At 46.7% G+C, this 70727-nt stretch overlaps 3 protein-coding genes across 12 annotated transcripts in view; 2 read left to right on the plus strand and 1 right to left on the minus strand.

Annotated features, from left to right (window-relative positions):
* Positions 1–3969, plus strand: part of PDE4A (phosphodiesterase 4A) — a 490724-nt gene extending 486755 nt beyond the window's left edge. For all 8 annotated transcript variants that reach the window (XM_063119318.1, XM_063119316.1, XM_063119324.1 and 5 more), the window contains 2 exons: positions 452–634; positions 2608–3969. In XM_063119318.1, the coding sequence (XP_062975388.1) occupies positions 452–634; positions 2608–2982 (558 nt within the window). In that variant the 3' untranslated portion in view covers positions 2983–3969. The remainder of the gene's footprint in view (positions 1–451; positions 635–2607) is intronic.
* A 14971-nt stretch (positions 3970–18940) lies between these two features.
* KEAP1 (kelch like ECH associated protein 1) lies at positions 18941–35051 on the plus strand. 2 transcript variants are annotated; one of them, XM_063119312.1, is made up of 6 exons: positions 18941–19087; positions 26850–27511; positions 29343–30028; positions 31097–31302; positions 31464–31640; positions 34104–35051. In XM_063119312.1, exons 2-6 carry the CDS (start codon positions 26969–26971, stop codon positions 34268–34270), a joined length of 1779 nt encoding a protein of 592 aa, XP_062975382.1. In that variant the 5' UTR covers positions 18941–19087; positions 26850–26968; the 3' UTR covers positions 34271–35051. The 2 variants fall into 2 exon arrangements, with proteins under 2 accessions (XP_062975382.1, XP_062975383.1); XM_063119313.1 differs by lacking the exon at positions 18941–19087 and adding an exon at positions 25993–26010.
* On the minus strand, positions 35038–43106 carry SPC24 (SPC24 component of NDC80 kinetochore complex). Of its 2 annotated transcripts, none has more exons than XM_063119315.1 (6): positions 42950–43106; positions 41332–41522; positions 39031–39175; positions 37134–37226; positions 35554–35630; positions 35038–35464 (listed from the first exon to the last, which is right to left on the minus strand). In XM_063119315.1, the coding sequence occupies exons 2-6, from the start codon at positions 41501–41503 to the stop codon at positions 35358–35360; spliced, it is 594 nt and encodes a 197-aa protein (XP_062975385.1). In that variant the 5' UTR covers positions 41504–41522; positions 42950–43106; the 3' UTR covers positions 35038–35357. The 2 variants fall into 2 exon arrangements, with proteins under 2 accessions (XP_062975385.1, XP_062975384.1); XM_063119314.1 differs by having other exon boundaries at positions 41332–41550; positions 42950–43105.
* Between the last annotated feature and the right edge of the window lie 27621 nt (positions 43107–70727).

Genomic DNA, 70727 nt, shown 5'->3' on the forward strand with positions numbered 1-70727 from the left:
TCTGTGGCCAGAGATACGTTCCGTCTAGCCAAGGGGTGGAGAAACTCAGGCCCTACTACAACCCCCGGATATCTGTGGCTCTTCCTTTGGCTCCTACTCGTGGCTGCTATTCTTTCCCACAACCACCAATAGTTTTGTGGCTTTTGTGCTAAAATAGGCTGGTATTCTGGCTCCGCCTCTTTTGCCTTCAGCCCCCACCCACCATTGGAAGGCAGCGTCCAAGAGCTTTCTTTGGCCCTTGGGCAGGAAGAGGCTCTACGTCTTTACTCCCTGCTTACGGTATTCTCTCTCTCTCTCTCTCTCTCGTACACACAGGGATATATATCCCATGGCTTCCTTCCTAAGGATTTGTGACCCACACCTGCAGCTCTGAGAACCCTACTTGAGTGGGGAGGAGGCATTTCCGCTTTCGTGCTTCTGACCGCTCCTGTATTTCCCCCCAACCAACCAGGTCCTGCGGAACATGGTTCACTGTGCGGACTTGAGCAACCCCACAAAGCCTCTGGACTTGTACCGGCAGTGGACGGACCGGATCATGGAGGAGTTCTTCAGGCAGGGCGACAAAGAACGGGAGCGAGGCATGGAGATCAGCCCCATGTGCGACAAGCACACGGCCTCCGTGGAGAAGTCACAGGTGTGTGAGGGCCGGGGGCAGGATGATGTGCCACTGCGGGAGGTGGGGAGGGAGATCCACCCCCACCCCCACCCACCCTCTCCCCACAAGCTTCTCTACTTGCGGTACAACCCAGGGTAGGAAAACGCCTCGCAGGGTCAGAGGTGAGGCAGCAGCTGCCATCAAAACCCACTGCACCTTGGAAGCCGCGTGACCTTCCATCCCAGAGTTCTGGCGGAGAAGCAATTGCAGCAGCAGAAGGGGTGGCAGGGAAGGAGGGGGGGCGCAGAAGCCCAGCCCCAGGGACTGAATCAGGTCCCTCTGGGAACCGATTTGGTCCTCCAGGGTTCCCCAGATAGCCTTGCCCCTATAGCCAACAGTGCGATATGGCTGCAAGAAAGGCCAATGCTATTTTGGGCTGCATTAATAGAAGTATAGCTTCCAAATCACATGAGGTACTGGTTCCTCTCTAATCGGCCCTGGTTAGGCCTCATCTAGAGTATTGCGTCCAGTTCTGGGCTCCACAATTCAAGAAGGACGCAGACAAGCTGGAGCGTGTTCAGAGGAGGGCAACCAGGAGGATCAGGGGTCTGGAAACAAAGCCCTATGAAGAGAGACTGAAAGAACTGGGCATGTTTAGCCTGGAGAAGAGAAGATGGAGGGGAGACATGATACCACTCTTCAAATACTTAAAAGGTTGTCACACAGAGGAGGGCCAGGATGTCTTCTCGATCCTCCCAGAGGGCAGGACACGGAATAACGGTCTCAAGTTAAAGGAAGCCAGATTCCAGCTGGATATCAGGAAAAACTTCCTGACTGTTAGAGCAGTACGACAATGGAATCAGTTGCCTGGTGAAGTTGTGGTCTCTCCCACACTAGAGGCCTTCAAGAGGCAACTGGACAACCATCTGTCAGGGATGCTTGAGGGTGGATTCCTGCATTGAGCAGGGGGTTGGACTCGATGGCCTTGTAGGTCCCTTCCAACTCTGCTATTCTATGATTCTTTGATTCTAATGGGCTCAAGTTACAGGAAGCCAGATTCCGGCTGGACATCAGGAAAAGCTTCCTGACTGTTAGAGCAGTACGACAATGGAACCAGTTCCCTAGGGAGGTTGTGGGCTCTCCCACACTAGAGGCCTTCAAGAGGCAGCTGGACAAGCATCTGTCAGGGATGCTTTAGGGTGGATTCCTGCATTGAGCAGGGGGTTGGACTCGATGGCCTTGTAGGCCCCTTCCAACTCTGCTATTCTATGATTCTATGATTCTGGCCCCACCCCCTTTCCCCCCAACAACATTTGGTCGTTTCCTGGCTTTTTTCAAAAAGAAAGGGTGGGGTGGGGGGAAACAGAACACAAAGGCAAAGTCCTTTCTTCTCAGCAATCCATAATAAAACCAAACCTATATAAACTCACAAAAATAAATTAGCACTAGTTTAAAAAAACAACTTACAAAAATCAGCACGATTCAAACCACCCGTTGCCCAACTTTTCAAACACCCTGTTTCTCAGCTAGGAGGGTTATGCTGTGATGTTCAGCAGTCACAGGGCAGGCCTGGAGATGCCCTTTGTGCTCATAATCGCTGCTCAGGCTTCGCTGTGGTCAGTATGGTGGAGCTCTTAAGGGAGAAAGCAGGACCATTGCAGCCAAACATTTAGGGTTTTATCCGTCAAACCCTTGAAGTGTGCCTGGCGGGGAAAGTCTGTGATAACCTCAGCCCTCACTGCCTTTTCCCAGCACTACTTTGACCCCTAATACCCACCCCTCCCCCTTGCTCAGCATTCCCTTATGTTTATGAGTAAGGAAATATATATCAAGCACACAGCATCCGGTACACGTATGTGCAGGACTCTCTTTGTGGCCGGCCAGCTCCATAGGAGCCCCAGCCTGGCTTCATGGATGTGGCTGTGTGTTCTTGGTGTCTGTTAGTCAACTCACTGCCCTTGTGTTGTTAACCCTCCTTCTCCTCTTCCTCCCACCTCCCGACTGTGCTTCAGGTGGGCTTCATAGACTACATCGTGCACCCGCTGTGGGAGACCTGGGCAGACCTGGTCCACCCTGACGCACAAGACATTTTGGACACCCTCGAGGACAACAGGGACTGGTACCACAGCATGATTCCCCAGAGTCCTTCTCCGCCTCCGGACGACGCGGAGAAAGACGAGGAGGCCTGCCTGGAGAAATTCCAGTTCGAACTGACCCTGGAGGAGGAGGGAGAAGACTCAGAGCAGTCCGACAAGGACCACAGCAGCCCTGGCGAGGAGGACAACAGCTACTACACGGCCGCAGAGGAACACCAACACGAGTCCCTGGAAGGGCAGGACGGACTAACGGACGACACAGTAAATGGCACGTCTCCTGATACGTCATGACTGTGGGGAAAGGACAATTGAAACAAACAAACCAACAAAAACCACACACACACACACGCACACACACACACACACACACTCTGAAGTTTTCACAAGGGAGGGGTGGGGATAAAAAAAAAAAACCGAGAGAAAAAAAACTCATTTTTTTATTTTTATTGTATTTTTTATAAAAAGAAAATCAACAACAAAAAAAGTGGTGGGGGTGAGGGATACACACAGCAACTGTAGAACAAGGGTGGCACAGGCAGGAGGCAGCAGCCCTGCAGCTTCAGTGACCGGCCCGAGCACTCCAGAAATAATCTTACCTTGAATTTGCTTCTTTTACTGTTGCAGGGTGGGGGTTAGGGTTTTTGTTTTTGTTTTCGTTCGTTCGTTTTCAAATTTTATTTTGCTAACTTTTATTAAAAAACGGAAAGAAAAGAAAAAAGACAGACTGGTACAACCAGGAACAGGAAGAGGAGGGTGCTGATGTACGTCGCTGTGGCAGAGGCAAAGCCGGTGGAATCCTTTCCTTTAAAAAAAGAAAAGGGAAAAAAGGTCGCAAGCAGACGCATTGGTCACATTTTGTGGTTAAGCAGCATGGTTTAGCGTGTTGTCTGAACCAGGCCATTGTGGGATCTCGGCACCAAAAACGAGTCACAAATTTACCCCCTCTGTTGATTTGGCTCTTTAGGGGTTGGCTCACTGACCAGTGCCTTTATTCTGGGTGTTGGACTACAAACCCCATCATTCCCTAACCCTGCTAGAGGGGGTTGAGGGGAGCTGTAGTCCAACATGGTTCTGGAAGGACACAGGTTCCTTGGCTTTGCTTTATTCCTTTGCCCATCACAGCATAACCCTCCTAGCTGAGAAACAGGGTGTTTGAAAAGTTGGGGAACGAGCGGTTTGAATCATGCTGATTTTTGTAAGTTATTTTTTTAAACTAGTGCTAATTTATTTTTGTGAGTCTATATAAGTTTGGTTTTATTATGGATTGCTGAGAAGAAAGGACTTTGCCTTTGTGTTCTGTTCCCCCCACCCCTTTTCTTTTTGAAGCATTTTTTAAAGAAAAAAAATAGTTTGCAGGTAGGGAATTGTAGGAGCTGGGTTTGGGTTTTTTTTGGTTTTTTGCCTGTGACGCCATAAAATTCTCCCAGAAGCAAATGGGAGAAGACATTATTTTTAAAGAAAACAAAACAAAAAAGGGAACAAGAAATCAAATGAGCAAACCATTTTATCTGAGTTTCCTAATAGCCAAGTCTTCCTCCGTTCATCAGTTTGCACACACACACACACGCACACACACAAAAAGGCAATACAGCCAGGACCGAATGGTGATAGCTGGCCAACTTGCTCAGACAGCTCCATTGGAGAACCTCAGGTGTGAGTATTCCTCTTCTAGCAATGGGGACAGGATGGGCAGACAGGATGGGCATGGGAAGGGTTGGCACCCTTCCCAACCCAAGAGGAGATTACAGCGATGTTTATTTTAGCACTAATTTGCAAATTACTTTCTTTGTCCGTGCCTGGGTGCATGTCATTTGCTAGTTGATGAATCTGTGAACTGCAGAATTCCATAATTCCTCGTTCATAGGTTTGTAAACTAGGAAAGACACGTGTATTCACACAAACACACACTCACATTCCCTCTCTCTCTCTCTCTCTCTCTCTCACACACACACACACACACAATCTGCATGTGCCTCTAGGCACCGGATTTTTTTTTCACAGGGGCCTGAAACTAGCAGTGTAATGAGGTTGGAACACATTGACTTGTGAAGTTGATAGAGGGTGGGGGTGGGTGGGCTTTAAAATAAAAAGCACAGAGGCTTTAACACTCTTGGTCACGGTTGAGGATCCACCTCAGTCTCCCAGCTGCTCCTTAGGAATTGTGGTTGGGAGGAGAGCACATCCTGTACATGAGCCCCGCAACCATCCTGCACTGTTGTGGCACAAACCAATTGCTATTTTAAAAGCCTGGATCTGGTTTCAGAGCAGTTCTAACTCCTGGAGATCAAGGTATCAAAATGGAAGGTCTAAGCTGCCTGCCGTGAAGCCTGCCTGCCCCACTTTGCCACTTGAACCAAACTGAGCTAGGCAAAGGGGACCTAACCTTGTGACTTTGCCACTGCGGGGCTGATAAAGCGAGCGCTAGACCTTGCCGTACCGATCTGTAGGCTGAATGCTGTTCTCCTCCCACTCCATCCTTGGGCATGGGACAACAAGCCCGAACAGTCTCCTGTGGAAGTCCCCAGAAAAGCAGGGCCTGCAGCCCAGCACCTCCGCCAGAAATCAATATCTGGGGCTGTAGGGGGGAAGAAAAAAGGGTTGGCCCTTACTCAAACTTGTTCTGTGGAATTTCAGAGGAGATCATTTTGGCTGCTTCTATTCTTTGCCTTAACCAGCCAGCGGAGTCTGATTTGCTAATACCCTGCAACACTGACCGTCTGGCATTGAGAGAGGGAACTTCTCTCCATCCAAAAATGCCTTGCCCCAGCCCAGGAAGGGTGTTCCCCTTTGCTCCAGAGGCATCCATTCTTTCCCCAGTCATGAGAGCTCCCAAGACTATCTTTGTGTTGTGCCTCTGCCCACCTGGGGGAGCTTCTGCCTACTCCTTGCTTGGACAGATGGACTTCTGGGCATCCTGCCTCATCCTGCTGGCTAGAGGCCCCTGTCCTCCCTGTTTTTGCTGGAGGGAGGGAGGAAGCTGCAAAGCAAATGGGTTGCAAGCGAGTTGGTCTCTTGATGCAGGGGGGATGGACCATGTGGGGCTGAGCAAGTGGACATGGCCCAGCCTCTCTCCTAGGTGGCTGGAGGAGAAGACAGGGGCCTGGACCTCTTGCCAGAGGTGGCATGTGCTTGCCCCAGTCCCTCCCCTCCAGGCGAGAGATGAAGCAATAACAAGTGAGGTCCCTTCTCATTCCCCTCCCATTGCTGAGCTCTTGAACCAAAGCCAAGTCTCTCTTTGCAAAGTTTCCATTCCACCCGCCCCCACCCATATTCCATTGGCTTATGCTTGGCTAGCTCTCCCGAGTACATAAGTCCGTGGAAGGTGGGGCAGTGCACAGCCTTTCAGGACTTTTCTAGCCCAAGCATGGTTGAGGAGGGATGTGTACTGGGGTTGGGGGGCAGGTGCCCTGTATGGACAACGGCGGCAGCTGCCCTGGCAAGTTATCCTTGACCTGAGCATCCATCCCAGACTTGATGGCTGCACAGCACAGTCTGGAGGCCCCTGCACCCTTGGCCAGCCACATCGTGCCATTGGAAGGGTGGTGGCACCGAGACCTCTTGCAAGGTTGCCATCCCAGGACGGCACTCCGGTCAGCGGCAGCCCATCCTGAATTGCCAGTCTCTGCTTGGAAGCGTGCGTAGAGTATCTCCTTTCCAGCCCAAGGAGAACAACATGGCCATTTTTCTGAACACAGTACTGTAGCCATTTTCTTTGTATTTTTTCACTTTTCTTTCTTGAAGCCTCAATTGAAAAAAAGAAAAAAAAATTGAGAAAGAGGATCTCTTTCTTTCTGATTTCTGTATAGCTTTTATTTTTGTATGCAGTTCTGTTCCATGAGTTTGTTGGGTCGGGTTTGGACTGTACATAATTGTGAATAAGCAGATTGTAAATTATTCTAAAGAGTAAAAACAAAATCTTACAAACAATACCCCCTTTCCCTCCCGGCCCTTCCTTTCCCCAGCCACCCCCAGACTCCTGCCGGGGGTCCTGTGTTCAAGAGCATCCCTGGGGAGCAACGAGATCTCTGGGAGACACTCTAGCTGCATTCTCTCCCCAAGAGCTCTGGAACGCAGACCCCGCCCCGTTTCTCCTGTCTGTGTATTTATGGTGTAATATAGGCACATTGGAAATTGTAGAGTTGTCATTTTTCCTTGCGGTGTCGTTAATCAGCTGTTGCAATGTTCTCTCTCGAATGTTACCAAAACCGTTCAGCAGCTGAGCTCACAATAAACCAGGAGGAAGGGGGTTCTCTGTGCCTGTGACGTTGAGCTGGCTTCTCTGCAAGGAGGGGGGGGGGGGAACAGGGTGCTGCACTTTCAATTCTCCTGGGTCCATAAATGGGAAGACAGAATCCAAAGGGAATTTCAGCAGGCACTATTTCAATTCAGTCCCAAGAAATGCTAACCCTCTCTCTTCTGGACAAGAGCTGGTGCGATCTTCAAAGGCCTGTACTCGAGGCGTTTGCCTGTGGTTCTACACCTTACACCCCACGGCTTCCATTCTTCACCTGACTAGCAAAATGTCTCCTTTGTGTCTGGGCCCTGCATTTCTCTCTCCGGATACCCTGGTTCCAAGTTGCTATCATTTATTTATTTATTTGTTTAAAGCAGGGGCAGACAACCTTGCTTGCAACCTTCGGCTTCCCACCACCTTCTACACACACACACACAACCAGATTTTTTAAACGGATATTGAGATTCATAAAATGCACACACCCCAAAAAAACACTAACAAATGGACCAAGGGGAAAGTAACCAGTTAGAAAAATCTGTTTTCCACAGCCCGTAGCCAGAAAGAGTACTTTCTCACACTTTCTCCAGGATCCACAGCTCAGGGGCAATTGCAGAAAAGGCCCTGCTACTCCATAGCACATAGCTTTCTTCACATAGTGAAGTCATCCAAGCAGGAGCCAGCCACAGAACCCAGGTGGTGGTTCTAAAAAGAGGAGAGGTATCCTCTGGGGCCAAGCAAAAAAAAAAAAAAAAAGGCTTAAAAGCCAAACACCTTCAACTTGAGCCTGGAGGCTGACCAGCAACCGGCTGTACATTGGATGATTCCAGTTCCTGCCTCCCCAACATCTCATCCGAAAATGAGCATCAGATGTCCTGTGCTTGTTCGAAGTTCATGAAGCTTCTTCAAAGGCAGGCAGCCCTGTACAGACTCTGTTAATCTGGCTGATCCTACAAAGGAATGAGATAAACACGGTAATGAGATTCCTTCTCTCCAAAAAGGGGAACGGCCCTATGGAACAGATTAAGCTGCTGGAAAGCACTTGCTATCTACAATCGACGCCTATTTGTCTAGAACAGCCTTTTCTCCAACCAATTCCTTTGGATTGCATACCCCATGCTGAATACTGGTCAGGCTGGCTGGGGGTGATGGGTGTTGCAGTCCAAAAGGAGCACACACCTTGTTTGCTGCAGGGAACATCATGCCCGCTGGGATTCCCTGCTAACACACCTCCATCTCTCCTGCTGTCTGAGCAGTTTGATACAGATGTCCAGTGGCATCGGATGTAAAGCTGGCTCTTAGCGCTCCCAGGGGTTTGTAACCAAGGCGCTTCCCAGGCCTCAAGATCTCTGGGAGGGGGGAACTCAAAAAAAGGGGAAAGGGCTATTTTTTTGTTGTTGGCTGTTAGTGCCCCCCCCTAAATTGGGAAACTGTCTGCCTGGCTCCACTTCTTGAGTCTCAGCATTTCAGCTTTAGGAGGCCTGGGGACCTGATGCCCTACTAAACTCTGCACTCCACAGAATCTCCTTGTTGGTTTGTTTTCTTTAGCAAACCAATAGGTTCCCAGAGGGGCTTTAATCAGAAGTAAATAAAAGACAATGCAAACAAACTAAAACTGGAGGGCAAATACAATTCTAGCATTAAAACTGATCAGATCTAAAAATAAAATAAAAAACCCATGCAAATCAAAAGGTCTTCTTTTGGCACTGCAAAAGGAGCGAAAGCGATCCTAAGCAAGCAGCCTCAGGGAGGGAATTCCAAAAATGGTGGGGCCACATCTGAAAAGGTCCTGACCTCATCTTTCTCCCTTTCAGTGGCAGTGGGACTCAAGAGTTCAAAAGATCAGAATCCTCAGGCAGGTTCATGGAAGCAACCATGGTCCTTACAGTAGCCAGGGGGTCGGACTTGATGGCCTTATAAGGCCCCTTCCAGCTCTACTATTCTAGGATTCTAGCTCTCAAGCTATTTAGGGCTTAAAGGTTTAAACCAGCACTTTGAATAGTGTTTGGAAACAATCTGGGATCTGGAGCAATCGCTTCAACGCTAATATGTTTGCTTTATCCAGCCCCAGTCTGGACACTGGGGACACATGTAGACACTGTATTTTGAACCCCCGTTTCTCAACACTCTTCACAGGCATCTTCACATATGACTGGGCTCAGCGTCAGCTGTTGGCATAAGCAGGCAGTTGCTGAGGGCCCAGAGGCTTAGATGGGTCCATTTGCCCCTAAGCCTGCTGCAGCTTTCACCCGGCTGAGCCTGCAGGCCCTGGCATTTTAAGAAGGAAAAAAATGTATTTACATTTTGAGTAGCAGTGATCCGAACCAATTAGGCACTGCCTTTGGAGGGGAAACATCCAATGAAGCTGCAGGGAGGGTGGTCTTTACATCATTCCTGTTCTCTCATTGACTGAGTCTCCCTCAAAGGCAGAGTCTAATTAGTGCAGATCACTGTTACTCAAAATGTAAGAAGTTTTTTCCCTCTTTCTTTTAAAATTGTATGCGAGGCTCAGCCGGGTGCTTTGGCACTTTGCTAGCAGGGCTGGCCAGAGGAAGAAGAGGAAGAGTCATTGTCCCTGCCCACCCCAGGTAAAAACAAATTGAAGGCAGCCAGGCAGCCTCTGCCTCGCCTGCCTCTGCCTTGCCTGCCTCTGCCTGCCTTCAGTGGCCAGCAGCAGTGGGCAGGGGGCTTTGGGCAGGCTGGCGGCAAGCAGACAGGAGGGGCTTGGGCTGGCTGCAGGTGGGCAGAGGCCATTCAAGCCGGGCGAGGGCCTACAGGCAGGACTAGGCCGAGGGCCAACCACACTCTGGTGCTGGCCTTGCATATGGCACATTGCAGTAATCTAGGCAAAATGTTACCAGGTTACCAGGTAAATGTGACCAGGCAAAATGTTACTGGAGCATCTGCTCCAGGTTTCTGAGGGCCCTTGGGCAAGGCACCCTCCCTCACCAAGCCTCCCTTCTCACTTGCTCCTCATCCTCTTTCTCATGACTATTACTTCCTGCTTGCTCGACAGGCAGAGAGCATGGAAGCAGTGGCTTCTCCTTCTCACCACCACTGTTGTCTTGGCCAGAGCAAGAGGCAGGTGAACAAGCAGGTTGCCATGGTGAAGAGGAGGAGCAAGTCCAGGTGGCTCTTGCAAGTGGGCCCCTACTGGGGTGTGGGCTCTTGGCAGCCGCCAGTGTGTGCCTGCTGTCTTTGACGCCTGTTCTGAGGGCCTGGATAACTGAGTCAAGACGGTCTCTGCATTTCGAGGGCATGCAGCGATCGCAGCGGCCCTCAGTGAAGGTGGAAGGTGCTTCATGACCCAAAGGCCACTTGACTTCCCAGGACAAGACTGGATCTAAAAGACACACACACATACACCACGGACTGTAAATCTGACCCTTGAGTAAGGGGCAGGTCTTCCCATCCAGAATAGGCTGAGCACCATTTCCCTGGACCGATGGACCATCCACAACTGGCAGTTGATCCCCCTCACAGATCTCATCCAGTCCATCATGCAGCCTTCCTCCGTCTGGTGTCCTCCAGGTGTTTTGAACTGCAACTCCCATCATTCCAGACAGCATGGCCTATAAGGGACGATGGGAGTCCTAAACGTCTCGTTGGGGAAGGCTGGATCACAGCTGTCCATCTAGCACTTCCATGGCTTCACCTGAATTTAATGGAAAGGCGTAGAGCTGGGCATCATCAGCATATTGACATAGCAATATCTCCTGGACAGATCATGCAACAAGAGGCTCTTGAGCGGCCGTGGTACTGGAGTGCGCTGCTGGTTGAAGGTGCAAGCTCCTTCTGAACCTTCTTTGTGGTTGCAGCCTTTTAAACAGACTTTCTGATATCGAGATTATGTGTAGAGGGGTAGCTGTGTTAAGGAGTCTGGTGGCTCCCTGAAGCCTGTGTTAAGGAGTCTGGTGGCTCCCTGAAGCCTTGCGATTGCCCTCTCCACCACAGGGTGGAGGGCACACTCACTTAGCCATCCCCAACCGTGGTTTCCTACAGACCTTTTGGACTTCAGCTCCCATCAGCCCCAGCCAAAATACCCTTTGGTCAGGAATGCTGGGGGTTCTAGTCCAAAATATGTGGAGGGCATCAGAAAAAGATGCAGGGGAAAGAATTATCTCCCCCTCCGCTAATTTCACAGCCCAAACATGATTTGTGGACTCTTAAGGGAAGTTGGAGACAGATCTGACCTGCCGTAGTCCAGATTGGGCCATCTAGCCCAGTGGTCCAGACCTGAGATCCACCTTGGACTCCTAATATACAACATGGGACCAACTTTCACAATTGCCCAATATGGCGGCAAGAGCTTTGTCACGACGCATCTGGACTGATGTCACAACCCACTTTTGGGTTCTGACCCACCCACCGGTTGAAGACCTCTGGTCTGTGTCTCATCTGAAGAGCAGTGTTGCAATTAAGTTACAGCTTTCTCTCTGCTGCCAACTCCTGGTGAAATTGTGCACTGCAGTTGCCTCTTGTCTCATTCCTGCCACCCGGTGGATGTTATTTATTTATTTATTTATTTATTTATTTATTTATTACATTTCTATACCGCCCAATAGCCGGAACTCTCTGGGCGGTTCACAGATTTTTGAAATTGCAGCCTTGCCTCAACTCTATTTCCTCTGATGAGCGATCGTATAAAATCCTCTTTTACATCCTAGGTCCCTCTGCTACCCCCCGGTGGACAGAGCATAGAATAGCAAAAGGGACCTTTTCCAGTTTGGAAGAGTTTCACATACAACTCTCTCGGCTCATCTAGAAATCTTTGGATTAAAAACAACCTCTCTGCTCCTCCCGACAAACTGTTCTGTGTATTTTGCAGTGGTGTACTGGAGGGTTGAAACACGGGGACTTTTTGATTAGCAGGGGATGCTGGTGTCATCTGTCAGCTCACGCATCCCTGTTCCCTCTGAGCTTAGCTGCAATCCTCACAGCTGGGGCTGCTTGCATGACACAACAGATTACCATGGGTTATTCAATACACAGTGAGGCTGCAGTGCATGCAAGGCACCAGTGGCCATCATTTTGAATTTGCAATCCCTATTCAGCGGTTGCTGTGTCATGAGGACCTGGTGAGTGAGTGTTATGCAAGGGTTAAACATCTAGAGTATTGCGTCCAGTTCTGGGCTCCACACTTAAAGAAGGATGCAGACAAGCTGGAGCGTGTTCAGAGGCGGGCAACCAGGATGATCAGGGGTCTGGAAACAAAGCCCTATGAAGAGAGACTGAAAGAACTGGGCATGTTTAGCCTGGAGAAGAGAAGATGGAGGGGAGACATGATAGCACTCTTCAAATACTTGAAAGGTTGTCACACAGAGGAGGGCCAGGATCTCTTCTTGATCCTCCCAGAGTGCAGGACACGGAATAACGGGCTCAAGTTAAAGGAAGCCAGATTCCAGCTGGACATCAGGAAAAACTTCCTGACTGTTAGAGCAGTACAACAATGGAATCAGTTACCTAGGGAGGTTGTGGGCTCTCCCACACTAGAGGCCTTCAAGAGGCAGCTGGACCACCATCTGTCAGGGATGCTTTAGGGTGGATTCCTGCATTGAGCAGGGGGTTGGACTCAATGGCCTTGTAGGTCCCTTCCAACTCTGCTATTCTATGATTCTATGAACTCTTGCATAACCCATGTTCGTCGGGTTCATGTGATACAACCCTCAAGCAGGGGTTGCATATGCAATCTAGAACCTGCAGGCGCTACAATTCAATGACCCTGTTCAGATGACACACAAAGCCACTGTGGTTAAGCATTTCAAGCTAAACATTATGGGTTAGCATGTCATGTGAACAATGGCTTAGTATGTCTTGTGAACCATTCCTAACCATGGTGGTTACATAGCCAGTTTAAACATGCTCACTAACCATTTACTGCAAAAGATTTAGCAGCCTAACCATGGTTTAGCATGTTGTCTGAACAGGCTTATTGTGGATTAAATAACCCTACAGTGGGGTGTTGTTTGAATAGGTCATTGTGAGCTACCCCTGTTGTAATGCACCCTAATTTGAGGTGGTCTGGTTTTGAATGGGCAATTATGAACCATTCACTTTACAAGAGACCTACTTGTTGATATGGATCAACACTGCTGCTTACATTTTTGGAACCCAGTGAGGGGGAGCTTTGAGGACTGTCATGATGAGTGCCTGCATTTGAACATTTACCACACCACGAAATCTATGCATTGGGAAATTTGACTGTGTTACAAGGGAACCCTGCCCACTAGGTCGTCAGTAGTAGGAACCCTAATACCCCTTGAAGTGAGCTTCCCAAGTGAAGAGTGATGAGTTCATTCCTCCAAAGTTCTGTTGAGAACTTGATTCTGCCAGACACAGTACACACATTCTGCTTTCTTTTGGTAGTTGTACTTTCATATACTGTTTTGTCCCAGGCCTGGGATGGTGGTGGTTGTAAGTTGAGTCCTCCTCTCTGTGAGATCTCTTTTCTGCTTCCTGCTTCTTTGTCTCGGCATGGCAAAGGGAAAATAGGCAACGCAATACTGATGCCTTGCGTCTTTGCTCTGAACAACAAAAACTTCTCTATGACTCACTTATACATGTTCCTATTTACTGGGGTCAGTCTGTGTTTCTTCTTCTGGGTTCTTGGCAAATCACTGCCCCCAATTTGTCCCTATTTTGCTGTAGGAACCATTTTGTAGGTGACTTTTCAAAAATGGAAAGTGTGCGCGCGTGCGTGCGTGCGTTTGTGTGTCCATGAGCATATGCTTTGAGTTTGAGTTACAGCTATTTATAGCAAGGTTGGACACACTTCAGGCTTGCAGGCTCTACTTCGTTTTTACTAGAACCCCAAGATGCATCAACCGGAACTTGGTGCAAAAGACATAACTTAAAATGAAATAATTCTGAGCCCAGGAATATGTTTTGAGAACTGAACAGAGCACGGTCCTTCCACACAAAATGTTGGTTCTGGTTACCCCAGGCTTCCTTCATTTTGGCAGCATCACTCTCGGGAGGATCATTTTGTTGCTGCTATTGCTAAGCAATTGAGAGTCAAAATCCTTGCCCATCTACTGGAAATCACCCAGTAGATTCAGATCTGTCTACCTCTGATTTATAGTATGTCCAAGCAGATCCATTGTTAAGACTAAACCCATTTTTAAAACAACTGTACTCCTAGACATCTAAAAAAGTGAGGTAATAGGGGGGGGAAGAGAGAGAGAGAGAGAGAGAGAGCTTACTTACACACCCTTCTTCACAAGCTGTAATGCACCACATGCAAATTAATTCAGAGTAAATAAATACAGCAGCCAGCGGTGAGACAGTGTAGGTGTGGTTCTGTGTGTGCTCAAGCAGTAAACGTTGTGAGAATACGGGTGTTTCATAGAATCATAGAATAGTAGAGTTGGAAGGGGGCCTATAAGGTCATCGAGTCCAACCCCCCGCTCAATGCAAGAATCCACCCTGACGGATGGTTGTCCAGCTGCCTCTTGAATGCCTCTAGTGTGGGAGAGCCCACAACCTTCCTAGGTAAGTAGTCCCCCTTTTCAGTCATAAAATATTGGCATCGCTTGCTAGTTGGTCCCGAAAACAGCACCATTTCACTTATTTTAACGTCAGGACTGAGCAATGTGTGACCCGCCCAGTAACAGCCCCAGGGCATCTTGATGTCTGTAAAGAGGAAGAAGAGACAAATGAGGTCCCCATTAAGATAGAAGTGAAAAAATAATTGATGGTTTATTGTCTGAGTCAGACAACAACATGCTGCCTTATGAGACCTTCTGCCCTGACCCTACTAAAGAGAATGCAACCCACGAGCCCAGCAGGGACTGGCTCCCTCTGCCTCCTCTTTCTGCTGCCTCTGTCATGCTGCAGTAATAGGGTTGCTGAGCGTCTGGCAGACTTCCATACCTAGCTGAGGGGTTGGCCAGTTGCAAGTTGTGAGATTGGCTTTAGGCTGTGCTTTCTCTCCACCAACACCATATATGGTTCTTCCATTAGAATCCCCAGGACCAAAGGGAAAGAAGGTTTATTTTTAAAAGATAGGTGCTAGGGTACAAGTTTTGCTGGATACCCTCTGAACTACCTGGCTGGAAATCCCCTCTAATTCAAGAAGACTTTTACAGATACAAATGTGGGAAGGTTGTTTGGTGGTAAAGAGAAATGAACTCTGTATGCACTTGAGGCCTTTTCTGTATTATTCCCTTGTTCAAAGTCTGCACTCAAAGCAGGTTCCTGGGTTGGCTCCAACTGGAGCAAGAACTGAATTTCTCACTAAGGCTACTATCTTCTTTGGAAGTAAACCCCACTGAAATCAGTGAGACATATAGCCTGATCCATATGCATAGTTTACTCAGACGTATGTCCCACAGAGTTCAGATATACTCCCAAGGAAATGTAGGTTGGCAGCTAGAGTAGGGAACATGTCCTGATGTTCATTGCAATTCCAAGAATGACCAGGGGTCTGTAAACAAGGTCCTATGAGGAGAGACTGAAAGAACTGGGCATGTTTAGCCTGGAGAAGAGAAGATTGTGGGGAGACATGAGAGCACTCTTCAAATACTTAAAAGGTTGTCACACAGCGGAGGGCCAGGATCTCTTCTCGATCCTCCCAGAGTGCAGGACACGGAATAACAGGCTCAAGTTACAGGAAGCCAGATTCTGGCTCGACATCAGGAAAAATGTCCTGACTGTTAGAGCAGTACGACAATGGAACCAGTTACCTAGGGAGGTTGTGGGCTCTCCCACACTAGAGGCATTCAAGATGTAGCTGGACAGCCATCTGTCAGGGATGCTTTAGGGTGAGCAGGGGGTCGGACTCGATGGCCTTAGAGGCCCCTTCCAACTCTACTATTCTATGGTTCTATGAAGTAATGGCAAGGGGGAGCATATAATTGATGTTGCGGTGGGGATGTGGGTTTGACAGTGCTAAAAAGGGCCTTCTGTTGGAGCAACCAAAGTGGGGGGGAGCATGTGGCCCTCTAGTTATTGCTGGATTTCAACTCCCATGCCAGTATAGCCAGTATTGGACATTGAAGTCTAACAGTTATCTAGAGGGAAATACACCCCCCCCCAAGCCAAAGTGAAAGACCAGCCTCTCCCAACCTGGCCCCCTCCAGAAGTTTTTGACTACAGTGCCCACCATCCTCACCTAATATGGCCAATTGCAGTACGATGCTACAGCAGAGAATAGGGAATTAACGGTAAATTCTCCCAATGGAGGGATGATGATGATGATGATGGGCTGTTTACAAAAGTTAAAAACAAAGAACATTAAAAACAAATATACAAAAATTTAAAAGCATTAAAAACAGCAATATCCATTTAAAACAGCTATTCTGGGATGTAAGTAGTGGGGTCCCACAGGGACCTGTATTGGGGCTGATGCTTTTCAACTTGTTCATAAATGATCTGGAATTAGGAGTGAGCTCTGGCCAAGTTTGCCAATGACACCAAATTGTTTAGGGTGGTTAAAATGAAAAGAGATTGTGAGGAGGTCCAAAAGCATCTCTCCTCCAAACGGCAAATGCAGTTCAATGTAAACAAGCATAAAGGGATGCTTGTTTGGGGCAACAACAAGAAATTCAAAAGCAAGTTCAAGTTCATTCATGCCTGCTTGTGGCTTTCCCATGGGCAGGTGGTTGGCCACTGTGTGAACAGAGTGCTGGACTAGATGGACCCTTGGTCTGATCCAACAGGGCTCTTCATATGTTCTAACATGTCTGGAAGGTACCAGGCTGGGGGAAGCCATAAGAGATATTGAAAATGAAACGAGAAACCTGTAACCTGATCAGTTCTTGATAATTTAACCAACTCCAGCACAATGTCAGATAGTCCCTGGAGGACAGGGCTATCTGACCCAATGGCCCATCCTTGGAGAGGCACCGAAATGGCTTTGCTCACCTTGATTGATGACCCATGCTTGGGAGAATCTGCCCATAATCCCCAGACAGTACGACCAATGTTAACAGAGGATGGGAGTTGTAGTCTAAAACATCTGGAGGGGCCCAGATTGCGCTTGCCCTTGACAGGTATGCTGCAGGTCTCGATTTTGTCCCCATGCCATTTACAATCTACATGAAACTGCTGAGACTATTCTGATATTTGGGATGAGGTGTCACCAGCATGCTTTTAGGGCCCTTCAGATGTTTTTGGACTACAACCCCATCATCACACCAGCTGGGGCTGATGGGAGTTGGGAGTCCAAATTTTGGAGGGCCACGGGTGCCCCAAACCCTGTTTCACCCACTTAACATGGGCACATCTTATGCATGTCTACTCAGTTCAACTTACTCCTGAGTAGACACGCATAAGATTGAACTACATGGCCGCAGTCCTAACTAGACGTGTGCAGCTTTGACTCAGTCCCCAATTCAGCACTTCAGAAAACAAACGAACTTGTATATTCAGAGTCTGTACACTTCGACTTGGTACAGAATCTGAGTTGAGGTTTGGAAATCCAAGGCTTTGTGCTTCCTCTTGACTATCTTGGGATTTTTTTAAAAAATGGCTATAACTCTCCCCCCCACCCCATTTTCAGAATTGGATGATGGTTGCATAATTGCTCCTTAGGAGGGTCAAAGTCTCCGCATCTCCAAAACACAAGCCACAAAGCCTCATTCTGGATTGACTTTGGTTCTGTTGGCTTTGGAGGGAAGCTCATATTGACTTGGAAAGCACTAGAACCAGAATGAAACAGCCTGATTCTTCTACGCCTTCATCTGAATCCAATACATATATATACCTTGGCGCAAGTCCAGTTGAACATTGTGGGGCTTAGAAATAAACATTATAGGATTGCAGTGTAAAACTGCAAAGCTATAACCCAAGGAATAAGTGCCTCCGAGGGAGTTCCTTCAGGGTAAAATGTGATTGGAAGCTCCCACAGTGGCTGCCTACCTGCTGAGGAAGGGAGGCAGCAGCAAGATTGTGGCATCCATAACAGATCGTAGAATACTAGAATCATAGAGTTGGAAGGGGCTTGTGAGGCGATTGAGTCCAACCCCCTGCTCAATGCAGGAATGCACCTTAAAGCACCATGTACACTGATGGTGCTATATATTTATTTATTTATTACATTTTTATACCGCCCAATAGCCGAAGCTCTCTGGGCAGTTCACACAAATTAAAACCATCATAAAACAACCAACAGGTTAAAAACACAAATACAAAATACAGTATCAAAAGCACAACCAGGATAAAACCACGCAGCAGAAACTGATGTAAGATTAAAATACAGAGTTAGAACAGTAACATTTAAGTTAAAATTAAGTGTTAAAATACTGAGAGAATAAAAAGGTCTTCAGCGGGCGGCGAAAAGAAAACTATGTAGGCGCCAAGCGAACCTCTCTGGGGAGCTCGTTCCACAGCCGGGGTGCCACAGCGGAGAAGGCCCTGCTCCTAGTAGCCACCTGCCTCACTTCCTTTGGCAGGGGCTCACGGAGAAATAATAATAATAATAATAATAATAATAATAATAATAATAATAATAATAATAATAATAATAATAATAATGCATAAATCCGTATCCAGAACAGCTGCCTCTCCCCACCTCACTTCCTCGTTTTTACTCTACGGTAGACAAAGCCCCCACCCACCCACTCGATATGGATCGGGTCCCTACCCTAGGGGCAGACGGATGTTACGATCCGAATTGGGGTTGTGCGTGCGCCTACTCTGGAGTAAAAATGCACGGAAAGAAGGGATTGGAGGCCGTCCCTGCCCCGTTCGCCAGCGCTTCCGCGGCGTTTGCGGCTTCTGCGGGGTTTGCCTTTCCGCCCAGTGCCGGCAGCTGCTCACCCTCCGCGGGGCTGGCGGCTCCAAGGGCCCGCCCTCGCCCTCCTCCGTACCTCCCTCCGTCTCCACTCTCCGCCTGCCTTTGCCAAGCCCGCCCCGCCATTTTGAGCCCAGCCCTGCCTGCTGGCCCGGCGGGGACTCTTATTCTGACAGCGGGGCGGCTGCTTTTCTCTCTTGCTTAGTCATGGTGACTGACTGGCTCCCCGTCTCCTCCTCCTCCTCCTCCTCCTCCTCCGCCCTCCGTGCTCGCTACCCCTCAACCGCGGCGGCTTTCAGGCGGCTTTCAGCGGCGGCTGCCCGCGCTATGGAGGAGCAGAGGAGGAGGAGGAGGAGCAGCAGCGCTCACTTGGATGGAGGAGGAGGAGGAAGGAGGCGAAGACGGGGGCCCGCCGGCATCGCCACGGAGGGGTGAGTCGCGCCAGCCCCCGCCGCCGCTTTCTGTACATGCTCAGAGGAGGGCTTGAGCTCCGCGTCCTCTTTCCACTCCTTGGGAGAAGGCGGCTCGTAGACCCTCACCCGGCCCAATCGACGGGTTTGCCGGAGCCCGCCTGGTGCCGCTGAAACGAGGCAGGGGACGCGGGGACATTTGGGGCGGAGTGGAGGAGGGCCTTCTCCCCACCCAGACCCCCACCCCCATCCCCATCCCCGGGCCTTTGGGCAGGGGAGATCGGAGGGGTGGTGATGGGGGTGGTGATGGGGGGGGGGCGTGGATCGCATTCTTGGCCTTCATTCCGGGGTTGGGGCAGAAGGTTTTGTTTTGACGCCTGCCCTGGGAAGGACCGGATTATTATTAGTATTATTAGCATTATTAGTATTAGTATCAGTATTACTAGTATTATTTATTAAATATATATATCCTGCCTCGCCTTTGTTTCGCTGCACCAAAGCTTGGTTGGAGGTTCTGTTGTGATTCCAAGTGGGAGGCTGAATAGAGATATCCCTGGATAATGCACGTGTGGATGTGGGAACTCGCTCGGAGAGGGTGTGTGCGCGCGCGTGTGTGTGTGTTAGGCAGACCTGACTGCAAATCTGGGCGCACTTGGGAGTCATGATACCTTCCAGGGTGGTGTCAACAATGCAGCGTGCAATAGGAATGGTTTGGCATCCCTTCTTCTTCTCTTCTCCCAGGCATTTAACAGCATATGTTGAGTGTTGTTTTTTTTAACTGACCCCAGAATAATTGTTTTTGGCTGGTTTTGTTTGTATTTTATGTTTTTCATGGTTTTAAATTGTGTATATTTCTTTTTAACGTTCACTGTTTTTAACTTTTATACAGCGCCGAGAGAGCTTGGGCTATGGGGCGGTATATAAATATAATAAATAATAATAATGATGATGATGATGATGAAGGGTGCTGGGGAACCGCACCATCTGAGAGTTGCATGGTTTTGTCTTGGATCATATCATACAGCTAAAGCTTGGCCTGGGCAGGAATTGAATCGGGGATCCCTTGTCCAGGACACGTGTGGAAGAAATTGCTGAGTTGTACCTTTTGGGGGGCTGCGATCCTGTGGTAACCCTCCACCCCGCCAACCACAATGACTTCAACAAACCCATTTCGGCATCGCTCACACCCACACCGAGTCCCCTCCCTGTAGCTCCCAGCTAAGGCTTGAAAGAAAAAGGGATGTTTACCTCATCTGTCAACCGGGTTTAAGAGAATTTTGAGCTGATGGAGGACCTGCCATTTTAATTGATTGTGTGTTTTAAAAAATGTAGGCTGCTTTCCCATATACTCAAAGAGGCTTGCCAGTGAGAGAGAAAAAACCCCACCACTTAGAACAGTGTTCCTTAGCTGTGTTGGACAACAACCCTGACAAAACTGTCCAAGCAGCCAGAAATACAACAGGAGAAGCTTTGGGAGTGAGAGGAAAAATTGTGTTTGAGAACAGACTACAAGAACAAGAGGCTACAAGCTGTGGTGCTAAGAAATGTCAAAAGAAATTTATTTATTTATATCTGAAATATAAAAATGTTCAAAAAAAAAACCCCTTTCAATCAAACTTGTACAACTCTCAACGTTTCGGATTCGGAGATCCTTTGTCAGGGCCTGTACAACGAAATAAATTACTTTTTGGAGTAATTATAAATTTAAAACCTTCTGGATATTTTTTTTTACAAAGCTGCAGTCATGTTCATTCTATCCAGAAGGTTTTAAATTTATAATTACTCCAAAAAGTAATTTTTTTCGTTGTACAGCTCCTGACAAAGGATCTCCAGATCCGAAATGTTGGGCATTGTACAAGTTTGATTGAAAGTTGTTTTTAAACATGTTTATATTTTTATATTTCGGATAAAAATAAAGAAATTTCTTTTGACATTTCTCAGCACCAGAGCTTGTAGCCTCTTTTTCTTGCAGCCTTTTTGTGGTGCTTTTTCCTCTTTTTCCTCAATTGTTTGAGAACTGGACCTGGGTCTAAGTGTGTTTGGCTGGGGTGGAAGTTTATTAGGGAATTTGGGCTGAGGTAAAAGAAGTCACAGGAGTCCTTAAGAACTGTCACAGCAAGCATTCTTGTGAAAACCCCACAGTAAATATTAGTGATCTCTTATGTACAAAATATCCCTTTAATAAATTAACTTGTTTAATAGTTCATATGGTCTGTAGGGTCAGTTCCCCATCTCAGATCTTACACCACGCCCCGTGGCGCCGCAGCGCCTTCACCCGCACTTGCGTTCCTTCCCAGCTTCTGCATGGGAAGGACGGCAAGTGCGAATTTTTCTGCCCCATGCCTCTGGAAAAATAAAAAATGCATTTTCTTTTTGTATTTTAATAAAAAATAAAATAAAAATGGGGTGGGAAGGAATGAGGCAGCCAGGGGATGACGCGAGAGGGACTGGGTGAACCACATCTCCTCCCGCTGGCTGTCCGTTCCTCCCCACCCACCCCCATTTATTTTTATTTTTGTTATCTGTATCTGCGGAGCTGCGCAGATATTGATAATTAAAAAATAAATAAAAAGGGGGGAAGAACAGCCTGTTCCTCTTCTCTCCCTGTTTTTTTTTTTTTTTTACTTTTACAGAGGTGCAGGGCCGCCCATGTAGCGGACTTTTTTGGAGTGGGGTTTCCAGGGTTTGCCTCCGGATGGCTTTGCAATGGCAGCTGCGTCATGTAGATGACGTGCAGCTACTGCGAAGCCATCCCGGGCAAACCCTTCATGTAGAGGCTACTAGGAGGTTTTTAAGTATTCTAATAGCGCAATTAGAATACTTGCTCTATACTTGTTTAGACCGAAAAAAGCCCTACAACTCCTAACATCCCCCAGCCAGACATCCCCTAGGGATGATAGGTAATCCACACAGCTGGTGAGAACCAGGTTGGGGAAAGCTGACTTAACTTAGAAGACCAATGAAATCCTAAACAAAATAAATAAACGGCCCGCACCAAACAATAGAAGATAACTGTTTTCACCAACTTTTTAACTCATATCTTAACTCTTCTCCTTTAACCCAGCCTTGTCCAAGCCTGGCTTTGTTGAACTCCAGCTCCAACCATCACCAACTAGCACAGCTATTGGCTGGGGGATGTTAGTCCAACACAGCTGTCTGGGATGCCGGGTTGGGCAAGGCCAGGTTAAAAGCCAGCTGAGATAACAACATCTCCTAATTCTTCCTAAAAACAGCCAAAGAGCTACACCTTGGACCTAGGGGAAAAGATTGGACTTCCATATATCCAAACCCCTCATACTGATGCCTTTGTGAGAGACTGAAGGAAGTGTTTATTAAATAAACAAGATGAGCAAAACCAGCCGCTTTTTTTCCCCGGGAGCAAAGAGCAGATGTTGTACTTTCACTTTCATTCCCTGTTACAGTAGCACGCTGGAACCTCAAAGAATACACAAACGTGCAAAAGACACCAAACTGAGGGGTGTGCAATAAATTAAGATGCAACATACGAAAAAGTTACACTGAAAACAAAATCTCTTGGCTACAGTAGACTCGGCCATATTGTTGTAGCTGGTCAGCAGACAAGACTTTGGATCATGAAACCTAAGAATTTTAAGATGTCGTGATTGTTATTTTAGTATTGTATTGGTTTTAAATGCTCTTTTAACTAATTTTATGTATTACATTTTATTTGGTGTTGTTCCTTGCCTCAATCCAGAGGGAGAGGCTGGATAATAAAATAATAATAATAATAATAATAATAATAATAATAATAATAATAATAATAATAATCTTTCTGAGATTGCTTTTTACCTCTTCCTAACAAAGGTGGGTGGGTAAGATGAAGCAGAAGGTTTCAAACATCATTAGGCCAAAGCCAGAACTATACATATGAGGGGTTCTGGATATACAGACCCCAATCCTCATTGCCTGCTTCTACTGTAAGCGTTGCTTCTTTGGGCTGCCTTAGTTGGCTTATGAAAAGGCTGAGGCAGCGGCCTTCCTGCTTCTGCCTGCATTAGCCTGGATTGCAACACTTACTACTAGTAGCAGTAGCAGCAACCCTTTGTAGGAAAGAGGTGGTGGTTGGCAAGATTTCCTGGCATGTGTTTAAACAGCGCTTGGACTTTTCCTGCTGAATTTGCACACTGCTCTCTGCCTAAACAAGCTGTCCAAGCTCAGACTTTGTTTCCGACACATTGACTATAAAAAATCCTGCCCTATTTCATACCCAGAAGTGGAGAAGGAGGAGGAGGCAGAGGAGGGGGGGGGCTTAGTTGCATCTCTGTGCACAAGAGACCAGAGCAAGCTACTATACCTATTGTTAAATATATCCACTTCCAGGTCTTCACACACACACACACACAGAGTAGGGGAGAGGGAACAATGCCTTTATTTACTTTTAGTAGTTGATGAGAATCCAGTCTTTTGGACTTTGCTTCTTGAGTTGATGGTTACAGGCTTTCCGTTTTAGAGCATGATTGATTTCTGTAGTTTTCATCGAACTTAGAAACTTTGGGACATATTTCCTTTTCTGTTTCAGACTCAGGGCCTAGGAAATAATTGGGAAATGCATGTTAAGCTAGACAACTTAAGGGCTGGGCTGGCAAAGTTTAATCTTGTCTCCAAAGAGAAAGCCTTTATTTGCTTTGGTTGAGACAGAGAATGCTGTTGATCCTCTCAGGCCTGATGACGGCCGTGTGATTACTTCTTTCCCAGCATAAGAGGCCTGTTGATGACCTGAAGTAGAGATGGCTGAGAGAAGTCAAGGAAACGCTGACTGGCAATGAATCAGCGTGGTGTCTGTGGGGAAACTGGGACAGCCCCCGAGTCCAGCTCCAGCTGTTTGGGAGGGAAGTCAGGAATCTATGAAGTAAAGACAACTCACCACCACTTATGCTCACTAATGGGCCACGCCCATCCTGGGGGGCCCCTGCCAAATAGCTGTACCGGTTGAAGAGCAGGAAAATAAAGTTCCCAAGGACACACCCTGAGCAGTTATACCCTGATTGCAGTTTCCGTTGTGTGCAGCAGGAAGGTGAAACCAGCTGATGCTCGAAAAACTAGGGCAAGATGGCTCAGACAGGGCTGGCCTTAGGAGTGGGTGAGCTGGGTGGGCACCTGGGATGCTGAGCTGGGGGGGGCGGCGGCGGCGGCGGCACCAACATCTCACCTGCACCAGGCCTCATAAACCCTTTGGGTGGCCCTGCAAAAGTGACCACTTGGGGAAGGGGGCACCAATGGCACTCCTCGCCCGGGGCACTATTGATCCTAAGGCCAGCCCTGGACTCAGAATAAATTTACTGCCCTTGATTTACTCCGCACTAGGAGTGGGCGATCCTCACTACTCCAAGAGGTGTGAGAATTCTGGATATATGCAAATGCCTGGCTCTAGGCTGAAAGCAAAGATGGGAAACTTGTGTTTGGGCCTGCAAGTCCCATTAGCCCTAGTCAGCAGAGCCAAAGGAGAGGGCTCATGGGAGTTGTAGGCCAGAACAGCTGAAGGGCACAAGGTTCCCACTCCTGGCTGAAAGCAATCAAGCCGGACCTAGACCCTTTAGTTTGCCTGCTTACAGCCCTAAAGTCAAAAGGCACCGTGCAGGAAGCGCCTGGAAATTCACTGCCAGAATGACCCCTGGAATGGATGAGGACTCATCAAGGTGAGGGACTTGCAACCTTTCTTCTTTTCCTTTTTTTGGCACCCCGGCCACCCAACTTTGCACTTTGCAGGATTGCACAAATGCACTGGAATCTACCTATCACCTTGCTATCCCCAGGGTAAAGTAATTCCAAGGAAAACCAGTCACCTACCACCCCCACTGGTGTTAATCAAGCCAAAGACGGCTTTCCTTTGGGGCCTGGGCAGTGTCCCCCCTGGACCATCCCTTTCCATCCGCAAGACCCCCCAACCCAAGTCTTATCCCTGCCTGGGCCCAGCAGCCCTTCTCTCTCTAGTCTTCAGTTTCCCTAGAGTCACCACCGCCTCTTGACCCTGCTCTTTCCTCAGTCCTATTTCTTCCTCCTCCTCCCAGCCCCTCCATCCAAGCCAAAGTCCTACTGAGCAGTCCTGCCACCTATTCACCCTGAAACAACAACTCCTCCTCTCTCTCGCCTCCCTTCTGGGAATGATGCCTTATAATTAACCAGATCGGTGCTGTTCTAGCGCTCTTTCAATAAAACTGATTATTTTCTGGGAAAGCGTTGTTTTGCTCCCATTGCTCCTTTATAAGGGCAGCTCCTCCATCCGCCAACTATCTGCCGGTGGAGCAGGGCCGGGGTTGCATGGGGGAAAGCGCTGTACCCTCACGCGGCATTTGCAGCTTGCAGAGTCGTTGCTACCTGTTTAATGACTCCAGTATTTATAAGGGGGGTGGCACTGAATAGCAGGAATTTCCTGAGGAGTGTTGATTTGTATTTGGATAATAGTTCCAGGTTGATTACAATACGAATGATGGCCAACCCCCCGAAACACAACCACAACCCAAGGCTCTGTGGACCTTGGGTGACGGGGCAAAAGTGGATGAACCTGGGATTGAATTGTCAAGTAACTTGCTGAGTCACGATGAATACATGTGAACTTCCTGGGTTCGCTTGCGTGGCCCTCTGGCACAGGCCTCCTAAGAGAAGGGGAAAGGTCAGTTCCTTGCCATTCTGAGAAAATCACACACAAGTTACTCATTTACTTAAGTAGATGTTGTCTCTCTGCCAATTAAACCACACACACCGGGGTGGATATTGAACTCTGAGCAATATCCCTGTATAAATATTTCTGTTTTGAAACTGTCTTTACATCCTTCAGCCAAGGGCATTCTCAAACCAGCCCTGGTTCTGCGAGATTCTTTTGCTTTGACTTGAATCCCAAGAGGCTTGGGTCAAGAGTCTCTATTCCTGAGCCAAGGAAATCCCATGAATTCTCAACAGGTCTGACCCTTTCACATCTATATAAGGTGTGTTAGGTGTGCATACACTTTCAGACCCGTTTTTATTTATTTATTTATTCATTTATTTATTTATTGCATTTCTATACCGCCCAATAGCTGAAGTTCTAGACTAGGAATGAAGATGGATCCTGCGCCCCGGCTGTCTTGCTAGTCACAGCTATTGCTCCTTAGCTTCATAAGACAAATGTACTTAATTTTAAGTAATTAAGCCAAACCATAAACACGCGCGCACACACACACGCACCAGCCTTCACAAGTTTGGAGAGGAGCTTAAGGATGCTATTGCGTGTTTGTTTGTTTTTTTGAAAATTATTAGAGGTTTTATTGAACATTACGGGTTGTAGAGGGACGTTTCTTTTTCAAGGTATAAGCCACCTCTTTATTCATTTATCCTTTCTCCTATTTTTTTCAATAGGATTTTTCCAAGTAAAAATGATGAATAGTAAATCCAAATCCAAATACATCCCATGTGAGCCAATTTCTTTACAGTCTTTCTGACCACTCAGGATCTCTATTTGGTACAAGCGAGATTATTTGATAGAGTTATCACTCATCGTCGTACTAGATCACACCATAGAGTTCCATGTGTCTTGAGAGGTTGTCATATATTCTTCTCTTTATCAGTGAATTCAATAAAGGGATACCATAGTCCATAAAATGGCATGGTTCGCACCACATGCTAAGCTATAATGTTTAGCTCAAAATGCTTGACCACCGTAGCTTAACATGTCATTTCAACAGGGTCCCTTCCTACTCGGTCTCTTTGCACCTGACAATATTTTGTGAGTTTTTCCATTCGTGCAAGGATCCTAACCAGTCCTCTTGCTTCTCTGTCTCCTGTGCAGGTGTGGAGAATTTTCTGTATGCTGGGGTTCTGTAGCCAGCCCCCCAGCTTAGCCGGTCCGGCCGCCCCTGGTTGTTTTTCTCTGTTCCTTTGTGCAATGTGTCGGCGGCTGCTTCTGTGATGTACTCTCCAGAGTGCCAGGCGGAGGTGACTCCCTCGCACAATGGCAGCCGTACCTTCAGCTACACCCTGGAGGACCACACCAAGCAAGCCTTCAGCATCATGAACGAGCTGCGCCTGAGCCAGCAGCTTTGCGACGTCACCTTGCGGGTCAAATACAAAGACATCCCCCCGGCCGACTTCCAGGCCCACAAGGTGGTGCTGGCCTCCTCCAGCCCCGTCTTCAAGGCCATGTTCACTGTGGGCCTCCGGGAGCAGGGCATGGAGATCGTCCCCATTGAGGGCATCCACCCCAAAGTGATGGAGCGTCTCGTTGAGTTTGCCTACACGGCCTCCATTTCCGTGGGCGAGCAGTGTGTGCTGCATGTCATGAACGGGGCAGTCATGTACCAGATTGACAGCGTGGTCCAAGCCTGCTGTGACTTCCTGGTGCAGCAGCTGGACCCCAGCAACGCCATTGGCATTGCCAACTTTGCCGAGCAGATCAGCTGCACCGAGCTACACCAGCGGGCACGAGAGTACATCTACATGCATTTTGGGGAGGTGAGTGCCCGTGCAAGGGGAGGGCACCAGGTGTGGAAAGTGATGGTACCAAGAGGGGGCAGGGTGGGGTTGGGATGGGTGGGGGAAGCCTGGTTGTGCTAGAGGGCTATTATTGCTTCACCAAGGACAGTTGAATTCTGCACATCTGTATGCTTCTGTCTGTCTTTTGTTATTTATTCTGCTACTACTATTCATGAGAAAATGGTTTCCCACCCCAATGCTCGGACAGGAAGACTTTAGTGACTTGCTGAGAGCATAAGAAGAGCCCTGCTGGGTCAACTAAGGGTCCACCTAGTCCAGTGTTCTGTTCACGCAGTGGCCAACCAGCTACCTGTGAGAAACTCACAAGTAGGACATGAGTGTAACTGCACCCTCCAACCCCTGTTCCCCAGCAGCTGGTATGCATAGATATGCTACCTCCGATATTGAAGGTAGCAATTAGCCTTCAGGACTAGTAGCCATTGATAGGCCATCAATAGCGCTGAGGAGCTTTGTTTAAAAAATCTCCCCTCCTGGCACCCAGCCCCTGCCACAGCTTTCCCCAACTGGGCTGGGGGATTATGGGAGCTGTAGTTTAACACATCTAGTGGACACCAGATTGGAGAAGGCTGCCCTAGCAAATGTTGCCAGTAGGGATGTGCTCCACTCCGATTAGAATCGGAGAATCAGAAGCGAATTGGCCTGCTCTGCCTTGCCCAGAGGCCGAGTAGAAGCAAACCGCGAACCCTTAGAAGCAAGGCGAAGAGAAGCGCCCATAGGCGGAGCGCGTCTCTTTCCGCGGAGCGCTCCGATCGCCATTTTGAAAAATTTCGCCCGTAGGATTGCATTGCAGAAAAGAATAGGGGATAACTGTGTTGTTTTTAAAGCTATCTTTCTGAAACTTCTTGTGCTTAGAGAGTCGTGGCTGGGGGTCATTTTGAGCCTACTCTTAGCTCTCTGCGTGGTGCGGTTCGCATGCTAGAATTTTTTTAAAAATCGGGTAAAAAAAGCGGGAGATTTACCTTTTTGAAGTGCTGAGGGGCAGAGTCAACTCCCGGTCATGATCATAAATTCCCCCAAAATCAGGGGAGGCTTGGATTGGCTTGAGTCTTGGCATGCGTATGTATACGTCCATGAGGTGTCATGGTGCCAAACTTGAGGTTTCTAACTTTAACAGAAAAAAAGTTGTAGACTTTTTTGGATTTCAATGCAAGCCTATGGGGGGGAAAAGCGGAGCGGAGCAGACTATAGGCGGAGCGAAGCGTCCCGATCTGCAAATTGCGGATCTGGAAGAGAAGCGGATCGGGGGGTCCGTGCACACCCCTAGTTGCCAGGCAGTCAATTTTGGACTGTTCCTCTCAGAGCCTCAACATTCTTGATTTTTCGTCAGCACTCTTGTGTGTGTGTGTGTGTTTTAAACTTAGTTTTCTCCTGCCCTACTCCTCAGTAGCACCGCAAGTCACTTTACCGCTTCTTGCAGACGGGCAGGTCCAGCCCTACCATTAGGCAGAGTGGGGCGGCTGCCTCAGGCAGCAGATGTTGGGGGGTGGAAAGTAACGGCAAGCTGTTGGGGGACAGTGTTGGATGTGCCACTTGGCCCCCCTTGCACCCTTTAAGCTGGCCTGCTGCTCTCTCATGGTGGAAGTTGCCAGCCTGCGCAATGGGAATGGGAGAGGGGTGTTGTCTTGTCCTTTGCCTCCCGCAGGACGATGTCTTGGGCTGGTCCTGCTTGCAGAGCAATGGTGCATCAGAACTCCCTGTTCTAACTGTTCCGCTGAACTTGCAGATTCTTGTCCTTCTCCACCCGCTTGCTGGCAGAGTGTCGTGGTCATGCTGGTGGTCTCCTTTGCAGGTGTCTAAGCAGGAAGAGTTCTTCAACCTCTCGCATTGCCAGCTGGTGACGCTGATCAGCCGGGACGAGCTGAACGTCCGCTGCGAGTCGGAGGTCTTCCACGCCTGCATCAACTGGGTGAAGTACGATTGTGAGAACCGGCGGCTCTACGTCCAGGCCCTGCTGAAGGCCGTGCGCTGCCATTCGCTCACCCCGCATTTCCTCCAGATGCAGCTGCAGAAGTGCGAAATCCTCCAGTCGGACTCCCGCTGCAAGGACTACCTGGCCAAGATCTTCCAGGACCTCACCCTGCACAAGCCCACCAAGGATGCGGCCTGCCGCGTGCCCAAAGTGGGGCAGCTGATCTACACGGCGGGCGGCTACTTCCGCCATTCCCTCAGCTATCTGGAGGCCTACAACCCTTGCGACGGCTCCTGGATCCGGCTGGCTGACTTGCAGGTGCCCCGCAGCGGCCTGGCTGGCTGTGTGGTGAGCGGGCTTTTCTATGCCGTGGGTGGGAGGAACAACTCCCCCGACGGCAACATGGACTCTGACGCCATTGACTGCTATAACCCCATGACCAATCGGTGGTCTCCCTGCACTCCGATGAGTGTTCCCCGTAACCGGATTGGTGTGGGGGTGATCGACGGCATGATCTACGCTGTGGGTGGCTCTTTTGGGAGCAATCATCATAACAGCGTGGAGAGGTGAGTCTGGCATATTCCACCCCTGCACTAGTCCATAGGGCCACGTTCACAAGTGAGGAATGACCAAGTGATGCCCAAGATTTCCAGGGAGTTCCTCTTCCATTCAGGTTTTGTTTGTTACTTTCCTCCAAGGATCCCAAGACAGTGTTCACGACCTTCCTTCTCTCCATTTTATCCTCACAACAACCCTGAGAGGTAGGTTAGGCTGAGAGCCAGTGCCTGGCCCAAAGTCACCCAGTAAGCGTCTTGGCCAGGTGTGGGGGCTAGAACACGGGTCTTTCCAACTCCAGTCCAAAACCCTAACCATCCCATCACACTGGCTTCTCAGGTCTGTTTTGGTTTCCTAAAACACTTGTTAGGTGTGTTCACCAGCTTTTATTTCAGCCCCAGAGGATCAGAAACTGGATTTCTGTAGGTTAGGAGTGTGCAAAAGCCTTCAAACTGCACAGAAGTCTTCTATCAGACAGACAGGACAGGTGGCATGGGGCTGATTGCAACGTGTTGAAACAACACACGTGATGTAGACCGTTCTGAGCTGTATCTCAAGATTGTAAGTGTGGGGAATTGCGTCCCCCCCCCACACACACACATAAACCCCACTGCGTACGTAGAAGCGAGTGTGGCACAGTGGTCTCCTTTAAACTTTTCAGAGGAGCTCAGCAGACAATTCTGGCTCCCCTAAACTTTTTCTCCTCTCCTCCGAATAGTAGAAAGTTGTGGTGTGCGTGCTTGATTAAAGGTGCAATCCTGTGCATGTTTAGACAGGAAAAAAGTCAGACAACTCCCAGCACATCCGAGCTAGCTATGCTGGGTGTTGTGGGGCTTTTTTTCCTGCCTGAACAGGCATAGGATTGCACCCTAACTGGTCCTCCCCATGACGTAGACGAAAGGCCCCCAGAGAAGACGCCAAGCCAGACTTTCCCTCGCAAGCGCCACGGCTTCCACCCCCCCTTGCCTCTGCAGTCCGGCTCTGTCCCCCCCACCAGCCCCAACGGCTCCCACCACGCTGTCTCTTCTCCGTGCTTATTTTGCCCATGCGCCCTGCGGTGACTCCTCGTCTTCCTCCAGGTACGAGCCCGAGCGTGACGAATGGCAGCTCGTGGCACCCATGCTCACCCGGCGGATAGGCGTCGGGGTTGCGGTGCTCAACCGGCTCTTGTACGCGGTGGGTGGCTACGATGGCACCTGCCGCCACAGCTCGGTGGAGTGCTACTACCCCGAGCGGAATGAATGGGAGATGATTGCCCCGATGAAAACGATCCGGAGTGGAGCAGGTGAGTGCGGTGATGGTGGGTGTTCCCCCCCCCACCCAAGTTCGATGCCGAGTCTTGAAGTTGGATGCTGTGGAAATGCCTGTGGAAGCCCAGAACGTGGCCGCGGGTAGCGATGGAGATCAGGTGCGTGTCTGCCTTAACACTGCTGTGTTCTAATGCAGGGGTTTGTGCCCTGAATAACTGCGTCTATGCCATGGGGGGCTACGATGGCACCAACCAACTTAACAGCGTGGAGCGCTATGACGTGGAGGCGGGCACCTGGTCTTTCGTTGCGCCCATGAAGCACCGGCGGAGCGCCCTTGGGGTCACTGCCCACCAGGGCAAGATCTACGTGCTGGGTAAGCTGGCTCAGGGCAGATAGCGAGTGCCTCTCTGCCAAGAGGGACACAGCCAAGACCAAATGGCCACTTACAGTGAGTGCAGAGTGAATTTAGTTCCCTCTTGTGAAGGGGTGGAAGCAATTCTGTAATTTTACGGAAAGGGTACACTGGCCCCGTTTCACTTGATGAGGCTTACAGTGTGTGTTGGGACTTACTCACTGGTACGTTTGCCTAAGATTGCAGCTCCAATCTACAGCATGTTTTCACTTAACGTTTTCACTTAACGTTGACCCACAGTTTATTTAACTCATGGTTTGTTGCCATATCCAGGTTTTGTCTGGCAGATGTTTAAACAAACTCTGTATTGTTTTTTCAATCCCTTGTTTCCTTCTTCCTTTGCCTGCTCTCTCCCTGTATTCCAGCTGGCAATTTATTTATTTATTTATTACATTTTTATACCGCCCAATAGCCGAAGCTCTCTGGGCGGTTCACAAAAATTAAAACCACAGTAAAACAAGTAGAGTCAGTTTTTTTGTTTTTACCACTCTTGCCTGCTGCCTCTGTAGACTGGTAGAACAACCCACTGTACCGGGTTCACACATAATGACAGCCCATGACTTCTTTCTGGGTTGTTCATGGTTAACAAACCATGGTTTGTTAGTGTGGCCGTGTTCACACATCATGACAATCCATATCATGGGTTAGCTTTATGTACGACCCAGGCCGTGGGTTGCACGTTCACATAGGTAGAGAGTTCTGGTGAAGACAAGACGATGCAGAACTGACATAAAGTCCACATGCCCTGTTCTTTAACTTCACCATCCAGACTATATCCAAGTGACAAAGTATCAGGCAACAGAACTTCCTTGTAGCTAGAGTTGCTGCTGTTCTTTCTCCTTTTTTTAACACCCCAACAGAAAACAAATTTTAGAAAATGTTTATTCACAGAGAACATAATGGGATATAAATTCAAATACATGAGGAATATAAACAAAAAATAGCATACTACCTCAGCTAGTTATGGTTTATGGACTAATTTACATATGCAAAATCAAGTGACGAACTTGTGCCTCAATCTGCCATCTCAGATTAAATTAACAGAAAGAATTCTTGCTTATGTCAGTATTGGCTAGCAATGCAATGCTTTTCAGTTAGAGTTCGTACATTTGGCTGTTTCGTACATGCAGCTCCTGCACATATAAAAAAGCCCTCAGCCGGAGATGGTAAACTGCTATTAAGCCATAGCAAGATAATTGGTGTTTATTCATTTGGTGAAAGAAAACAAGCCATCCATTCTCAAACGAAGCAAAATGCATGCTTTCTCCTAGTAATATTACTGGTATACTGGATTTCAAACTGCCCACATTACTGTTTCCTAGGAAAAAATAGCATTGTCCTTTACTTTATAGTGGTTTGGGCTCCAAATCATATAGGAAAAAGATTCTGTGACCCTATACACACATACCCTGGAGTTAGCTCCGTTGAAAATGAAACCGGTATAAGATTGCACTGTTAACATGCAATTTAATTTCAGCTAGCGCTTAGAAAGGAAATATGCTGCAGCACATTGAGATATATTGAGGATGAACCTCAGTGCGTGACACCACATTGAAGTTATATGAGAGACACCCCCCCCCAACCTAGTGCCTTCCAGTTGTGCTGGATTGCAACTCCCATCATCACCACCCAGCATGGTCAGTGGAAGTGCTGGTAAGACGTGTAGTCCCAAAACATCTGGAATTGAAGTCCAAAACATCTACGGGGCAGGGCTAGGTGTAGTGTCAGCTAGGTCTTACCTTTCAACTCCCTCTTCAAGAAACAGTTTTCAAGAAGACTTTGACTTCCAACAGAAGCCGAGGTATTGTTTTAACTGCATTTGTTCATGTCTTGGTCACCTGTGCCTCCGTCCCTTTGAATTTAGATTTTAAGTTCTCTGGAACAGGGGCCTATTTCTTTTTGCGACATCACTCTGAAAAGTGCCTTATATGATAGCATCAGGGTTGCCTTTCATCTAAGGGAACAGCTGCAGTAGCAAGGCTTATTTCCCCCACTATGCACGCGAGCTGGATTCCCCCAAATACTCATGTGGTCTGAACCTCCTTGGCATGGTTTATTTGGGTGTGACAGCAATCCTCAGATATCCCAGTAGCAGCCCATGGATTTATTGAGGGTCGCTGCCCCTTCGAACAAGCCACGTGGCCCAGGTTCAGATGACATGGCAAGCAGTGCCAGCCAGGGTAATTTGAGGAACGCCAGCCAGCCCATGCAATGGTGGAAACAGTCGCTTGTTAGCCTTGCTGCGATTGTGTAAACCGGGTCACTGTCTGTTTATTATTATTATTATATTTATTTGTATCCCGCCTTTTGCCCAATGCTGGGCCCAATGTTTAGACATCCGTAATGGAGCCCAGTTAGCTGTCTCCACAACAGGGTCTCAGCCCCACATGGTGTTCATTTTGGGGTCTCTCCCCCCCCCTGCAGGCGGCTACGATGGCGACACCTTCCTGGACAGCGTGGAATGCTATGACCCCACCACCGATACTTGGACAGAAGTGACCCATATGACATCTGGTCGTAGTGGAGTGGGCGTGGCCATCACCATGGAGCCCTGCTGCAAACAGACCGACAAGCAGAAGTGCCACTGTTAAGGAGGGGGCAGCAAGGCAGGGCTGAGTGACCCTTGAGCTGGAGGAAGGAAAACCCGTTGGAGAGGGGCTAGCATTAAGACACGCCTGCTGCCAAGCCCCATCCTCCCAGAATTGAGGGGAAATGCCAAGGGTGGGTAGGACTTCGAAACCCAATTTGCCCTCCCTAGGAGGGAACGATGGCGGTGGAGAACTACTCGAGTGGTTGTTGCCCTGTCCACGCCTGGGCTTGGGTCAACCAAGAAGGACCCTGTCTGCAGAAACCGCAGAAGAAGATTTCATGCTCGCTGCACACTTCTTCTCGAAGGGTTCCGCAGGAAACAGTCTAATTATGGAACCTCCCAAGCATGGACGGGAGGAAGTATTTTGTACATAGACTATTCCTGGTCCTTCGAAATGGGTTTTGTACAGAGATCTTGACAAATTCAAGTTGGAATGATCTTCTCCCTGTTTCCACTGGCACCTTCTTGGAAACTTGTCAAGGTGTAAATGGAGAAAGCAGGGTTGGGGGGAAATTGGCCCTGGGGCTGCTCTTCTGCCACTGATGAGCTGCAGGTAAGTGAACATAAACCAGCCCAAATGGAAGAGCTCAGGTGGGCTCTGGCCTCAGCTGCTTTTATATTACCCATGGGAAAGTGCTCACCGGGGCTCCTACCTGCGTCGAGTGGTTTTCTCTCTCTTCGCCATCAGTGGTGCAGGTCTCCCAGGAGGCAATGCTGGTGTGTCAACAACTGTTTTTTGAATTTCACTTCCCATGTGAATAAAACACCTTTTGTGATTAGTACTATCGTTTATTTCTCTTCAGTCTCTGTATTTATTCAAACAAGCTTCTCCAGAATGCAGCTCTAATCAAAGCCATACATGGGAAAGAAAAGGCGGCGGCTGCATTTATTGTCTATAGCAGGAAAGGGGAATGTGTGTCCTCTAGCTGGCCTTACAACTTCCATCATTCCTACCTATTGGCTATGTTAACTAAGGCTGATGGGAGCTGCAGTCCAACAATGCCTGCAGGGCAAACCCGCCCCCCCCCTTCCTGGTCTATAGCCACATCGGCAACCCCTTTGCTTCTGTTTTTCCGGGGCCGCTTCATTCACCAAGATGTATTCACCAGGTTCCACAGGTAGTCACTGATGAAACAGCGGGAGTGCTGGCTGCTGTCGAGGTTGAGCGATTGAGCGATGTCTGGTCCATAATGGGCTGAGGGCAAAAAAGGATTAAGGAAAAACACACATTTTTCTTTCCCTCCTTGCAAGGAACCCTCTTATTTGTCTGCAGTGGAAGGATACTTCCTTTGATCATTGTGGGCTCACAGGAATAGTCCCAGTCAATGTGGCAGATTTGGTAATAAAGATGTACAAGATACCTGTAAGACACAATTGCACAAGTGAGGCTGCCTTGCCCTGAGTTAGACCATTGGTCCACCTATCCCAATAGTCCCTACTCTGATTGACAGAGGCTGTCTAAGGTCTTAACTGAAAATGGTGGCGCTGATATTCCAGGGTTTCTGCATGCAACATTCACTATGTGCTCTACAGCCCCTTCTGGTTATCCTTAGCTCTGCCCATAGTGTGACACTTTTAGAATACAGAGAAAGGCTTTCATGCAGTTCCACAGCCCTACACACTCACACACACACACACACGTTGGGTGACCACACACAGATAAAGCACCGTTGACATTCAACTGTTCAAGGTGTTTCACATGAATTGTCTAGTTACAGCCCTTTAAATTTCCGGATGTTTCGGCCTACCCATCCCATCAGCCTTATCCAATAGTGAGGGATCATGGGAGTTGTGACCCTTCAATATTTTGGCATACAACTTGCCCTCCCCTTACAAAACCACTCTGTAAGGCAGTCTTCCTAACCTGGTGTCTTCCAGATGTGTCGGACTGCAATTCCCAATGGCTGTGCTGGCTGGGAATGATGGACGTTGCAGTCCACATCTGGAGGGCACCAGGTTGGGGATCGCTGATGGCAGGTAAGCTGTTTTTGTCCCTCATGTTGCACAGGGAGAGGAGGTTATGTAAGGCACTTAAGCACGTTCATGGCAGAGGTGAGATGTGACGTGGGCACAGCCCAATTTGTAGCTCCGCCTCTTAGCCACTATGCTACATGGATGATACAAGCAACAGGATGGCAGAAATTTCCCCACCACCCTCCATCAAAGATATTGCTGGGCAGTGAGCCTATAGGTGCCTTTGTACCACCAGTGTTTCCGAGGCCTCCAAACGTGGACAAATACCACAAATGGAGCACATGTCTGAAAATAGCTCCACTGTGCACAGCTGCGTTAAGAAACCCATTGTAGGAAGTTCATCAAAGGTGGATGCCTTTGTCTGAGCTCAGCACTCAAGAGACTTAGGGGAGGAAAGAACTAGGATGTTGAAAATTAGGTTCAGGGTTTGGGTGAAGCCCTTAAACCAGTTTCCTGGTTCAGATGTCACAGGGTAGCTTCACTGTGGTTAGGTGCACAGCACAAGGGAGAGGAAGGAGGGAGGGCACAGGTTGCCAGTCAAGGAAGCCCATGTTTAATTGGACTGGTCACCATGATGTCCAAACTGGGCTATCTCTAGATAGGCCTGGGATATGGCAACAACTCAACAGGACTCTACAAAACAACAACACCATTCCCTTGGTATACACATACAGGAATCCCCCTAGAATGAAATAAGCCTGTGCTTTAAGCCACGACTGGTATCAATTTGCTTTCAAGTCAATGGAAAGCGGATCAGAGATCCTTAAGCAGCAAATACCGCAAATAGCTCCATGTCTGCTGAGGGTACCTCATGCAATAACCTACTCTATTTCCACCCGCTTCCCAGGTGTTGGTCTGGAAATACAAGGAGCAGGGGGAAATCTACTCACGTAGCCGACACGGACGAATCAGCACCTTCAGCCGCATTCTCCTCCTGCCGCCTGATTTCTTCCCTCAAGGCCTCCAGCTCTTTTCTTAAGTCAGTATAGCTCATGAGTAAAGGAATTTTGCCTCCAAGGGATTCCACAGAACACAGGTGGGCAACTTGTGTTGGCCTACAACTCCCATGATCCCTCACCATTGGCTATACTGGCTAGGGCTGATGGGTTTTTTAGGCCAAAACATTTATTTTATTTATTGCATTTTTATACCGCCCAATAGCCGAAGCTCCCTGGGCAGTTCACAAAAATTAGAACCACTGAAAGTATAAAACAAACAGTATAACAACATGCTATAAAATACACAGCCAGGATAAAATCAGGATAAAATCAATTTTACCCTGGTTGTGGAAGGCCACAAGTTGTCCACCACTACCATAAAGGGAATGGGAGGTGAGGGGGAAGCTAAAAAGAAGTTCTGATCTCTGTGAAAATAATTACCATGATCCTGATAAAATTCACCATTCTGGGAAGACATGGTTATCTGGATCATGGTGCTGTGTCATTACATTATCATGGTAATGATAGCACTCTTCAAATACTTAAAAGGTTGTCACACACAGGAGAGCCAGGATCTCTTCTTGATCCTCCCAGAGTGCAGAACACGGAATAATGGGCTCAAGGTAAAGGAAGTCAGATTCCAGTTGGACATCAGGAAAACCTTCCTGACTGTTAGAGCAGTAGGACAATGGAACCAGTTACCTAGGGAGGTTGTGGGCTCTTCCACACTAGAGGCATTCAAGAGGCAGCTGGACAACCATCTGTCCATGCTTTAGGGTGGATTCCTGCATTGAGCAGGGAGTTGGACTCGATGGCCTTATAGGCCCGTTGAGGCTAGAAACCTCAAGGCTTGACTTCTGCAATGCACTGTACATAGGGCTACCATTGTACCTAGTTTGGAAATTTCAACTAGTTCAAAATATGGCAGCCAGGTTGGTCACCGGTACATCTAGGGGTGAGCATATTACCCCAACATTAAAATCACTCCACTGGCTGCCGATTAGTTTCCGGGCAAAGTACAAAGTGTTGGTCATTACCTTTAAAGCCCCAAACGGTTTGGGTCCAGGTTACCTGCGGGATCGCCTTCTCCCATACAGTCCGCCCCGCACACTCCGGTCCTCTGGGGAGAACTTACTTCAGTCAGCCAAGACTAGGCTGACAACTGTTACCCAGAGGACCTTTTCTTCTGTCGCCCCTGGATTATGGAACGGCCTGCCGGAGGAGATTCGTAATATTAACTCTCTCTGTGATTTTAAGGCAGCTTTGAAGACGAGCCTTTTCCGGCAGGCCTACCCAGATTAATGTAAAATCAAGAGTTTTTAAAAAATGTGTTGATTCCTGCACTAATGTTGTTCCCCGCCTTGATACAAAGGGAGAGGCGGGTAAGAAATAAATAAATATATTATTATTATTATTATTATTACTACTATTACTACAATTCTAAGATTCTAAGATCTTAGAACCGTGGCCTGCTTATTGGTCCCTGGTCCACTGTGTGACCAGAGTGCTGAACTAGATGACCCTCGATCTGATCCAGCATGGCACTTAACAACCCAAGATAAATTACCAAGATCACGCAGCTGAAACACCATGGATGTCATTTGCACGGAGGAAAAACCTGGGATAGCAACCTCTGAATCCTACCTGAACAAGCCCAGATAAAGCCCAGAGTGAAATTGACTCTGCTGCCTTGCTGAACTTTGCCTTACAGAGGTTAAGAAGGCGACTTGTGTTAGGGTCTCATCATCATTGGTCTGGTCTAAAAAAAAATGAGACCTGTTTGGAGGGACTGAACTCGTACAAGGGGATGTTGAGGTTCAGTACTAGAGACAGAGACATGGAAGGATATTTTGTGTTTGTCCTCAATTTGACGTCCTTCTCATTTGCCCGAAGCAATTCATTTTCAATTTTCTGCAGCTTTTCGAGACTCGCCTTCAGCTCTTCTTCCCTGTCAGAAAGTTTCTGGGCCACCTTCTCCTCAGTAGACATGAGCTCTGCAGTGAGGAAAGAATAGGGGCCATTTCCCCAATTAAAATGTAGCCAGCAGGCAAGCCGTGTCCTGTTAAGAGTGCCACAGTGTGGCACTGGTGTCTTGCTTTTCATCCAACAGAGCAATCAGCAAGACTCCACAAATCATCTCACCAATCCAAGCTTCACTTAGTGTGCTGGCAGTGACTCTTAAAACCCTAAACCCGAGGTACAACACATCCTGATGCTCTCTAGATATTTTGGACCAGTACTTCCATCATCTTGAACTATTGGCCATACTGGCGAGGGCTGATGGGAGTTCCAGTCCAAAATAACTGGAGGGTACCAGATTGCCTATTCCTGCCCTAACAGACTAGGGCCAAGATATCTCGAAAGAGAGCCTGTTCCCATGTAAGCCTACCCAAATAGAATCATAGAATAGCAGAGTTGGAAGGGGCCTACAAGGCCATCGAGTCCAACCCCTGCTCAATGCAGGAATCCACCCTAAAGCATCCCTGACAGATGGTTGTCCAGCTGCCTCTTGAAGGCCTCCAGTGTGGGAGACCGCACAACCTCCCTAGGTAACTGGTTCCATTGTCGTACTGCTCTAACAGTCAGGAAGTTTTTCCAGATGTCCAGCTGGAATCTGGCTTCCTTTAATTTCAGCCCGTTATTCCGTGTCCTGCACTCTGGGAAGATCGAGAAGAGATCCTGGCCCTCCTCTGTGGGACAACCTTTTAAGTATTTGAAGAGTGCTATCATGTCTCCCCTCAATCTTCTCTTCTCCAGGCTAAACATGCCCAGTTCTTTCCGTCTCTCCTCATAGGGCTTTGTTAAAATAAAGGCCCTGCTCTGCGTGCCCTTGCTAACTTGAAGCAACAAGGGTGGCGACTCAGGACAGGGCTTTCTTGAGGTGTCAAAATTGTGAAAATCTCCCTAGGCAGGTCCAAGCCACTTCTTTATGGCCTCTAGACAGCAGCATAATGCAGCCCTTATACCAGAAAAACTTTGGGACAGCCTGTCTCTTCTCTTCTGACAACTGCTTGTGGTTTTTGTCTTATTTTGTTACTGTTTCTGCTGCTGGGAATGTTATTGCTTTTACATGAAGTTCTAATTTTGCATTGGTCTTGACACTTGTAAGCCACCTTGATGAGTTTTAGCCAAAGCTGTCCTGGAAGTATTTAATAATAATGGCAAGCATCCCTCCTGCGGGTCCATATCCCTTCAACGTTAGCTTTGCAGCAAGAGAAGCTTGCGCTGCTCCTGCTTTCCGCAAAGCCACACTGGAAATGAAACTAGACACAGCCCCTGCCCCACATTCTCTGGCATGGGTAGAGGACTCGAGGGATGGAGTGACAACCACAAATAATGACTGGCCAGAAAGCCAAGCCAATGATTCAGACCCCTAATTATCAAATTCATTCAGAGACGCAGACACTGCTTTGGAACACCTCTTTGGAATTAACCTGTGGAGTGCCTATATGGAAGCTCCGTTCACCCTCCAAAGCCTCACAAGTCAATCGATGCAATCTAGATTCAGCAGGCTGCGAGTTGGAGCACTCTACGAAGGTGCCTGCCAAGCAAATAGCTCCAGATTCTGAGTTTGAACTTTGGAGCCTAACCCTATAACACAGGTAGGCAACCTGAGGCCCTCCAGATGTTTTGGACTACAGATCCCATAAGCCCCAAGCAGCACGGCCAAAGGTAAAGGATTATGGGGAGGTGTTGTCTAAAACATCTGGAGGGAACCAAGGTGACTATCCCTGCCCTACTCTACGGAGAAGGGCAAATTTCACCTCCATCCCCACAACCCACTCCATGGTGTAATCCTGAACCAACAAATCCATCACCCCCAACCAAGTAACAGGCTCCTTCAGTATAGGCCTTATCAAAAGCCCAAGCAACACCATTCATACCCGCATCTGCTAATGCAACTTAAGACAACAATTTTTGCAAGTATCCTAAGAAAGAGAGTGTATAAATACACACACACCCCTCTTCCTTTTTAAAAGCTCCATGTCCTATGCAAGCACTGCTCAAGTTAATGCCTTGCATTCAAACCTCAACATTGGCCTGGGAACACAAAAAGCCAAAACACTCACCCAGCCCCAACCAGACAAGTGCACCAAAGAGGCCCCGGCGGACCATGCTAGGCTTCAAGGAAGCAGGGAGCAAGGTGTACCTCTGAGCAGCTGTTTCGTGGTCTTCTGAGTATCCAACAGTTTGTTGATCATCTTCTCCTGTTTGCTTAGGTTGTTCTTCAGCATGTCCATCGCCTTGCCTTCTGCCATCCACTTGAGCAACAACTTGCTCACCTTCTCCATATCTTGTACTTTCTCACTGATAGCAGCCATTGCGGGGTAGCGAGCCAAGCTAAAGGAACGGAGAAGAACGGAGATTCCTTGGAAGGCAATCCCAATCAGTCAACAGTGGGAAGGTGAACTCCTGCCTGATCCGCCATCTCAGTCATGAGTCAGAAGAGGTAGAATAAGGACCTGAAACCCCCATATCTTAATCAGACAGGCAGCAAGAGTTTGCCTTACCATTTCTAGTGGTACTCTCCACACAACGGCTGTGTTCGGACAACACGATAGTCAACAGTCAGCTCTCCATTGGGGGTACTCCCCACACAAGATGTTCCTACACAACTGTGGAGTGGTTGGGGCTGGCATTGAGTGGACTAATAGTCAACCCCTCATTTGACTGACACAGCCCCGCCCGGCTCCCCGTCCTCCTGGTGCTATCCCAGCAGCCTCTGCGAGTCGTGGCGGCTGTAGCAGAACAGCGTGCATGATTTTGGCCATGGCTTAGCGTGTTGTCTGAACAGCCCATTTTCAAAGTGCTGGTATAAACATTTAAAGCCCTAAACGGCTTGGGGCCAGGCTATCTGAAGGAACACCTCCTCCTGGATGTACCTGCCTGGACCCTAAGGTCATCCTCAGGGGTCCTTCTCTGTGAGCCCCTGCCAAAGGAAGTGAGGAAGGTGGCTACCAGGAGGAGCAGGGCCTTCTCTGCTGTGGCACCCCGGCTGTGGAATGAGCTCCCTAAGGAGGTTCACTTGGCACCTACATTATATGCCTTTAGACGCCAGGTAAATACCTTTTTATTCTCCCAGCATTTGAACAGTCTATAAATAAATTTTAACTTGGTGTTTAAAATTTGTAATTTTGCATTGCTGCTGTTTTTATCTGGCTGTATTTTATATTATGCTTTTATACTGTTGTTTTATACCTTGAATGGTTTAATTTTTGTGAACCGCCCAGAGAGCTTCGGCTATTGGGCGGTACAGAAATGCAATAAATAAATAATTTTTCTTTAAATTGTTAGAACTAGTCTACAAAAAAATCTACATAACATTTAAATCACATTAAGAGAGCAATTCTATTGCCCCTAGACAGTGTTGCGAAGGGGGGGGGGGAAGAGATAGAAAAGTTCAAATTCCCTGCCGAGATGTTTTCTGTCTAAACATGCAGAAGTATATTATATTTAAGTATATTATAATTCCCCCCCTCCCTCAATACAGGTCAAATTCAGATCTGAATTTGAACTGCCAGAGTGTAAATGGTTTTAATTTTTGTGAACCGGCCAGAGAGCTTCGGCTATTGGGTGGTATAGAAATGTAATAAATAAATAAATATATGGGGGCACCGACCCTCAATAGCCCCCCCCTTCCTTTCAAACTACCCCTAAGTCCGTGGGGTTGGCTCACACTCTGCACATGCTCCAAGGCACTCTTGCTGTCTGATGGGCTGAGCCTTGGGCACTCAGAGCAGGCCGAGACCTGGCCCCCAGTCACGCACCTTAGAGAGTTCTAAGGTCTTCCCTTCCGGCCCCTTCGCCGACCCACCAAGCGCCGCTCCCCAAGATCTCAACGCCGGCGCCGCTTGAACTCGGCGGGGATTCATTGGCCGCCGCCGAGACTCGCGAGGCGCTGATTGGCCGCTTCGCAGCACGTAGGCGCCCCGACACAAACGTCCCTCGCTCTCCCGCCCTTACCCGTCTTCCGTTGCTCCAACCGTAGAGATAAGAAACGTGGTAGAGTGACACGCCACTGCAGCCCTAGAGTTCCGTCTTCAGAGGGGACCGGTTTTCTTACTCCGACTTCTAGTATTAAGAATAAATAATTTTCAATCTGTCCAAGGCTAAGTACCGCTACTCGAAAGGATCGTGGCTAATGGTAGTTTTCATTTCCCTGCCCCGCCTTCCCCCGGAGATTCTAACTGTTGTGCTCCTCTACCCTTTTTTTATTTCTACGACCTCCTTTCACAGTAGCGACTAGCTTCAGCACCCTATGCGCATGCGCCCGGCCGTTACCAAGCTCGATTGCTTTTTGTCTTTCTCCTTCGGGGGGCCTCGCCCTCAGTTTTATGCGCATGCGCATCGTGGCCTTCCCGCAGACTCTCGTATGGCTCGAAGGAATCTCGGGCACCTTTAAAGGAATTCAGTAGCAGATGCTTCTACCACGAACAGACGCCAGAGGGCGCCCCTCCCCTTTCATTGCTTTTGAGGCCACGACCTGGCCTTGTCCCTGCGGGTGGACCGGACTTACTTCCCATATATATTTTGTGGATAATTAATTACAGATCGCCACAACAGAGGACACGCATCACCACAAATGAAGGGAGAAGAGGGTGCACATTTGCATACATCTCGCATATGCTAATTTACAGATAGAGACGCACTTATAGAAATAGTTACTATACTTTAAATTTTAGGGTGACCCTATGAAAAGGAGGACAGGGCTCCTGGATCTTTAACAGTTGCATAGAAAAGGGAATTATTATTATTATTATTATTATTATTTATTTATTTATTTATTTATTTATTTATATAGCACCATTAATGTACATGGTGCTGTACAGATTAAAACAATAAAATAGCAAAACCCTGCCGCATAGGCTTACGTTCTAATAGAATCATAATAAAACAATAAGAAGGGGAAGAGAGTGCACCAAACAGGCACAGGGTAGAGTAAAACTAACAGTATAAAAGTCAGATCAAAATCAAGTTTTAAAAGCTTTAGAAAAAAGAAAAGTTTTTAGCTGAGCTTTACTGTTGACCAGATTAAAAAGAGGGCAGGGTATCTGCAGCTTTAACTGTGGTGATGAAGAGGAAATTTCACCAGGTTCTCCTTATATACAAATGACACCTGCAGAAATTCCCTTTTCCATGCAACTGTTAAAGATACAGGAGCCCTGTCCTCCTTTTCATATGGTCACCTTACTTTAATTAGAAATACAAACCATCTCACCATAGCTGGGGGAAGGTGCCCTGTGTACCTTGCTCAGTCCTTTGTCCAGGTGCTAAGTGGACAGGCAAATTCAAGGCCTTTTGCTGTCCTTCCTTTCTCACCATTCATGAAATTGAACTTCAAAGGCAGTGTTCTCCCTTCTAATCATCATCATCATCTTCGTTACCCGCCTCACCCTCCGGATCAAGGCGGGGCACAACACAAATGCAAAAATACCACAAAATATGTATGATTAAAACATTCAAAACTAATACACCATTAAAAGCAGCACATTATTAAAAGGCATCCTAAAATTCAACTGGGTAGGCGTGCCGGAAGAGATCAGTCTTTATGGCTTTCTTAAAATCTGGAAGTCTGTTAAGTTGACGAATCTCTCCCGGCAGGTCGTTCCATAATCTGGGAGCGGCAGAAGAAAAGGTCCTCTTGGTAATAGCTATCAGCCTTGTTTTCGTTGACTGGAGTAAATTCTTCCCAGAGGACCTGAGTGTGCAGGGAGGATTGTACCGGAGAAGGCGATCCCGCAGGTAGCCTGGACCCAAACCATGTAGGGCTTTAAAGGTGATAACCAACACTTTATACTTTGCCTGGAAACTAATTGGCAGCCAGTGAAGAGATTTTAAAACTGGTGTAACGTGGTCACCCCAGGTGTACCAGTGACCAGCCTGGCTGCCATATTTTGAACTACCGTATTTCTTCGATTGTAAGACACCATCGATTGTAAGACGTACACTAATTTCAGTACCACCAACAGAAAAAAGAAAAGCTTTGATTCTAAGAATAATAATCGTACCCGCGATTCCAAGATGCACCCCGTTTTTAGAGATGTTTATATGGAGAAAAAAGTGCGTCTTAGGATCGAAGAAATATGGTAGTTGAAATTTCCAGACTAGGCACAAAGGTAGCCCTATGTAGAGTGCATTGCAGAAGTCGAGCCTCGAAGTTACCAGCGTGTGCATGACCGTCTTTAGGTCTTCCGACTCTAGGAAGGGCAGCTATTGTATCAGCCGAAGCTGATAGTAAGCACTCCTAGCCGTTGCATCTATCTGGGCTGTCATTTGGGGTGACGGATTCTTTTATCTTTAAAACTGACTTGGACTGGGCACCCTCCTCTTTAAAGCAGGCTAGATAGCACTTTTATAATGTTCAGTGCACTTCTTATACCGTATCTTGTTATCCTTACAACAACAACAACCGTATATAGTAGGCCAGTCATGCCTTAGTTACATCCCAATTGGATTACTGTAACGCGCTCTACGTGGGGCTGCCTTTGAAGACTGTTCAGAAACTCCAGCTGGTTCAAAGAGCTGCAGCCAGATTGTTGACCGGGGCTGCTTACAGGGAGCAGACAACTCCCCTGTAAAAACAGCTCCACTGGCTTCCAGTCTGTTTCCGGGCACAATTCAAAGTGCTGGTTATGACCTATAAAGCTCTATATGGTTTGGGTCCAGGTTATTTGAAAGAATGTATTCTCCCTTATGAGCCTGCCCATGCTTTGAGATCTTCTGGAGAGGCCCTTCTTTCAGTCCCACCTTCTTCACAGGCACGCTTGGTGGGAACATGGGAGAGGGCCTTCTCGGTGGCTGCTCCAGTGCTCTGGAACTCTCTTCCTGGGGAAACTAGTCTGGCTCCCTCCTTGATGGGCTTTCGGAAGCAGGCTAAAACTTTTTTGTTCAAGCAGGCCTTTGGAGAATAATCCAGCCCTCCATCTATGTTAATGTCTTATAATTTTGTTGTGTATTTTTTAATTGTTTATGGTTTTGTTTCCCTCCCCCCCCCATGTATATTTTAAACTTTGTAAGGCCGCCTTGAGGCCCAGCATTGGGCAAAAGGCGGGATACAAATAAATATAATAATAATAATAATAATAATAATAATAATAATTCAGTAATTATGATTAGTGATTGATAGGTCCAAGGCTCAAACATTTGGGGGGGGGCAGTGCAAACTTGTAACACAGGCCCCCTTCCACACTATTGCATCCTATACATGCAATCTCATGAGCTACGAACTGAAAGTGTCTATCTTAATTCTGAAATTTTGTCACATAGATTTTAGGCCTATAAATCCTACCAGCACCGCTAGCTCCCAGGATCTGTGATTATTATTATGCTTTGTCCCTCCCAGCAGTTGACCTTCCTTCCCAGGCACAAGGACTTGTGGCACTGGTAGTTTTTGAGAAATCATGCCGTATTTATTGTTTTACTCTGTACAGCACCATGTACATTGATGGTGCTATATAAATAAATAAATAAATAAATAATAATAATAATGGGGAAGAACAAATCTATCTCTGAAATTAGCCTCCTCTACCCACCCCACCCACATTTCATGATAATGGGGGTAGCAGCCTATTTTTTTTATTTATTTATTACATTTATATCCCACCATTTTTCCTCCAAGGAAACCAAGGCGGTGTACATAATCCTCCTCCTCTCCATGTTATCCTCACAACAACAACTCTGTGAGGTAGGTTGGGCTGAGAGTCTGTGACTGGCCCAATGTCACTCAGTGGGTTTCCATGGCCGAGTGGGGACTAGAACCCAGATCTCCTGACTCCCAGACCAACACCTTAACCACTACACCACACCGGCTCTCAGCCTACCCATATTTTGCCCTGTGCCTGGACCCTGGGTAGCCTATATTTGCTTACACAAAGGGTGAGTGGTGCACTAAAGGAATTCCTGATGTTATCTATGATTGAAGATAACAGTCAAGTTTTCTCTCCCCACTAGCTTTGAAGAGCTGGGACTTTGGGAAGAAGAGGGGCCTTGGCTAAGGCCCCACAGGCCAGATGGGCAAGTGTGGGTGGGGGGGCAAATGGCCCACGGGATGGAAATTCATTGGCTTCCAATTCACTTCAGAATCCAATATAAACTTCTCCTGTTGACCTACAAAGCTTTTCACTGTCTAGCTCCTTCCTATCTTTCCTCTCTCATCTCACACTATTGCCCTGCTCATGCTCTTCGCTCCTCTGATGCCATGTTTCCCACCTGCCCAAGGGTCTCTCCTTCCTTTGCTCGGCTTCGTCCATTTTCTTCCGCTGCCCCTTACGCCTGGAACGCTCTTCCAGAACATTTGAGAACTACAAGTTCAATCACAGCTTTTAAAGCTCAGCTAAAAACTTTTCTTTTTCCTAAAGCTTTTAAAACTTGATTTTATTCTGACTTTTATACTGTTAGGTTTACTTTACCCTGTGCCTGTTTGGTGCATTCTCTTCCCCTCCTTATTGTTTTATTTTGATTTTATTAGAATGTAAGCTTATGCAGCAGGGTCTTGCTATTTTATTGTTTTACTCTGTACAGCACCATGTACATTGATGGCGCTATATAAATAAATAAATAAATAAATAAATAATAAATGCATGTGTACCCTACAAAAAATCCCCTCAATAATCCAGCATAACCACAAATACTAAAAAGAGATAGAAAACACTGCTGGCCTAGTTTCTTTTCTAACCCGCTCCGGCAGCTCTCGTGGATTAGGGAGCAAACACCAGACACCATGTAGGTTTCCAGCAAGAAGGCCGTCCCGCCCTCTACATGCCTTCATGTAGAGACAAGAGAAGCCTGGTTATGTTCCAGCACAGGCAGCTTCTGGGAGATGCAGGCAAAGCCACGTGAGTGAAATAGCTGCATCTCACTGGAGAGCTCCTTGGGTTACAGAGGAGGGGAGCCAAGCAGCAGCGCAGTTACCATGGACAGCGACTAAGATGAAGGAGAATGGACGTCTTGCTCTGCCTGTGTCCATCTCCCGTACACTCACACTCGCACGTCCTTTCCTCTATGTGAAGATGTCCTCCTGCTACTGCAACCCTTTCTCAAGCAAGAGGTATTCAGAAGCAAATCAAACCGTCTGGGCAGGTTTATTAAAACCGTGCCAAGCAAAATGTATAACCTCGGAGGGCGTTCACAAGTGATACGGAGAATCAATGGTGCAGCTGGGGCTGGGCTGTGGGGCCAAGTCCGGCCCCCCACCACTCCCCAAAGGACTGATCACACAGTCGCAAGTGCAGAAGGAAACTCCATTTTATTCCTGTAGTTTTAATGGTACTATGATTTAAGGGAGCTTAAAACTGAGTATTTCTTTTATCAGGGTTGTCAAACGCTCTAACATATCAAGACCCGAGCAGCAGTTTTAAAGCATAGAAAGGCAGTTGGAATGGGGCGGGGTGGGGGGAGAAATGTTAGTTGTGTGCATCAACCCCCCCACCCCCCCATAAGGAAATTATGTCCAGGGTCTAAACTTACCCGACTGCATCACTGCTGAGAATGCTGTTAAGTCCATGAACGTTGTCCATGCATGATAGAAAGTGAAAGTGAGTCATTTCCACATTGAATGTATATTCTAGCCATTGTTGTTGTTATTATTATTATTTCTTACCCACCTCTCCTTTTGGATCTAGGCAGGGAACAACATTAGTACAAAAATACAATATAAATCAAATACATAAAATCAATTAAAAGAGCATATAAAACCAATACAATATCAAAATAACAATCAAGATCTTAAAATTCTTAGTTTAACCCTATCGTATCTGTGATGAACAAAAAATTAATTTCCTAGATATATTTGTGAAAAGGGATGAGGATAAATTATGTACCTCCATATATAGCAAGCCTACTGATACACACTCAATACACAAATATTGGTACTTAGTAAAAGATATAACAGGATGTAATGAGAAACCCTATATGGCATTTAAAAGAACAAAAAATGTAGGGGATTGTAGGGTGACCCTATGAAAAGGAGGACAGGGCTCCTGCATCTTTAACAGTTGCATAGAAAAGGGAATTTCAGCAGGTGTCATTTGTATATATGGAGAACCTGGTGAACTTCCCTCTTCATCACAACAGTGAAAGCTGCAGGAGCTATACTAGAGTGACCAGATTTAAAAGAGGGCAGGGCACCTGCAGCTTTAACGGTTGTGATGAAGAGGGAATTTCACCAGGTTCTCCATATATACAAATGGCACCTGCTGAAATTCCCTTCTCTATGCAACTGTTAAAGATACAAGAGCGCTGTCCTCCTTTTCATAGGGTCACCCTAGGGGATTGGATAGTTAGAAATAATGCAGTAAAAACAGTTAACACTTTGAATACAGAGTCTTTCTTACCAGGACTGGGACCGCCTGTGGGGCATTTCCCATGTGGACACTGTCAATACTGTGATCATTCTCTTAAACGTAAACATTTTGTGAGTCCCACAGATGATCGAAAATATATTCTAAAATACTTCACTACATGTAATACTGCCTTTGTGGTATATGGTATAATATGTCCCTGTAGAAAGGTGGATTGTTGGTAAGACCCCAAGAAGTGTTAAGATCAGAATAGGAGAGCATGTTAGTAGTATCAGACGCAGTGTCGCAAGAGCACCACTTGTTAATCGTTGGGAAACCAAATCTCATAAACTAAAAGATGTATCTTTCTGGGGAATTGAAACTACAAAGAAAAAAGCCCAGACAGGGTCCTCCTAGAAAGAGAAGTGGGATGGATAAGCAGATAAAAACCATTACCGCTCCAGGTCTTAATGAATCACTGGTGCTATCAGCATGGCTGTAAATACAGCTGTTCTTAATTGATCTTTAGGCGCTCTTCCTCCCTATATAGGCTATATCTCCCTTTGCCAATCATGCTTACCGTATCTGATGAGCTTTTTTTGAAGTAAGTATGTGAATTTTGGTTTTGGATAGAAATAAGCTGACTTTCTTCTGTACTGTTGTATCTTTGAATTGTCAATTTTCAGTTTTTAAATTTCAGTCTGGATATAATATGTTTAAAAATGTTTTATATAGCTTTCAATTGTATGTCTTTTAAGAGTGTTTTATATAACATTTTAAGTATATTGAATTTTGTAGGTAATTTTACATACAGTTTGCGTAGGAATATATGAGGGATTCTGGATATACAGACCCCAATCCTCAGTTCCTGCTTCCACTGTAAGCCCTGCTTCTTTGGGGTGGCTTCTGGAAAGGCTGAGGCAGCAGCCTTCCTGCTTCTGCCTGCATTAGCCTGAACTGTAACACTTACTAGTAGTAGTAGCAGCAACCCTTTGTAGGAAAGAGGTGGTGGTTGGCAAGATTTCCTGGCATGTGTTTAAACAGCGCTTGGACTTTTCCTGCTGAATTTGCACACTGCTCTCTGCCTAAACAAACGTCCAAGCTCAGACTTTGTTTCCAACAGACATGTTGACTGTAAAAATCCTGCCCTATTCCATACCCAGAAGTGGAGGAAGAGGTGGTGGCGTGGAGCTTAGTTGCATCTCATAGAGCAAGCTACTATACCTAGTGTTAAATATATTGACTTCCAGGTCTTAAAACACACACACACACACACAGGAGGGGAGAGGGAATGGTGCATTTATTTACCTGTAGTAGTTGATGAGAATCCAGGCTTTTGGACTTTGCTTCTTGAGTTGATGGTTACAGGCTTTCTATTTTAGAGCATGGTGTGTTTACTTTGAATTAATTTCTGTAGTTTTCATTGAACCTAGAAACTTTGGGACATATTTCCTTTATCTGTTTCAGGCTCGGGGCCTAGGAAATAATTGGGACATGTATGTTAAGCTAGACAACTTAAGGGCTGGGCTGGCAAAGTTTAATGCTGACTCCCAGATATTTTGTAATATCTTCTTTCTTCCGTGAAGGTCTGGTTCCCCAGGGTGGAAAAATACTTCTGGTCCTTTCTCATGCTCTGGCACAAGCCCTGTTCATTTAAATGGGGCTTGCACAAAAGGATGTTCCCAACAGAATATAACTTGGGTGTATGTCTCCCACTTTGCTGCCCTTAGTGCTACCCAGATCCTGCCCCCATTTGCATGATGGCAACACAAAAGGGTCAGTCTACCCCTTCATCTGCTGCTTCTGGGGCTCCAGTTGTAGAAGCAGAACCCATGTCTGCATCCATGATACTATAGAGGAAATGGATTATTTGGTATGTTGGGGTTTTGTTTTTGTATTTTGCCCTTCGTGCTTTTGCCTTTGTCCCGGCTCATCATTGGAAGCTAGCCCCTGAGAGTTTCAAAATTGAATTCTGCCCACGGGCTGGAAGAGGTTTCCCCACCCCTGGACCAAGATGGGAAACTTGCGTTTGGGCCTGCAAGTCCTATTTGCCCTAGTTAGCCGAGCCAAAGGAGAGGGCTCCTGGGATTAATAGCCTGCCTGTCTTAAAAAAAATTAATAATAATAATCTGGAGACCACCAGAGCTCATATAGTGAATTTCCAGAGTTGCACAAAAACAGCTTTGCAGAGAAATCTGCAAAGCTTAGCTTGCAGACATTTTTACAGGAACTTTAGCCCATGAACAGGTGTGAGAGAGATTGCGCTGGGGTCATGCAGCCTTCTTGTTCTGGAGGACTTAAACGTGCCCACTGAGCTTGGCTTGTCAATATTAAGCAGGCTAGTTCGTGGCCTCCGTAGCAAATTTCATCTGTTGCTAATAAAGTATGTCAGCTGCTATGCTTTGTTGCATACCCTACATGACCCTGCAGTGTAGACTCTGTCGGTGAAGCATCTCTTACATTTGAGGTTAGAGGACCCGGGTTTGTCTGTGGGCTTTTGTGAACCCAAGTGCTGATACAGCTCAAATGCAACAGCTGTAAAGCGCTGGGGAATTATTGTCTCCACACCTGCAAGTTGGCACTATTTCTCAAAGAGAAAATGGAGAGAGAGTAAGAACTACATTAAATCAAGAGAAGTTTGATTAAGAGAGTATGGGAGTGAGGACTAGAAACATTCTTCACACCCTTTTCCCAGGCTTTTTTGTATCCTTGAAGGATCAAGCTAGGTCCTTGTGAGGTACTTTGTACTGGCTGGCTAAGTTAGGAGGAGACAAATTTGTGACTCCATAGTTCCCTTTGTAGGTGTGCTGCACCAACTTGCCAGATGCTACCTTAGCAAAACACCTGAACTTTGCCCCATGTTGCGCCGACTTCCCAATCTTGCCTCCAAAGAGAAAGCCTTTATTTGCTTTGGTTGAGACAGAGAATGCTGTTGATCCTCTCAGGCCTGATGACGGCCGTGTGATTACTTCTTTCCCAGCATAAGAGGCCTGTTGATGACCTGAAGTAGAGATGGCTGAGAGAAGTCAAGGAAACGCTGACTGGCAATGAATCAGCGTGGTGTCTGTGGGGAAACTGGGACAGCCCCCGAGTCCAGCTCCAGCTGTTTGGGAGGGAAGTCAGGAATCTATGAAGTAAAGGCAACTCACCACCACTTATGCTCACTAATGGGCCACGCCCATCCTGGGGGGCCCCTACCAAATAGCTGTACCGGTTGAAGAGCAGGAAAATAAAGTTCCCAAGGACACACCCTGAGCAGTTATACCCTGATTGCAGTTTCCGTTGTGTGCAGCAGGAAGGTGAAACCAGCTGATGCTCGAAAAACTAGGGCAAGATGGCTCAGACAGGGCTGGCCTTAGTAGTGGGTGAGCTGGGTGGGCACCTGGGATGCTGAGCTGGGGGGGGGGAGGCGGCACCAACATCTCACCTGCACCAGGCCTCATAAACCCTTTGGGTGGCCCTGCAAAAGTGACCACTTGGGGAAGGGGGCACCAATGGCACTCCTCGCCCGGGGCACTATTGATCCTAAGGCCAGCCCTGGACTCAGAATAAATTTACTGCCCTTGATTTACTCCGCACTTGGAGTGGGCGATCCTCACTACTCCAAGAGGTGTGAGAATTCTGGATATATGCAAATGCCTGGCTCTAGGCTGAAAGCAAAGATGGGAAACTTGTGTTTGAGCCTGCAAGTCCCATTAGCCCTAGTCAGCAGAGCCAAAGGAGAGGGCTCATGGGAGTTGTAGGCCAGAGCAGCTGAAGGGCACAAGGTTCCCACTCCTGGCTGAAAGCAATCAAGCTGGACCTAGACCCTTTAGTTTGCCTGCTTACAGCCCTAAAGTCAAAAGGCACCGTGCAGGAAGCGCCTGGAAATTCACTGCCAGAATGACCCCTGGAATGGATGAGGACTCATCAAGGTGAGGGACTTGCAACCTTTCTTCTTTTCCTTTTTTTGGCACCCCGGCCACCCAACTTTGCAGGATTGCACAAATGCACTGGAATCTACCTATCGCCTTGCTAGCCCCAGGGTAAAGTAATTCCAAGGAAAACCAGTCACCTACCACCCCCACTGGTGTTAATCAAGCCAAAGACGGCTTTTCTTTGGGGCCTGGGCAGTGTCCCCCCTGGACCATCCCTTTCTGTCCGCAAGACCCCCCACCCCAAGTCTTATCCCTGCCTGGGCCCAGCAGCCCTTCTCTCTCTAGTCTTCAGTTTCCCTAGAGTCACCACCGCCTCTTGACCCTGCTCTTTCCTCAGTCCTATTTCTTCCTCCTCCTCCCAGCCCCTCCATCCAAGCCAAAGTCCTACTGAGCAGTCCTGCCACCTATTCACCCTGAAACAACAACTCCTCCTCTCTCTCGCCTCCCTTCTGGGAATGATGCCTCATAATTAACCAGATCGGTGCTGTTCTAGCGCTCTTTCAATAAAACTGATTATTTTCTGGGAAAGCGTTGTTTTGCTCCCATTGCTCCTTTATAAGGGCAACTCCTCCATCCGTCAACTATCTGCCGGTGGAGCAGGGCCGGGGTTGCATGGGGAAACACTGTACCCTCACATGGTATTTGAGCGAAATTCCCCCAAGCATGACTGTTCCGGAGGGGCTTAATCCCGGAACACAGGGAAGTAATGAGCACACTTGTGTAGAGACACATGTCATGTGAGTTTTAAAAAAGCGAAGCCCCGATCCTTCTCCCCCCCCCCCCCGCCCCTGTGGCCCGGCTCCTTCCCTCTACTGCTCTCTGCTTCTCGCAGGGAGGAGGGAAAAAGCTGGGACAGAGACCGCAGGAAGAATCGGATTTTCCCAGGGATAAATAATCCCGCGCTCATCCCCCTGCTGTCCCCGGGAGTCCCTGTGTGTCATTTGACACACAGGGACGCGGCCATGACCAGACCGCATTTTCAGGCTGGTGTAGAAACGGCCACAGGATACCTTGCTACCACATTCCTGCAAGGAGTTGTACAAACATAGTATTATGGTATCGTTCCCCTAAAGCAGGGGTTGGCAACAAACAGCCTGAATGCTTATGTGGTCTCCACTGTGTTCCCCTCCTAAGGCTGCTGCTGAATTTGCCTCCTGGATGCATGATTTTGCTTGGAAACAAGGCCTGGGCTCCTTGTTCCCCGCTAAATCAGTGTGATTTTTTTGCTACCACTATAGTGGCAAAGTCAGCGGCAACAAACTCAGCAGCATTTGTGGCATGTGTAGCCCCCCAGTAGATTCTGAGGGGGGGGCAATGGGTACCATCAATCTCCCTGAAGTTGCTCACTCCTGTTCTAGAGGTTTGTCTCCTCACAAACAAGAGTCAGAAAGCCCCCATAGCCTCTTCCCCTGTGGCCAGTGCTGTCTTAACGTATGGGCACACAGTTGCCCAGGGCGCCCACGAGCATAGGGGCCCCATGCTAATCTATGCATAGACCAGAATTTAACACTAATTTTTGTTTTTCAAGTTCAAGGCTCATGTTATATTGTCCAAACATTTGTAATGATTAATCTTTGCTGTACAGCATGTTTTTTTTTATGTCAAAATACTGATTTTGTTGGAGGTACCAATAAATATAAGTTTATTTTATTGATAATTTACATTTTTATTCCTGTGAGTGGTTGTGTAGGCAGGGCCCAGTGCACTGCTTTGCCCGGGGGCCTATAATGCTGTTAAGACAGCCCTGCCTATGACTGTACAACACACCATCAAGATTTGGCTTTATCCCTGCACGCATGCTGAAAATGTATCGCTGGAGAATTGCTCCCGGCAGCTAAGCCAGGGCTGGCTGTGCTTCTTGGACCCATCAATGCCAATTGATTCTCTTAAATGCCCTGCATTAGGCTTGCCCTTCTCACCCCTGTAATTCCCATTCAATATATTGATCTCAGCCATCTTCTGGCCACTTCTGTCCTCCACTTTGGTCGCTCTTGCAATCACCACAGGCCCATATTCTCAAATGTCTGTTTGCTTAGCTTCAATGACACACGTGAAATATGAAAATAAGGTCGCAGGGTTGCCAAGGAGATTTATGCTCCAACTTTCTCTGGAAGTTCACACTTGTGTTTATTCCGTAAATATAACACTAACACCTGACAGAAATCTATTTTTTAACTAAGCCTGTCGCCCAATTAAAGAAATCATGGTCAGTTCACTAGGAACCGATTGATCTATCGGTTAAAGTTTTAGGGGAAATATTCAATAGTTGTTGTTTTTAATTAAATTTTTATTGAACTACTACATAAAATACAAACCAACATAACAATTTAACATACCACACACACACACACACACACACACACACACACACAAAGTTCCGATACATAACAAATTACTTGAATATATAATTGTTAACATATAATACTTTATCCATAACATAATCCAACATAATTCAACATAATCCAACAAGTGCTCCCCCTTCCCTTCGGGATCATTCCTGTTTCCAAAATCTTAACACCTCTTCTGCTGGTGGTTTCCCACTTCCCTTAGAAAACACAAATATTAGGAACTGTTTCCAAATTTCCTCAAAATCATTCTTTTTTGCTATACCTCTTCTCACTTTAATGTTACATGTCAATTTATCATTAATAGCAATATCCCATACTTCTTTATACCATTCTTCAATACAATAATCACCTTGAATCTTCCAGTTCCTAGTTACAATTAACCTTGCTGCAGTCAGCAAATTTGTTATCAATTCCTTAATTTCTTTTTTACATTTTAAATCTTCATATAGTGAAAGTAATGCAACTCTTGGTGTTTCTCCTATCTTCATTCCAACAATTTCTTCAGTCTCAGAAAACACCATCTTCCACAATTTTTGCACATATTTCCATTCCCACCACATATGTAAATACATTCCTTTTTCCCCACAACCTCTCCAACAATTTGCTGAGTGCTGCTTGTTTATCTTGTTTAATCTAACTGGGGTTAGGTACCACCTCCGTATAATTTTATAATAATTCTCTTTTATTCTCACTGACATATTTCTTAACACTCTTGGTCTCCATAATCCTTCCCAATTCTGCTGTCCTATTTGTACCTTTAAATCTGTCTCCCAAACCAATTTTCCTGAGTTGTCCATCAAGCCTTTCTCAAGCAATATTCTATATATTTTACTCATTAACCCTTTTATCACTGTACTTTCTCCCTTAACAATTTCTTTTTTGACAATTAGTTCCTCAAACTTCGACAACTCTCTACAATCTCCATTTTCTCTTACCCATTTTTTAGTCCATTGTTCTAATTGCCAATAGTTTAACCAGGTTAATTTTTTATCTTTTAAAACCTCTTCCAACTCCCCTCTTGTATTCATCCCTCTTAACCATTCCCTTAATTTCATTTTATTTTTCTCTATTAAAACTTTGCTTAATCTGCTCTTTAAATTCCCAGGGAAATTCTTTAACATTATTACCGGTGATAAGGGGGAGATGCTCGAGAACAACTCCCTTTTATATTTACTCCAGATTAAAAGAGAGCAGACTTTTAGATGTTGACAATGCCGGCATTGGTTACTCGTTCCCAGTTCCTGTTATATGCATCCCCCTTCTCTCAAACACAGGAGAGGGATCCTTTTTCTAAGATGGCCCTTGCCACCTCCTTTTTTTATAAGCGTTTGTATTTAAAATAATTTGGCAGCAGATTTTTATTTAACGATCAACATGTCTTTTGAACAATGAAAAAGGCTAATAAATTAAACACCAAAGCCCTAATTTTTACTTGTATTTTAGAACCTTGAGATATGATATGAAATGAAGTATGGTTCCTCACCAGACAGGGTAAAGGAGGAATCAGGGCATGCAACTAGAAAAGCTGCAGCCACACGGAGCAGCCTCCAACAGTCAACCATGTGATTGTAAAGCAGTACGACAATGGAACCAGTGACCTAGGGAGGTGGTGGTCTCTCACACACTAGAGACATTCAAGAGGCAGCTGGACAACCATCTGTCAGGGATGCTTTAGGGTGGATTCCTGCATTGAGCAGGGGGTTGGACTCGATGGCCTTAGAGGCCCCTGCTCAATGCAGGAATCCACCCTAAAGCATCCCTGACAGATGGTTGTCCAGCTGCCTCTTGAATGCCTCCAGTGTGGGAGAGCCCACAACCTCCCTAGGTAACTGATTCCATTGTCACACTGCTCTAACAGTCAGGAAGTTTTTCCTGATGTCCAGCTGGAATCTGGCTTCCTTTAACTTGAGCCCGTTATTCCGTGTCCTGCACTCTGGGAGGATCGAGAAGAGATCCTGGCCCTCCTCTGTGAGACAACCTTTTAAGCATTTGAAGAGTGCTATCATGTCTCCCCTCAATCTTCTCTTCTCCAGGCTAAACCTGCCCAGTTTTTTCAGTCTCTCTTCATAGGGCTTTGTTTCCAGACCCCTGATCATCCTGGTTGCCCTCCTCTGAACACGCTCCAGCTTGTCTGCGTCCTTCTTGAATTGTGGAGCCCAGAACTGGACGCAATACTCTAGATGAGGCCTAACCAGGGCCGAATAGAGAGGAACCAGTACCTCACGTGATTTGGAAGCTATACTTCTATTAATGCAGCCCAAAATAGCATTTGCCTTTCTTGCAGCCATATCGCACTGTTGGCTCATATTCAGCTTGCGATCTACCACAATTCCAAGATCCTTCTTGTTTGTAGTATTGCTGAGCCAAGTATCCTCCATCTTGTAACTGTGCATTTGGTTTCTATTTCCTAAATGTAGAACTTGGCATTTATCCCTATTAAATTTCACCTGTTGTTTTCAGCCCAGCGCTCCAGCCTATCAAGATCACTTTGAAGTTTGTTTCTGTCTTCTAGGGTATTAGCTATCCCACCCAATTTTGTGCCATCTGCAAATTTGATAAGCGTTCCCTGCACCTCCTCGTCCAAATCATTAATACAAATGTTGAAGAGCACTGGGCCCAGGACTAAGCCCTGCGGTACCCCACTCGTTGCCTCTCCCCAGTTTGAGAAGGTTCCATTGATAAGTACTCTTTGAGTCCGATTCTGTAGCCAACTGTGAATTAACCTAATAGTTGTTCCATCTAGCCTACTTTTAGCTAGTTTGTTAATCAGAATGTCATGTGGTACTTTGTCAAAAGCTTTGCTGAAGTCAAGATATGTGACGTCCACAGCATTCCCATGGTCCACAAGGGAGGTTACCCGATCAAAAAATGAGATCAAATTAGGACTTGTTCTTGACAAATCCATGTTGGCTTCTAGTGATCACCGCATTGATTTCAAGGTGTTTACAGATTGACTTCTTTATAATCTGCTCCAGAATTTTCCCAGGGATGGATGTCAGACTGACTGCTCTGTAGTTCCCAGGTTCCTCCTTTTTGCCCTTTTTGAAGATAGGGACAACGTTAGCCCTCCTCCAGTCGTCCGGCACCTCACCCGTCTTCCATGATTTTGCAAAGATAATAGACAAAGGTTCTGAGGGTTCTTCCACTAGCTCCTTCATTACTCTAGGATGCAGTTCATCGGGCCCTGGAGATTTGAACTCATTCAAGGAAATTAGGTGTTCTTTGACCATTTGTTTATCAATCTCAAACTGCAATCCTGCCCCCTCAACTTGTGCTTCACTTTTTCCAGGGGGGGGCATAGACCCGCTTTTGGGAGAAGACTGAGGCAAAGTAGGAATTGAGCACTTCAGCCTTTTCTTTGTCATCTGTTATCAATTTGCCATCCTCATTAAGCAGCTGAACCACCATTTCTTTCCTCTGTCTTTTACTACTCACATATCTGAAGAAAGCCTTTTTATTGCTTTTAGCATCCCTCGCTAATTTCAGCTCATTCTGAGCTTTAGCCTTCCTGACGCCATTTCGGCACTTCTGTGCCACCTGTCTGTACTCTTCTTTTGTAGCCTGGCCTTCCTTCCACTGCCTATGTATCCCTTTTTGTTTTCAGGTCATCTCTAAGCTTTTTGTGGAGTCACATTGGTTTCCTCTGTTGTCTTCTATCTTTTCTCCTTGTTGGAATTGTTTGTAACTGTGCCTTTAAAATTTCCTTTTTTAAATACTCCCACCCATCCTGCACTCCTTTTCTCATTAGGCTCATTTGCCATGGGACCTTACTTATCATAGTTCTGAGTTTATTAAAATCAGCTTTCCTAAAATCCATAGTACGTGTATGGCTACACTCAACTTTTGTCTCCTTCATAATCAAGAATTCAAGTATGCCGTGGTCACTTTCTCCCAGAGTTCCCGTAACTGCCACTTTATCCACTAAGTCATCCTTATTGGTCAATATCAAGTCAAGGATTGCCGGTCCCCTAGTTCCTTCCTCCACTTTCTGTAGGAGAAAGTTATCACCTACACATGTCAGGAATTTCTTGGAAGGGCCACTTTTGGCAGTAATGGTCTCCCAACAGATATCAGGGTAATTGAAGTCCCCCATCACTACTACATCACACTTCCTTGAAACACTGGCAATTTGTTTCTCAAAAGTTTTGTCCTCGTTTTCTCCTTTTTTGGGTGGTATCATGTTCTTTTTATTCCTTGCCCCATTTATTTTAATCCAGATGCTCCCAGTCTGATCCGCCTGTATTTCTGTGCAGGGATAGGTATTTTTAACATATAGTGCAACTCCACCTCCCTTTCTATTTCTTCTGTTCTTTTTGAACAAGTTATATCCTTCAATTGCTATATTCCAGTCATGGGAGTCATCCCACCAAGTTTCAGTTATACCTATCAAGTCGTATTTGCCTTCATGTAATAAGAGTTCAAGTTCGTTCTGTTTGTTTCCCATGCTCTGGGCATTAGTATATAGACATCGAAGACCATGTGTTTTATAGTCTGGCTTTGTTCCTACATTGTTGCAGACACTATTTTGGGGCACTATTGGAGCTGTTCTCTGTACTGTGGTGCCTTGGCCTTCATCCATTGTTGCCTCGAGGTTTACGTCTCCCGCCCCCGTAAGATTCAGTTTAAAGCCCTCCTGATCAAGTTCTTCATGCTGTGGCCGAACACATTCTTTCCAGCCCTTGTGAGGTGCAACCCATCCCTTGCCAGCAGTCCATGTTCCAAGTAGCATAGCCTGTGGTCCCAGAATCCAAAACTCTCACGTCAGCACCACCTTCGTAGCCAGTCGTTCATCCGGAGTATTTTTCTTACCCTTTCTAATCCTCTTCCAAGAACTGGGAGGATGGATGAGAAAACTACCTGGGCCCCAAAGTTCTTCAGTTTCCTTCCCAGAGTTTAAAAGTCTGAAATGATTTCTTCGTAGCTCTGCTTGGCGACATCATTTGGATGAGAATGGATGAGAAGAAAGGGGTATGTGTCCGTGGACTTTATGAGCTTCGGTAACCCTTCAGTCACATCTCTAATCTATGCTCCAGGGAGACAGCACACCTGGCAAGTCCATGGGTCTTCACAACATACTTGGGTTTCAATCCTATGCAGCAGGGAGTCTCCCACAATGACTACTCTTCTCTTCTTCTTGGTTGACCTACCTTCTGCCTCTTGTTCACTGTTGCACGGTGTCTCCTGTACTTCTTCCTCTGCAAACTGTCCTTCAGTCTCATCCTCCAGAAGCTGAAAGCGGTTGCTTAACTCTAATGGTTCCACCAGTGCAGAATGCCTTCGTTCTTCTGCTCCTAACTGTCACTCTTTTCCAGAGAGTTTCCTCTTCATTGGCTTTCCTCCCCTCAGCATACTCCACCTCTGCTTCATCTGGCTGTTGCTCTTCAATCTCGTGTGCTTCTTGTTGCTGTTGCAGTTCCACCGTTCGGTCTAAGAACTCCTCGTCTTCTCTTATTCTTTGGAGGGTGGACACTTGCCACTCAAGTCCTCTCACTTTTTCTTCCAGAAGTGCCACCAGCTTGCACTCATTGCAGGTATATGCCATGTTGAGCTCAGGCAGAAATACAAACATTGCACACCCTTTGCAGGTCACCACCTCTAGGAGCTCCTTTCCATCCATATTGTCTATTTCTGCTTTGTTTTTTCCTTTCTGATTATAGTGGAATTGCCTTTGCTTTGTCCTGTCTTCTCTGAAGGTACACAACTATATGAGTATGTCTTAAGGGATAATAAGATTTTTTGGTTGGGTTTTTTGTGTGTGTGTGTGTGTGTGTGTGGTTTCGTGGGGAGGGGTTCTCTTTATGTTTCTCTTTGTTTTTTCCCCCCTCTTTGTTTTTTCCTTAGAGGCCTCCCCCTTGGCCTCCCCTGCCGAACTCCCCCTGTCAAACTCCTGTTTGCTCTTCCTGTTCACTCTCTCTCTGGGAACTGGCTTACTTTTCTAGCTTCTACTTGAGCTGGGCCAGCTGTTCTTCTCTGCTTGTGCTCAGCTCCAAGTCAGGAAACAGAATGAGGTCGCTGGGAGTCCAACAACAATCAACAGCAATCAGGCCACTGATTGCTGAGTACAGAGTACAATCAGCAATCAGGCCACACCCCTTTCAGGTCCTGCAGCAACTCTCCACTCTCACCCTCTTCACTCAGCACTCAGGAGCACATGGCAAGCACACGGCCTCTGTGAATTGGCAGCCTCCTGGATTTCCTCGAGGCTTCTCTTCTTCCTCTTTCCTTGGTCTCCTCTTCCCCTACACTCCCCCTGTCAAACTCCTGTTTGCTCTTCCTGTTCATTCTCTCTCTGGGAACTGGCTTACTTTTCTAGCTTCTACTTGAGCTGGGCCAGCTGCTCTTCCCTGCTTCTGCTCAGCTCAAAGTCTGTGGGATGCAGGCCAGGCCTTGTGACACACACAGCTCTGTCTGCTTCCCATCTTCAGTATCTGTTACCTGAAGCAGTGAGCTGTTTTTTATATAACGGTAAGGGTAGCCCTGTGGTCCTGGATTTGAATTCTTTCCAGACTGAGCCATATATCTCAGATCCAAGACACATTATGGCAGCTGTTCTTAAATTGCTTACACCCAAAGACTTCAGTGATACAACCTCAGTGTAAGTGGTTTGAGGACTGTAGCATGTATGAGACATAATAGAAGCTTGAGGCTCTACGGTAACAATAGATCTGTGGTCTCAGATGTCCCTGGCAAGCCTATTACTCTTACTTTCCCTGGGGACAAGAGTCTGCCTCTCTTGTCTCCTTGGCAATGAGAGACCCATGTTCTCAAATCTACTCTTCAGCTAGAGACCCATGGTTTTGAATTTCCATGACAACTAGGCCTCATGTGCTTGAATATCTTACAGAAATGTGTCGGGGGGAAATTCTACAGCGGCCATGGAAAGCAAAGGCTTCAGCTTTATGTTTTTGCCGCCATAGCAACACTCTGGTGTCATCGCTTTCCCTGTTGTAATGATGCCTTGTGAAACTGCAGAGACTGCTGCACCTAAGGCTCTATTCGCAGGTGTAGTATGGCCTGAATAGACTCCAAGCAGGTTTTGGGCCTATTCAGTTCTTCTGGTTCTTACATGCCAAGACATGTGTCGCTCCAGTGTCTTAAAAACAAAAATGAGTGACTTGTGCCCCTGAGGGAGTTGTTTTAATTGTTTTAGTCCCATTTCCCCTGCCATCGTCCTTCCTCAAGACATTGTCTTATAATGGATAGGTGCATTTTTTTCAACAGCATCCAGTGGAGTGAAGATATCGCCCCTTCCTTTTAAAGAAAGCACCAGGCATGTCAAATGATGGACTCCCAGCAGCCACCTGACTCAATCGTAGAAAGATGTGTGTGTTGTGGGGAGGGCCTTAGAATGGATGTCCTTGGGCAGCATCTATGCCCTGACTAAAGAACAGGTTATTTAGCCTTTTCCAATAGGCCAGGGCCTGATCCACAGTTCTGGGATGGGTCATCCAGAGTGTTAGCCTGCAGAGGTCCTTGTAGAATTTATTTATTTTATTTATTTTATTACATTTATATACCACCCCACAGCCGAAGCTCTCTGGGTGGTTCACAATAGCTAAAAACAGTAAACATTAAAAATATACAAAATTTTAAAACCATCAGAGACATAAAAACAGTATAAAAACAGCAGCAACCATTTAAAACAATTCTGGGGTCCATTAAAAAACAAACTTAGCATTCAATGCCTTTAAATGCCTGGGAGAAGAGGAAAGTCTTGACCTGGCGCCTGAAAGATAACAATGTTGGCACCAGGCGAGCCTCATCGGGGAGATCATTCCACAGTCGGGGGGCCACCACCGAAAAGGCCCTCTCCCTTGTTGCCATCCTCCGAGCAGTGGTCGCAGCACATGCTACTCCCTCATGAGGAGGCTAACTGCAAAGGAATTTTTAAAAACAAAAATCAGGAGTGACCAATGTTTTCCCAGAGTTGCTACCATTCTATTTTGGTCACAGAGTTCAAAACCTGCTCTGCAGTGGGCCGACATTTTTGTCTGAATTCCCAGTTCCTGTGAAATGCAAAGACAGAAAACGTAGCTTTAGGACCTGTTGCTATGTGCGTGTGTTCCATAGTAATATTCTGTTCCACTGCAGGGGACTTTGTGGGTGCTGGAAGTGAAGCAGTACCGCTCCAGTGAAGAGGTGATGACCACATGGCTATCAGATCCTGGTTTCTCTGAGCATGCTCACACCCTAACCCCTGGAAAGTTATGCACAAACAGATACACTCCTATAAAGGAGATAGTAAGGGAGAGAGAAAAATTCCTGGATGGAGGCGCGACAACTAGAACAATGGACAAAAAAATGGAAAAAGGAGAATTTAAAGTGCAGGGAGTGTATGGAAATTGAAAAGCTGATCATGCAAAGGGAAGAGGGGGGTTGAAAGATAGTTAGCAAGGGTATAATGAGTGCTTTATATAAGATATTGCTGGGAATGGAAGAGCAACATGAGCATTACAAAACGATATGGGATCAAGATATGGAAAGACAGTTGAGTAGTTATGAGTGGGAAAAGATATGGAACCAACGTTTATTAAAGACTATGTCGGTAAGAATAAAGGAAAATTATTATAAATTGATATGGAGGTGGTATTTAACACCAGTAAGGCTACACCAAATGGATAAAAAGTACTCTGTACATTGCTGGAGAGGTTGTCAGGAAAAAGGCACTTATTTCCATATGTTGGTGGACTTGTGAAGTTATTCAGAAGTTTTGGCAAATAGTATTTAAAGAGATAAATGATATAATGGGATGGAAGGTAAAGATAGAGCCAAGGACAGCATTGTTATCAATATATGAAGGGGTTAAATATACACAAAATAATAAAGAATTAATAAACAATTTATTAACTGCAGCTAGATTAATAATTGCCAGGAATTGGAAGGAACAAAGGGATTATCAAATAGAAGAATGGTATAAAGAAGTCTGGGATATAGCTATTAACGACAGACTCACGAGTAGTATTAAAGTTAAGAGAGGATTATTGAAACGAAATGACTTTGATGAGGTCTGGAGTCCATTTGTTAAATTTGTACTAGAAAAAGGGAAAGGGAGTAAACCGTCGCAGGATACATTACAATTTTGGAAAGGAGAATAAGGGTCCCGGGGTGGGGGGGTGGGGTGCACGAGACAGTATCATATTATTGCAATTAGTTTTAATTTCATTGTTGTGGTATATTAAGTTGATGTAACGTGATTATTGTATGTGTTATAAAATTCAAATAAAAATTATATATAAAAAAACCAAAAACAGATACACCGCTGAAAACAATGTCGTTGTTGTTTGCAGTATTGCCCAAAAGGATAGGGTGCACAAAAAGGGAGGCGTGCCAGAGGGAGAGGGCCAGTGAGCAATTGGAGCGCGCGGCTACCAACACTTGCCCAATCTTTCCTGTTGAGAGAAGGAAATGCTGGCCCTTTCGCATGATCTCAGCAGGGGAAATAAGCCAAGCGGCTTATTTCTCCTGCCAGTCACCCGCCAAGTAGGATTATTATAGTTTCCCTCGGCAGCTCAGCTCGCTGTGTCGTGGAAACCCAGCCAGGATGGCTTGTTGCCATAGGTAACCAGCCACTCCAGAACCCTACAGCAGCCCATGCTAATCCCACAGCACCCACAGGGTGATTAACAAGCCATCGTGGCTTATTAACCACCCTATGATGGTGCGACACCCAGATCGCTGAGTGCTCCTGTGGAGGCAGCAGCTGCTCCTGCAAGAAGCAGCCCCCGTTTCTCTGCTTGGCCTTCATCTGCAGGCAGATACAGAAATGTGCAGTCTGGAGAAGGCAGAGGCTGCTCCAACCTCCTCTTTCTTGCTTACACTCTCTGGGTGTTGCAACAGGGTGGACTGGACCTGTGATATTGCGGACAGTGAAAAAACGAGCAGTTGCCTCTGTCCATTATTATTATTATTATTATTAATAATAATAATAATAATATAGCACCATCAGTGTACATGGTGCTGTACAGAGTAAAACAATAAAATAGTAAAACCCTGCTGCAGAGGCTTACTTTCTAATAGAATCATAATAAAACAATAAGAAGGGGAAGAGAATGCACCAAACAGGCACAGGGTAGAGTAAAACTAACAGTATAAAGTCAGATAAAAATCAAGTTTTAAAAGCTTTAGAAAAAAGAAAAGTTTTTAGTTGAGCTTTAAAAACTAAAATTGAACTTGTAGTTCGCAAATGTTCTGGAAGAGCGTTCCAGGCGTAAGGGGCAGCGGAAGAAAATGGATGAAGCCGAGCAAGGGAAGTAGAGACCTTTGGGCAGGTGAGAAACATGGCATCAGAGGAGCAAAGAGCATGAGCGGGGCAATAGTGTGAAATGAGAGAAGAAAGCTAGGAAGGAGCTAGACCGTGAAAAGCTTTGTAGGTCAACAGGAGAAGTTTATATTGGATTTTGAGGTGAATTGGAAGCCAATGAAGAGATTTCAGAAGTGGAGTAACATGGTCAGAGCGGCGAGCCAAGAAGATGATCTTAGCAGCAGAGTGGTGAACAAAAACCAACGAACTGATGTGAGAAGGAAGGCCAGTGAGAAGAAGGTTGCAGTAGTCCAACCGAGAAATAACCAATGCATGAACAAGAGTCTTGGCAGAAGAGACAGACAAAAATGATTGAATCCTGGCAATATTATACAGGAAAAAACGACAGTACTTAGCTACTGCCTCAATGTGAGGAATAAAGGAGAGCGAGGAATCAAATATAAAGCCAAGACTACGAGCTTCCTTGACTGGAGTAAGTGTAACATCATTGACAGTAAGAGAAAATGAGAGATGAGGAGAAGGTTTAGGAGGAAAAACAAGCAATTCAGTCTTTGCCATATTAAGTTTCAAACAACAATGAAGTAACCAAGCTGAGATATCTGAAAGACATGCCGAGATACGATCATGAACATCAGGAGAAAGTTCTGGAGATGAAAGATATAATTGTGTATCATCGGCATACGGATGATATTGGAGACCATGAGATTGAATAAGATTACCCAAGGACAACTTGTATAAAGAAACGGGCCAAGCACCTTACGGAACCCCTACTGAAAGGGGAAAAGAAGAAGATGAGCTGCCATCAGCCAACTCCACTCACTTTCCTTCTCTCACCGGGCAGTGAGAGAAGGGCCTAATCTACACCAGCCGTTTATTCCAGAATAATATCGAGGTTGTCCCCGCCGCACCACATGACTTTCACCTCTTCCCGTGGTGATCTAGGGATGCCCCCTCAGTAATTCAGGACTGGTTTTGCTGTACAGTTTTTGATTGGCTATCAGTGTGTTTTGGCCCCAACCATTTTTTTAAAACCCTCCCCCCCCCCCCACACACAAACATAGCGATGCACAGGAGCACATCTTTGACATGGTACCTATCCCCCCTTCTGCATTTCTGTGTATTTGCACTGGTGCGCATCTCGGAGGAGGTATTTTTTAAAAAATCTATCCATGCCCTGTACCCGTCTGTCCAGCCTCCGCTCTTGATAAAATGGAGGGATTGACTGCATTTTGCTCTTTATGCTATAAAAATTAATGTGTAGCCCACATGCTTGCAGAATTTGAAGCGTGCGCAACCCTTGGAAAGTGGAGCAGCTGCAGCAATGCTTTTGCCGCTTCCATCAACCGAGACTCATATGCAGCCGTCTGCTCAGAGTGGGGGCAGGCTGGCTACACCCTTGTCTGCCTCCCTCCCCTGTTGCTTAATGGCGGGTCATAGGCCAAGCTCACTTTCTTCCTTTATGGAGCCTGCGCTGCCTGCTCTCCTGACTTTAATAATAAATCACCTGCATGAATATTTCATCAAAGCTAATTTTGCAAACATGGCTGGGGCTGCTCTGACTCCATTTGCTAGGGGCTTATTTTTCTGGGGCATAGAATAATCCCGGGGCATAGAAGAAGCAGAGCGAGAAGGCGGCAGTCCTTTCTAGCCACTGCCCCTGAACACTTTAAAGATGTTTCTGCTGGCATGGAGCTGAATTATCTCAACTTTTAATTTAAGACACTGGCCCTGTTCAGAAGACAGCTTAAACTACGGCTTTAACCATGGTGAATAAGGCTTTTTGCCTTTTTGTTCAGATGGCACACTAAGCCATGGTTAGGCCACTAACCCTTTTGCGGCAAATGGCTAGTGAGCATGTTTAAACCGTGGTTATGTAGCCCCCATGGTTAGGAATGGTTCACATGACAGGCTAAGTCATAAAGGTTTAGCTCAAAATGCTTAACCATTGTGGCTTCACGTGTCATCTGAACAGGGTCAATGTGCCGTTATACTGTATAAAGTATTATTATACTCCTTTCACTTCAGAATGTGTCATAATCCGTGTGTGTGTGTGTCCTTATGTCTTTTTGCATGGTATAGTACAAAACCATTGTGTTGGAAGGGTTGACTGGCCAGCAGCAGCATCTCATCTGACATGCCACAAACTTGACAGATCCACCCCACCCACCGACCCCCGATCCCAGCACCATGAGATTTCACTGTCATGAGAATGAAGGCTCCCTGGCGTGCTTGTGAATGTATAATGTATATACATTTGCATTCATGTGTGTGCCTATAGCTAAGGCTGAATGCCTGGATTATATGACCATTCTTATTATGGGGCTTTTATTAATGATGATCTCTCCCTAAAACATCAGCATGGGTGACACCTTACTACAGTGTCTAAGTAACCATTTGGTAAGCTGGTTGTTTGTATCAACCAGCCAAGAAATAATGAGAAATTTAATATTTCCTGGATTCACCAGATTTTTTTTAAAAAAATATTTATTTTTGCTCAGAGATAGGAATGTGATATATATATATAAAAACCTGATCTGCATCCCCTGCCTATGTTCCTTAAAAGAGCAGAAATGGCAGAGTTCACTGTTGATGGTACACTTTTGGGGAACCTTCACAATCTCTGGTAACTTTTACCACCACAGATTGATTATATATATATATATATATATATATATATATATATATATATATGGTTAGCTGATCATGCACCAAGGATCTAGTCCCTGGTTTATCATACTACCACAACACATTTCTTTAGAGTCACAAAAGATTGAAAAGGATCCCACAAACTGGTTGTGTGAATTGGTATGGTAAATCTCTGGTTGGAGAGGCCTGTCAAGAGGAGTGTCTGCCCCTTAACCTCACAGTATCTTATCTGAATCTATCACAGGCAGGGATCAGTTAGGGTGGTGATTTACAAGTTTGACACCCGGCAAGTTCTTTACTGAATGTGAGGAGAACACCTTTGCCCTGCGTGGCTAAAAGCGCCATCATCCTCAGACTAGATTTAACACCCCACTTCTCCAGTGCACCTCACACAACGATGGCTCTGAAATTTAGAGTGGGTCTGTTATTCATTTTATTAGATTTTATAGCCTGCCCTAGCAAAGGGGCTTAATGGGGGTAATACTTATACACAGGGCTCATAATCTAAGACAAGTGAGGCACAGGGGAACAAAAGTAGGAAGGTAGAAAGAGAAACAAGGTGTGTGTTTTTTAAAGTCACTTGCCCCCCCCCCCACACACACACAGAGTTGGGAGCCCTAGCCAAAAACCCCACTGGGTGTGCCCAAGCTTTGGGAGTTTTAAAAGTCACTCTTTGGATTATGGTCAGGGCCGGTGCTACCATAGAGGCCACTCAGGCGGCCGCCTAGAGCACCAAGCTAAGGGGGCTCTGGGCACAGCGTAGCACTCATGCATGTTGGCTGTGAGCCGGCTTGGCCTGAGGATTCAGCTGGGCCTGAGCGGGCGAGATGGCACCCCACGCCCACCCAGCTGAAATGAAGCCAGGGACACTGGGGTGAGGGTGGGGGTGGGGGTGGGGGTGGGATGGCTCCACATTCGGACTTCTGGAACGCACCCGGAAGAAAGAGAAAATGTATGGGTGAATGGGGTGCAAGGGGTCTTTGAGTGAATGCATGTGTTCATGCGTGTGTTTGTTTGGAGTGAGTGATGCTGAGTGTGTGTGTGTGCGCGCGCGTGTGTGAGTTGGGGGGAATGATTTGGAGGTGATATTCCTATTAAATAATGCATTTTAGACCCAGAGACGTTCCTTTCCAATTTGTTTGCTATAATTGGCATGATGTATTTCTTGCAATTTAAAATAAATTTAGCAGTTTCAAGTTTTGTGCTTCTTATTTTTTCCAGGAAACATCTGTCCTTAAAAATCAAAGTTGGCATTTTTTGGGTGTGTGTGTGAAAGTAGCTCACCTTGCCTAGGGCACAAAATAGCCTGGCACTGGCCCTGATTATGGTCGCTTTACAATCCTGCCTTGACCTAATTCACTTCCATTGGTGACCCCTTAAAACCAATGCTTCAATCAATATCATTTCCAAACCCATCCTATACCAAAGCATGAACCATCAAACTGAGATTTCCCGTCCCCTACCAGTTGCCGTGGAGGGATTTGATAATGGGATGAGTGAAATAACCAATTTCCTCTCCTCGTCAACTTCACGCATGCACCCACCCACCCCCTCCAGGATTGTCTGCCAGATAAGGCAGGAGGCTGGCAGTTCAAGGGCTTCCCCCGCCCTTCTGCTTAGCCTCATCTTCCCTTGGGACTGGGAACCCAGAGACTGATCAATAATACAGCAAAGCTCTTAACATATGTCAGGGTACTGTGACTAGGGACAGGGCATAAAAGATAGACTTTTTAAAAAATTAATATTTAATTCCATTTCTCGTATGATGTCTTTCTCCCCAGATATATTAGGGCTTCAAACGTCCTTATATCCTTTCTCTTCCAACTCCCATTTATACTGTGACCCTTAACATAATAATAGGTTGTGCTTTGTCCAGGATGAGAGAGAGAAACGCCAGAGAGAGAGGGGAGGGGAGCCAGTTCACATGATGACACGACATGACAGCCCACTGGGGTGTGTGTGTGTGTGTATAGAGAACGCTGTTTTGAATATTCAACGCCTGCTTGGGGATTGTTGTGTGAACCCAAAAAGTGTGAGTTATGCAAGCATTAAACAACCCTGGAATAAGAGCACAACACAGAGATGTGAAAGTGCCC

The sequence above is a fragment of the Elgaria multicarinata genome, chromosome 3 (assembly GCF_023053635.1).
Source record: "Elgaria multicarinata webbii isolate HBS135686 ecotype San Diego chromosome 3, rElgMul1.1.pri, whole genome shotgun sequence".
Lineage (NCBI taxonomy): Eukaryota > Metazoa > Chordata > Lepidosauria > Squamata > Anguidae > Elgaria > Elgaria multicarinata.

Bases quoted from the DNA above. Each gene is read 5' to 3' on its own strand.
- KEAP1 (XM_063119312.1), top strand. From the start codon at position 26,969: ATGTACTCTCCAGAGTGCCAGGCGGAGGTGACTCCCTCGCACAATGGC. The intron at 30,029-31,096 runs GTGAGTCTGGCA...GTCTTCCTCCAG, and splicing joins CATCATAACAGCGTGGAGAG to GTACGAGCCCGAGCGTGACG. The intron at 31,303-31,463 runs GTGAGTGCGGTG...GTTCTAATGCAG, and splicing joins AACGATCCGGAGTGGAGCAG to GGGTTTGTGCCCTGAATAAC.
- SPC24 (XM_063119315.1), bottom strand. From the start codon at position 41,503: ATGGCTGCTATCAGTGAGAAAGTACAAGATATGGAGAAGGTGAGCAAG. The intron at 37,227-39,030 runs ATATCCTTCCAT...CATGAGCTATAC, and splicing joins AAATTGAGGACAAACACAAA to TGACTTAAGAAAAGAGCTGG. The intron at 35,631-37,133 runs GTGAGTAGATTT...TGTGTCTTACAG, and splicing joins GATTCGTCCGTGTCGGCTAC to GTATCTTGTACATCTTTATT.